Here is a 72,089-nt window from a genome sequence, read left to right on the forward strand (position 1 = left end):
ATGATCCAGTTGTTGCTAGGGGGTCTTCTTCTGCCAGTAAGTAGTCCTCCTCCATATCTCCTTCTTGACCCTTTCTGGTGGTTTTTCCTTTTATGGTATGTTATTTATACAAACAAATCTCACTGCACAATCACTAGTCCTTGAACGTGTTTAGGCTAGCTCCCGGTTTGCACAAGTTTTGTGTTTTCGCAAGCTAAGCTTTCTTATAGTAATGGCTATCTTTTGTGGCTTTCTTGACTGCTTAAGCAGAACATTCATCTGCGTTACATGCTAAATCACAAATCACGGTTACTTATTTACAGGTCCCTTCCTTCTTACAGCGAACAAAAAGATTACTTTCTCACAATTCCCTCCTTTTTCTTTTATTACTATTTTTTGTTCGTGGTATCTCAGTACCCCTCTTTCATTAAGCTCCAGGTAATCCTCTGTCCCTGTTTCGTGGAGGGACTCATATTTGGCCCTCATGAGCATCAAATGGACAGCCTCCAATCTCCCTTTCACTATAGAGATTAGTTTACTGAAAATACAGGGCCCAAAGGTTAACACTAAGATCAGTAGTATCGCAGGGGTTGCATCTAAACGAGGGACTTCCTGAGGTTATCACTGTATGAAGGACCTGATGATCTTTCCATCTTATTAATGACCATTTGAAAGGTTCATGGCTTTTCTTATGATTCTCTGCTGTTACAATAGGGGGTCCTATAAGTCCTTTAATCATACATAATGTGAGAGCTAGGAGAAGTCCACTGCTGGATTTATTTAACCTTTCGCCTTTTTTTTTTTTTATTTTTTTTTTTATTCCCAATACTGTTCCCCGTCCGGCCTTGGGTTTCCAAAGATCCTGGAGCCACCTTAGTATTTATGTTCCATGGGAGTTCCCTGTTCCCACCTTTTATCCCTCTGCCTTGCCTGCCAACCAGGTTGCTGCTGGCTGCGGGGTAGCCCATCTTCACGGCAGCAAGGATTTCAGGGGCAGGTGTCACTCCTCTCTCCCACCTTCTGGCGGTGAGGTATTACACCGGGGCTCCTTTGTTCACTCTCGTTACTTATGTTGGATGGACCCGGAGGCTCGTCGGGGTGATGATGGTAAAATTCAGAATTTATTTCTTTGAAATATATCTATCACTAAATCGGGGATCCCACTTTTAGCTTTCGAGCTGCCGCCTTCCGCTTCAGGACCAGAGTAGTCAGCTCGCGCTGCCCCTCCCAACAGGGTTGACACATACGCCTAGGAGCCCTCCCTTCTCTGGCAGTGAACTTACCACAACTCTTTACAAATTTCACAACAGAAGCGAGCAAATAGGTGACAATTGCAATTTAGTAATCTACAGATTGCTTCTATATCATTATGTCTTGCGTTACTTTCCCATTTTATAGTTTTCCCTATAAGGTTGACATGCAAACCCCTCTAGATATTTACTCAGCCAATCCCTACAGCCGTGTACCAGTTATACTCTGGGCAAATTTGGTAGACTGACCTCACTTAATGTTCTATCAAAACATTTGTCCTTCAAGTCTTAGGAAATGACTCTCATTCTCCTCTATACATAAACACAAATTCCTTTCCCACACTTAACGACTTTCCATAAGAAATACCCAATTAGTGACAAGATTAATGCTGTCACAAACCCTATTAAACACTGTACAGCGAAGGGTAGGTGTTCAAACCATGCCCCAATCATTTCTTCAGGTAGGTTGAGATTTCTTCACCAAAGGGATTATATTGGTTTTCTTCGGTTGTTCACAGAAGTCCTGGATAAGGGTGATTTCTGGAGCTGGTTGATATTCTTGCAAAATCTGTTCTAGGGCCTGCCCGAACAGATTTGGGGATTCGGTAAAGCCCTGTGGTAGTACTGTCCACCTCAGCTGTTGTTTTCTCCCTGTGTCCGGGTCTTCCCATTCAAAGACGAAATAATCTCGGCAAGACTCATCTAGAGGGCAAGCCCAAAACGCATCTTTCAAATCAATTACACTATACCATAGGTTTTCAGGGCCTAATTTACTCAATAAGGTATAAGGATTAGCAACTACAGGAAAGTGAGATATTGTCTTCTTATTTATTTCCCGTAAATCATGTACCAAACGATAGGTACCATAAGGCTTTTTTACCGGCAATATGGGAGTGTTGAATGGGGACATAAAAGGTTCCAGTAACCCCTGCTTTATAAGTCTGTTTCTGGTTTTAGGCCTCTCCTTCCCTCCAATGAAATGGGGTACTGTTTTACTTTTATAGGAATTTCAGGGTCTCTAAGTTTAACTGAAAAAGGAGGTATTTTCAAACGCCCCACACTTTCGATTGTATACCATACTTCAGGGTTAATCCTCTCTTCATCCTCCACCCTTAAAGGGCAAAGTTTAATCTGTTGGGGAATGGCTTCAGGAGCACGGAGGTCCTGGCAATATGTATGAGCATAGCTTGCATGGTAGCACAGACTACATATTCATGGAAAAGTACTAGATGTTGATAGGAGGTCACGATGCCCCTGGGCCAAGTGATAAACAGCTCAAGGCGGACAAGAACTGCTGCAGCTGAGCAACCCAAGTTGCCAAGACATCTATGGGAAACTTCTGTGATTATGTTATTCACCCTGCTTTCAGTGAAGAAGGCTTCACAGGGTTGCTGATAATTGTAACTATAGGTATTTTTAGAATAAGCTGTCCTTGGTAGTCTAGTCTGTTTAGCTTTCCTTTGGGCTCTGTGTTATGCGCTGGCCACGCTGATACGGCACTCAGGGGAAAGTACACTGTGTGAACCTAGAGAAAAGCAGAAGCAGGAGATGGTCTGTGGCGAGTGGGAGAGGAAAAGTGCACTTTGAACAGGGGATGCCCTGCCAGCACTGCCTTTCACACCCTCTGCCGACGCATTCCTCTTTGGATTTCTTAGGATTAGGATGATATCAAGAGTTACCTCCCTCAGGATGGTTTCTCACTGCTGTTAATTGTTGGGAACTGCTTAAAGTTGTTTTTTCTCTGAGGCTCTCAGCCAATAATTGTGTGCCATTCTCTGTACACTCCTGTCTTAAACACTATAAGAATAAGGTTGTCCGGGTAATAAATGAAAGCTTGATCACTCATATTGAGTTTTTGTCATGCTTCCCCGCTCGAGAGCAATCAATCCGGACCCGGAATTCCGCGACATTAATCCTTATTTCCCTGTTCTTTACTTCCAAGCTTATCCCCAGTTCTATAATTAGATCTCGTCCCAACAAATTGAGTTCAGCTTCTGGTACAATTAGAAAATCTCCCAATCCTATCTTAGATTCTGTTTCTATTTTTACATTTTTAACAACCCCTACCTTAAAGGGTTCTCCCTTAGCTCCTACTACTAGGGCTGTTTCTCTGGACAATTTACATCCAGAGGGTAGTTGTTGTATGGTGGATTTCTCAGCCCCCGAATCCACTAAAAATTCTATTTCTTCTTGTTGGGGACCTATCTTTAATTTTATCAAGGGCTCACAGTGTTTCTGGGTCCCCAAAAGGTAAAGCCCCTGACCTCCCTAGTCTTCTACACAATAATAAATCATCTTGGCTTTACTCTTATTTCCTGTCCCAGGATAACACCTCCACATTTCTAACATGAATGCTAGAGGAGAATCCTTCGGGACTGGAGGACGTTTCATGGCTACAGGGACCTTGCTTTTTCCCTGTCCCATCTTCCGGAGTGCCTTCACTCTGCCGTGTGTGCATTCCACTCGCTTCCCCTCGTTCGTGGCTCATGCCTTCGCAGGCAATGAGAACCGCACTACTAGAGGGTCCACACTCGCTTGGGTTAGTCCGAGCTACCGGCCCCCTCTCACACACACGCCACTCGTCACACTCCGGGAAACCCGACCCCGACCGAACAGAAAACCCCTGCCAAAACGGCAGTTACTTACGCGTCCCGCGTCTTCGTCCGGACTTCTGTGCACAAAATTTATGGGGTCGACCGGTCCTGTCTTGCCTTTTTGCTCTTAAATTTCGGATCGTCGGTAGGAGTGAGGCAGGGAATCAAGAGTGGGGCCGCCAATTCCGGCGGGGCGTCTCCCCAACCCTCAGAACCCGGCCATTATTCCTATCCGAGTCACGGCACCAATTGTTATAAATAGATTTGACGGACTAAGAATCAAAGAGTCAACTATTGAATTTTATTAATCAAATTGAGCAAGGAGCAAAGAGGCAATGCAGCGCTGGGCAACAGGGGACTCTGCGTTCCACCAACTGTCGCAACAGTTGAACCAATACCCGATCCTTTTATACAGTCCGTCTTCCGTATACGTGTCCTTTTCGCTTCCTCATTGCGGTGTACTCTGCGCATGATCCAGTTGTTGCTAGGGGGTCTTCTTCTGCCAGTAAGTAGTCCTCCTCCATATCTCCTTCTTGACCCTTTCTGGTGGCTTTTCCTTTTATGGTATGTTATTTATACAAACAAATCTCACTGCACAATCACTAGTCCTTGAACATGTTTAGGCTAGCTCCCGGTTTGCACAAGTTTTGTGTTTTCGCAAGCTAAGCTTTCTTATAGTAATGGCTATCTTTTGTGGCTTTCTTGACTGCTTAAGCAGAACATTCATCTGCGTTACATGCTAAATCACAAATCACGATTACTTATTTACAGGTCCCTTCCTTCTTACAGCGAACAAAAAGATTACTTTCTCACAATACAGAAAAAGGAAAGGGTTTATTCATCTTGCAAGCAAAGTTTATTAAATCTCCTAGCGTCCTAGTTCATCTAAACATACACAAATCCTGTAATAAAGTTTTAACATACATCTAGTATACCTGCTTTCTGAATACTTAGACTGAGTAAAATTTCATCCTGAGTCCTGCAAATTAACAATAAATATTTCTTACATCTTCTTCCCCAAACATGTTTATATTGCCTTGCACTTCAGGCCATTCTAATCCTTTATCTTTTCATGATATATGTACTTAACATTGTTAGTGATGCATCTGCATTCTGGCATCTTATTCCTCCATGTTTTTTCCAACAACTTTTTTTAATATCCTTTCTGAGCTGGTCCGAATATGTAACATGCAGATTACTTGAGAAGTACAGCATAGGCCTTAGCAGCTCTAAGTAAGTTCAGCTACAATACACTGAATAACAGATTCAGCTACTGTGTAAGCTTACTGCTACAGGGCTCATTGAATTTAAAATTACCATTGTCAGTTTATAGCTAGTTCCTCTAACCATATTCCTCCAACATATGTAATAGCTTTCTATCATTGTTAATTCCCGAGTGATTTATGAACAATTCAAATTGCTTCAGTGTACAAAAATATATTCTTTAGAATATACACATTCAATCAATATAAAGGCCAGTCAAAGCATGACTGATGGAAGGAATCCTATAAGAATAACACATCGTTGGTACTCAACATCTGAGGGTTACAGAGCTAAAGCTTTAGCTACAAATCCATTTGTGTTGTATGAACTATGGTTATGGACATAAACATGGGCATCTGCCTAGTTGGTTGTCCTGCCAAGTAGCACAGTCCTGAGGGTTTCAATTTGTATCAGACTGAACTGAGGCACTCTGGATCATCATGCTGTGTCCTGCTGATCTGAAATAAAAAGTACACACCTTTAACTTGAGTCATTTCTATGTTTGCATGTGACATCAGCATATATTTGAAACTACCACTACCAAGACACATCTTTCATTTATGTTTTGTCTCATTTTACTTTTCTTTTTTAGATTCTTAGTAAATAGCAGTGAATTCACCTATTATTTAATGAAATCTAATTTCAGTGAATTTAAAGACATACTTTATTATGACAGAGTAAATATGTGTAAGGCAAACACATTCGAGGCTGATATGTATAAAGTCTATAATATGTTTACATAGGGAGACAACAGAACTATCAAATCCTTGCAGCATTTCCATACAGAGTAGCAAGCTTTTAGTTAACTTGGAATTCTGTAAACAAATTCAATTTCCAATAAAATCACTTACATCCTTCCCTCAGCTTTTTTACTTCCTGTATTATATCACTATACACACAGGATAAAAGCTCCTCTTGGGATTTAGTTCCATCTAAATAAACTAAGAAAAAAAGAATTAAAAAAATCATTATTTCTGTGCCAGTTATATGTTATCCATAGTAACAATTAGCAAAATTTTCAGTATTCCTATGGTGCAGGGAGGAAAAAATAAAAGGCAAGAACAGTGCAACCCTCTGCTTCTTTCCCAAATTCAGTTTGAATGTTAGAAAGTAACACAGTGTACAAGTATTCCAGTTAATAATTAGTTTACAAATTTTTATAGTAAAAAAAATCTCCTTCTAGAGATCTGGAGTTACAGTAATAGCATTAGGACAGTAGAGCTGGAATAATTCAATAGAAAGGTTCCAATGCAGTAGGAAGTTTCAGGTTCTCCCTCAGCTTTAGGGTTTCAGTAAGCAGAGAAAGGACACTGAAGTTCTCATTCTCATTGCACAGTAAGCAGCAGTGCCCTGCATGCTGATGAAGAACCATCTGACCTCTTTTCCCTGAGACTCAGTCCAGAATTAGGCAGTTCCAAGAGCTTCATGAGTGCGAACATTGCACAAACTCATAGCACCACTACGTCTGACACTAATTTGACAAGACTAATGGCTGCAGTATGTACCAAAAAGTACTTGCAAAGTGTCCTATAGTTTTCAACAGGACTTCATACAGGATCTTCGTGCATCAGATACTGTCTCAGAAGTTTCCTGGTTAGTCATAGACATGTACTCAAACATGCACATGCAAACTAGTATGTTAGCAGATTTAGTGTTCAAAAAAATTATATTTTTTAAGCTCATAATTACTTAGAAGAATAACAAGATACAACCTTGAAGACAAAAATAAATAAATAAATAAACAAACCAACAGAAAAGTCAAAAAGCTATTGTGCAACTGTCACAATAATATTTGAAGAAAATTTTGTCTGTTACAAAAAATACCACTGACAACCAACCAAAATCCAGAAATGTGCCCCATTTAATCATTTTGTATGTTTAAAATTAAGGATATCATACCAATGTTACTTGCACTTTCTTCCAACTCATTTTTATATTTCAGGTACATAGGCCACACATGTCCATCGAAGTACCCAGGTGTATCTGCTGGCTGATAGACTCTGGTGCTACACAGAAACATACGTGCTTTCCCATGCAAGTTTTACATTACACTCCCAACCCAGTGTTTAAAAAAGTATATACAGGCAAGGATGCTTCATAACTACTGGAACAACAGAGGCTACCTTGTTATAAAATGATCTGTGATATGAATTCTTCCTAATCTAATTCTGCAAATCAAATTAAATTAAAGACAAGGTAAAAGGAGTTTAACTGAAAAATGTATTACATATAAATTAGGTTGTATTGAAAATTTACCTAAAGAAATTACCTTTTTTATTATTATTATTATTATCTCTTTTTATTGGTGAAGATTTCTCAAGCTTCAACTCACTAGAAATTCAGATACTAAACTCCTGAAAGGGAAATCTAGTCAAGAGCCAAGAAAGTGGAGACAGCTAAACCCAACTGACTGGAGAAATGCTTGACTCATATATCAAATTTTGATTTTGTGCAAATATCTTGCTCCAAGCACACAGTTGTGTTTCAGATATGAAACCAAGTCAGTCACTGGCTCAATATTCCAAATCAAATTTGCAGTTTAACTATTGTACAGTCTAAATGAAGTGTACAGGAAGAAAACACAAAGATTGGTACTTTAATTATCAACATATATCTGAATGTTTGTTTTTTTTTTTCCCCATTTTACATTAGTTTAATTCTAGCATTTAGTTGGTAATCTAAATAGTTTTTCTGGGCAACAAATTTGTTTCAGTGTTTGTAAAACACTTAAAATCATAATATATATAAAAACAAAACAAAAACAAACAAAAAACACTTATCTGAATGCTTCTGTTAATGTTTGCTAAATACCCACATTGTTGTCTTATATCTGTCTTATATAAAGATTAAATCTTATATCTTAATTACATTAAATCTTATATCTGTCAATCACTAAAGAAAAGCTGGTACCAAAAAAAAAAAAAAAAAAAAAGCACAGGTTAGGGGATACAATCACCATTTGTGAACAACAGCTGAATAATCTTACCTCCTTCTCCTTTTACACTCTTCATATGGAAGAGTCAAAAAATATCTTCTATTCCAGAGTTCATTAAGTGGCCTAAGATATCAACATAGAATCACAGAATGATAGAATCACCAGGATTGTAAAAGACCTCTCAGATCATCCAGTCCAACTGTCCATCTATCACCAGTATTTCCCACTAACCCATGTCCCCCAGTACCACATCTAAATATTTCTTGAACACTTCCAGGGATGGTGACTTCACCACTCCCTGGGCAGCCCATTCCAGCACCTGACCACTCTCTTGAAATATTTCCTAACATTCAACCCTAATCTCCTCTGGCACAAGATGAAGCCATTCCCTCTAGTCCTTTTGCTAGTTATGTGGGAAAAGAGGCTGACTCCCACCTCACCATAATCTCCCTTCAGGTAGTTGAAGAGAGCCATAAGGTGTCCCCTGAGCCTCCTCTTCTCCAGATTAAGCAATTCCAGCTCCCTCAGCTGCTCCTCACAGTGAGGATGCTTATGTTTAGCACTCTCTTTTTAGGACAGTTTTCTATGTATCAGTTTTCATATTACTACTTACTCATAATTATACAGCAGAAAGCCTTCAACAATCAAAATATGAACATCTTCTGTCATTTTTAGACTGTTACATGTGTCCATTGGTTCTTCAGTCACAACAGCTGAGCTTGTATGGCTGTCAATCCAGTTGTGAATACTTTTCACCATTTCATCCATGTACAGAGCATCGAGAACTAGAGGAATAAAAATGTTAGATACCCATTAGAAATACTAAAAAAGAAAAAGGGCCCTGAAGTGCCCTAAATCAAAGAAAAAAAAATCTACAGGTAAATTTCAATGAAAGGGAACACTTTTACCCCCAGAAGTCTCTTAGGCATGTAAGTAGTTCCACATCTGCAACTGATGATACCTTGAAACAAATACTTTTCCCATGATTGGGCTATATTTGGTGTGTGTGGCCAAAAAGGGTCTGAATTCACCTCACAGACTTTTTCCATACAGAAATAAATTGCTATCCTATTCCATAGAGCTTGTAAACTCTTAGCCCAAAGACTTCTACCCTACTGTCAGTTATCACTTAATCAAGTCAAGGAATGGGGCTCAAAAATCCTTTGCTTTGTTTTTCTATTAAGTTTTAGATATTCGGATGGTGGAGAGGGGAGGTTTGGACTGATGGGATGCAATTTAACAACAATTACAATGTAGCACATGTTTTTTTTTTGTTTTTTTTTGTTTTGTTTTTTCCAGAGATAGATGTCACATAAGTTACTGAACAGAAGGCAGGCATTGGATAATGTAAGAACAAATAAACTTTACAGTAATACTTAAAAGTGGCATTAAGTCCAGACAGATGAACTTAACTCATCCAGTTTCACAATCAACTTTAATTTAGTGTAGAAATTGAGCCACAGACTGCATTAACTGATGAAAGTCAGTTTTTACTTACAATTCAAGGTTCTGGGCAATGTTTAGAGTTACACATTTTGTGATCACCAAGTATCAAAAGAGATTAGCTAATAATCAACTGATTATAATTAGTCATGATCTAAAACAAAGCACTGGCAGGAAGTGGATCTGGGTCTAGAAGTTCGCACAACTAAACTGGCATGTTGAACTGGCATTGTCAGAATTCAGAAACATTCTGGTAAGATCTGACATGAGATAAAGGTGCCTGGATCAGACCCAATTTTATCTGATTGGGAACATAATGAAGAAAGAAACATGATGGTGAAGATAACCAGATATTTATTAATGTGAAAAAAAAACATCACTACATGGAATGAGGTTTAGCTTACGCCAGTGCTTCAAGTCAAGAGACTTTCAAGTGATCAGAACCATTTGCTACTGGACCAGATGCAATAGTAGAAGAAAAGACTAAAAAGAGGAAAGGGAAAGACAAGAAACAGCTTCAGTAGTTTTCTAATTCAACAGGTTTTCTTTTTTCTTCTCAGCGAGGTGAGAGAAACTGAAATAAGGATAATTTGTTTCCTACCTTGTCAGAACAGACAGGGAACGTAAGAGTTACTTGCTTAGAAGAGACAGGCAACAAAGTGTTGAAGCTCAGCACAACATGATCAACACAGAAACATCACAAAGTTACTAACCATCATAGAGCTTAAATCCACGCTCATCTGTTTCTACTTCAGACTCGGGCTAAAGACCAAAAACAAAAAAAAAAAAAACAAAAAAAAAACCAACATAATTTTCAATGGTGCTTTTATAAGCACTTTCACAGGTTTGTTTTCTTTAGTTACAAACATGAGGGTTATACACCTCTGTACCATAACTGATAAATTAGTCTTCAAAATTTAAATGCTGCACAAAGCTATTACAATTTAATAGGAACACTTTATTTCTTCTTTTCTAACAACAGATTCTCCAAATCATCATTCTTAAGTTCACTAGAACTTCACCTTTCAGAACGAAGAACAAGTTCAACCTCTTTAACAAAGAACTTTGATATTCATTAAAATGTTTGATATTTTTTTTTCGTTTCTTGACTACGGAAATGAAGAACTATATATTGTTGCATAGCAGTAACAAAGCATGAAATAACAAAGCAATAACATTAACTCCGTTAACATGCAGTATCTTCAAAAATGTATCCAGCATACACCCATTCCTTACTTTGAAAGAGCATCAAATACACACTCAATTACTTTTGCTGAGAATACTCAGTGGTTTTGGCCACTGGAAGTTTAATTACCTCAGCGCTCACAAAGTTAACATTACTTTAAGCAGCATCACTGTTAACTGTCCATTAACAGAGAACTGAAAAGAGCAGAAATTATACTAGATCTACTCAAGTCCACTTTTACTTAACGGGTCTTTCAAAAAAAAACACATTACCTTAAAGAAGTCATCCTGAGACATCGTATCACAGTTTGGAAGCAGTTTCTTAAGCTTTTCTGCCAACGTTGTTTTTCCTCCATTTGTAACTCTGAGTTAGAAAACAGAAACTGCATCAGACAAGATCTCTCTTTTAGACATATACACAACTATGCACACACACACCTCTACAATAGTGTAAACCACATAGACACAATTCACTCCTGTCTGTCTCCCTACCTCCAAGAGGTTTATTAACATTAAACACATTCTTGAAATTCTCTGGCAAGCTCTAACAGCTTTCAGAGAGTAAATACAAGGGGGACAATAAAGAAATTAGAAGTGGTACCTAAGACCTCCAATAGAGGCAGGAGTAATTTTGTAGGAGTTATACATAATAAAAAAGATTGTTATATGGTGTATTTGTAAACTATTTTCAAAAGTGATCCAGTCAGAAGTAGAAATTACGCCACAATTCATTCTGAAAGGAAGACTAGTCTCAAGCTGCTGAGGAAATTTAATTTGCTAATACTTACCCTCCAAGGCCAATAACCAGTATTTTCATAGCTTGTTTTCTATCCAGTTCTTCCTTTCCACTGTCAAAAACAGTCAGTGAAAACTCCCAATTCAGCAAAAACAACAGCAATTAAGAAATTCCAGTTACAGATAAGACTTCTTTTCTGTCTTTTATTTTTTCCCCACAAACCCACTGACAGAACCTCAACTGCTTGTTCAAATGCTAAAAAAACCCTCCAATGCAGATGCTGCATCACAGATTTCTTTCTGTGCATTTTACCTTAGACAGTACTTAATGATTTGAGGAGGACTCGGAGAGATTCAGTTCTACCACTACTGATTAGCACAGAAGTACCTGGAAAAAAAACATAATCCTAGCTCAATCATTAACAATATCCAAATGACTAGGTAAATAAATGCTGAAGTGGAAAAACAAATAAACAAACAAAAAAGCCAATTATAAAATAAAACCAAACCAACCAAACAAAAAACCAGTGGCATGTGCTGAGGGAAGAAAGATGTTTCAAAAATTCTTGAAAGGTTATAGCAGATTACATCCAAAGACTTAAACATCTCAGTTTTAGCAGAGTAAGTACTCAGTGCTCCCTTGTCACAGTCAACAGCACAGATCACTAAGTGCTCCACCACATTAACAGATTCACTAAAACTATTGTAATGTCAGTCTAAGCCCTCCTAGCCACCCTAACAGTGAGAAGAAATAGGTGGCAGCTGATCTTCCCTGGAAGAGATCAAAGACTGAAACTCGAAAACAGGCTATGTTTGTTCATCCATATTCTAGTTGCTGCCAAGAAAACAACTAAGGGGTTGTCTAGCTGAACACCTCCAGCTGTCAGTGTTGCTCAAAGACACAGTCCTGACTTTTCTAACTCCTTCCCAGGACCTTCTTCTTTGGAACAGGTACTTACTTCTCTTGGCAGCAGCGCAAGTCTACGGACATCAGCAACACGGTTTGACACCTGTCAAGTGCTGTTTTCCAAGAGCACACACCAGATATCAACTATTTAACGAATATCCAAACACTTGTTTTTCACCAGTAACTCCCAAGTTCCACAATTCGGTGTGTGTTTATGGCATTGGCTATCTACAGGGAGTGTGTAAGCAGATTACCTGTTCTCAGGACATGATGAAACTTGATCCACAAAAAAAAACCAATGCTATTTTCAAACTAAACTGGCACTAAGGTTTGTGTTCTGGGGGATTAGCCTTTGTCCCACAAAAACACTGTGGTACAACCCAAATAACATCTGGCAACAGGTGCTGAGCTTTGGACTCAACTTACGTCAACAGCAATATCAAAGTTAATCCCATTTAAAGGGGAAAAAAAAAAACACCAGAAAAAAAGAAAAAAAAAGACAAAAACCATCATCTCTGCCTCCCTCAGAACAACATACAACCCAAAGTCCGAGGGCAAACTTGTCTCCAGCGTTACTGCACACAGCTCCGAAACCACTCCGCCTCTTTAAAGGGCCAAGCTAAGTTCCACTGCAGCACTCTCACAAGGGCTGCCTCGGGCCGAGCACTTAACGTGCAACTACAGCATCCAATTGGGCCCACCCACGCTCCGAGAGCTCCCACGCGGAGCTGACCCGCGAGACTCTGAGCTCAGCACTCAGTCCGCACACGCGCACAGCCCACCCCTACCGCTCCTCGCCGAGCTCCGGCGGCCCAGCCGTCAGCGCCCCACGGCACGAGCCCCGCCCTCTCCGGCACCGCACATTTCGATTGGCCACCTCCTCAGCTCGCGCTCTCCCATTGGTCGCTCCCTCAGGCCGCGCTCTCCGATTGGCTGCCCCCCTTTTCCCCGTGCTCTTCCCACTAGGGAAAGGAAGCGGTGGAGGATTGGCTGCGGTGTGTCGGCTTGGTGAAGTACCCGCGGCTGCCGCTGTGGAGCGCTACGCGGGGCACCGGCGCCCGCCTGCCCGTCCGTCCGTCCGTCCCCTCCCTTCCTCCCCGCGGCCGTCGCCGTGCCCAGCTGCCCGGAGCAGCTGTCCCCGCTCTGCTCCGCCGCCCCGAGGCACCCGCGCAGCCCGTCGGTCCCCGCTGCAGCCATGTCCAAGCCGCCGCCTAAACCCGCCAAGCCAGGTAAGGGAGGGTCCCCGCAGCTGGGCCCGCCGCCCCCGGCCTTCTCGCTGTCAGCGCGGGGCCACCGTGGGCGCGGGGCGGCCGAGTGCTGACACGTGGACAGCGCGGGAGCGGGGCTCGGGCTGTCGAAGCCGGGCGGCCCCCGCCTCTCCCCGCCCCGCCGCCATTAAGCGCAGCGGCGCGGGCTGCGGGTCTGTCCTCGGGCACGCCGCGCTTCGCTTCTCGGAACTCATAGCGAATGGCAGCGAAAGCTGTACTGACCGGTTTGGAGCGCTGGGTCTGTCAGCAGGCGCCTTTCTGCTGTGGTCTGCTGAAGCCTCCGAGCTTCTTCCACGTACCAGCTTCCTGTGAGCTTTAACCCGCTGAGCGTCTTTCTGAGTTGGGCTGAAATGGGAAAAAAAGGGCAGCGATAGGAGGCCCGGCACTGCGGTTGCCCGCTTTGAGGGTGCGTGGAGAGCTGAGAGCTGAGAAGGGCGTGGTGCTGCTTTGAGCAGCCAGATACGCAGGAATAATTTTTTTTTCCAGTCAAGCGGTTAACTGATTCACAGAATGATTGGTGAGGCTTAGCACAAGATCCTTACGGAATTCAAGGGTTTGACTCAGACGTTCTGTGCCTGATATTGGGCATCCCCACCTTGCTGGGGTGCAGTCTGTGGTAAGACGCAGGCTGCTGCCAGAAGAACGGGTTCTTGTACCCTCCCTGTCACTTTGTCCTTCAGTTTGGTGGCACAGCAGGCTGGATTGGTGCTCTGGCGCTGCAGGGTACTTCCCATGTTTAGGTTATTTTAATGTTCTAATGAACTTGCTGATCTGGTTTACCACATGATCACTTGATGCAGCAAAAGGAAATGGATAGAAATAAGTGGCTGAAGAAGAAGGAGGAAGAGAATGAGACTTTCTTGGTAGTTGCTCTCAGGGCTGGTAAGGAGTCATGAATGTCATTTTACGGCATTCCTCCTTTTTGAAGAAGGAAAGCCTTTACAGGTGTTTTTGCAGAATTTTTTCTTTTCTGAGTCATCTTCTGGCTTCCTCCAAAATATTTAAACTGTCTGCCTTTGTCTGTAATATCAGTTACAGTTTTAGTAGTATCACTGAACTTCATGGAGGTTGTAGACATTAAAATGTACTGAATTAAAGACATAAATGTGGGGTCTGCTTGTGCTCAAGCAAGAGTAGCATGATGCTCTATTTGTTACTAGCTTCTGGGCTGCAGATGGGGAAGAGTCTTCTTCATCCATTTGCTCCTGCCGTGTTTTATTTTCTTCATTGACTGTTATATGGTATCCAGTGTGTAAACCATCCCAGCTTAGTCTCAAAGCAGCAGTCTACTTCCTTTGCCACTGAATTGTCACAATTCAAGCAGACAGAACAGAGAGTATGACTTTGGCTGCTGTTGTCCTTTAAGAAAGTGTTCAGGAAGCAAGCGTCCAAACTAGAGATGGAAGGAGATAACACTAAGACCTGGTGGCCGGGAAGTGTGCTATATTCATTTCTAAAACAGCGAGTGTTTCGTCACAGTGCTGTTGAAGATTACAGTTACATATGAATGCCCAGACGGTGCTTTAAAACGTGCAAAACAGGATGTGCTATGGGAAAAATAGTAAGTATAGCAGCGAGTGGGGTTTTCTTCAGTACATACAAGATTGTTATTTGATGGAACGCTCTTCCATTGTTATAATCTGTCTGCGTGGGCAGTGCATTTGATTTCACTTGTGAAAGAGAAGGCTTTGACATCAGTAGATTTTAGACAAGCATCTAATGATTGTCAGCTCTTGAGCCTGTATTCTGGGGCCTGTGGTTAGCCCTTGAGTAAGAGTCTGTGACTGTTTGGGAAATTTTATTTTCCAGTGTTCTGAGACTTCCCTTTAATACAAGCTTCTCACTTTGCCTTTCTGCTGAGGCTTTTTGTACTAGTTTGGAAGTTGTTCTACTTGCCGCTGCAGATATAAAGATCTTTTCTTTTAGGTCAGCATGCAAGAGTAGGATTTCCCCTGCATTCTACAAAAACCCTATTGGTATCTCAAATGTTATTCTTTTTAGAGGTCATTTACCTCTTAGACATTTGGTGTATTATGTTAATTCCAGTTGTGTCTTTTGAACCTGACAAGCTGCACTGACTCCTTCTAGTTGTCTCCTTGAGTGGTGGTGGTGATGTATTTTTGGCTAGGGTCTTAGGTAGTGTGAAGCAAGAGCTCTTAGGAAGCTGGAAATGTTAATATTTTTTTTTCAAAAGAAAAACAACCCCTTATTACTTTCATATTCTCCAGGTAAAGTAACGATTGTTAATCTTGGACTAAAGTCCATGCAACACCTAAGTTTTACAGAGAAAGACAAGTCTTTGTCTGAAGGAAATTACAGTTTAAAGTGATTCCAGTTGAGAGGAAGTGAGGAAGGAGGAGGCATAACATACGTAACATAAAGAGACACTACCTTAAAGTAGGTTTGTTGCCTCAGCAGCCAGTAGTAGTTTTCAGGGTTAAAAATAGAACACTGAATATAAATACTTAATTTGAGCCGCAGTCAAGTTTCTTTCACATTATTGAGATAAAGCAGAAGCTGTGGCAGTTGCCATTCACAGAAGCAAAAGCTCTATGCTGAATGGCATCCCTAAGGTCTCAGTAGCTTGTCACACTAGGCCAACTCCTGTAGTGACTGAAAGGTTTCTGTTAGCTAGGGAGAAGTGGGTGTGTGAGTTTGGGAGTTGCACTACAGTCATGAGTTTATATGTGGGAGACATCAGCAGAACTATGAAAGAGTACAAACATGAGTGCTGAACTTGCATTTCTGGCCCTAAACATTCTGTTTACCGCAAGCTTCTCAAGCCCCCTACAGGTGAAGGTGCTTAGTATTTGCAAAAGTTAAACTAGTAATAAGTAGAAGATTTCAGCATTGTACTGTGCTAGTCAGAATTCATTTGTGAAATTGTTCATGTCAAATGTGAGGTGAATGCACCTGCATGCATCTTCTCTGAGAATATCCTGAATTCTGATTTTCTATATACAAAGAATAAACGTGCTGTTAGTTGCAGCCTGTGATTTTCGCAGGGTTATCCTAGCTTGTCATCTACACTGGCACTGGTCTGCTCTTTGGATTCTTCTCTGTGTGTCTCCAAACACCCTCCTTCCTGCTCTCCCATTTGTGTGCCTATATTCACTTCCCCTTTCTAACAAATGCTGCTAAAAAGTGGAAGGTGGCTTTCCAAACGGTGGGACCTCCACTTTTCTGCCTTATTTAAAACAATACTTAAATGCTGTGTCATACTCTGTTGTGCCTGTGTGCCTTCAGCAGTACTCCAAATTTAAAGCACCAGTCTTGTAAAACGCTCACTCTCTTGAAGTCCTTGAAGGTCAGAGTGCAAAGTACTTTCTTTTTCAGTTCCTGAAAAGTCAGGAAAAAGTTTACAGCTGCCTGTAATGTTCTGAGAAAATAGCATATTTCTGAAGATATGCCTATTGTGTTAAAGACTTTTCTTTCCTTACTAAAAGAGACCGCAAGCATATCACAAAAGATCCTGATCTGTGAGTTAACCATGTTACTAGTTCTTGACAAAACTTTCTGCCTTCCAGATGCTGTCACCAGGTTGTGTAGCTCCTTCGTAGGATCTCAGGCCAGTGCTGTGTGTACTTCTTTGCCAGTGCAGTTAGCAAAAAGAAGATGATGCCTCTCTTGCGTCAGAGAAAGTAAAATCTCTAATGGTGTTCAGGGAGGACACTGTAACTAACACAGACCCTGGAACTGGCATGTAAAATAAATAATTAGTGCCATACAAGAATCAGCCTTCTTTCATTCACAGATGAAAACAAGTAAAAGCAAAGGAGAAAATGCTTTGTGTAGAAAAGGGATTTTTAATTGTAGCATCTTATGATGGTGTAGAGAAGCTGAGGTAAAAGAGCAGAAGGGAAGTGGGGGGGAGGGAGGGTGGAAATGCATTGCTGAGAGAGAGAAACGAAATGCTTCTTGTAGAAATGCTTAGCACATCTTTGAAAGCAACCTTCTGTTATGCTGCAATTAAGTAGAAATAAGCATCAAAACTGATAGGAGGAAACAAAATGTTTCTGGTTATTGAGAAAACTCTCTTTTTAATTTTGCATTTTGCAACCTGACAGTGATCCATGCTAGCTCGGTACATATTGGAAGCTGCATTTTTTTTTTTTAACTGTTGTTACTGTTTAGCCACTCAGTTTCTTTATTTTCATGCAGTTAATTTGCTATTCATTATCTTGACGAATCAGTTTTACTTGAGAGAGGGCAATATTATAAATCTGAATTGCCTGTTTCCTATTTAGAGTATTTTATAGGGGAAGTTGTCCTAAGAATTCAGATGGTTTTTGGACAACTTGCCTTGCATTCCTGAGTGAGGTTTTGGTAAATTGTGGCATGGGGAGTTTCTATGCCTAGCTTATATGTATGTCAGTGTAGTATGCGTAGTATCTTTTTCTGTCAGATAGCCACACTGCAGATGTTTAGTGTAAATCCTTTAAGAAAGGAAAAAGTCAGACTTGTGGCAGAAGAAGGGAACTGAAAAGGATTATTCAAATTTGTCCAAACAATTAGGGAAATACTTGTGGGATATATCACTGCACTATGCTTTGGTTGATTTTATTTTTAGAAAGGGTAGCCACTAACTGTCTAGAGAGTAAAGGCATTACTGTTTGCCCGATATATTGAAGTATCAAAAATAAGTGTTCCCCTTGTTATAGTTAATCTGTTAGCTTTGCTAAGTTCGGATCACTGTTTGTACTTTAGTTCTCTGTCCTACAGGAATCTCACGAAGTGGTGAGTGATGGAAAGAGGAGCACAGCAAGTCCTCAGGCACTTCCTGACCATGAACTTATTAATACTGAAGGACACCAGGCAGAGAAAGCTGTAAATTTGTCCACGTGCCTGTGGATGTGCATCACTAAGTGGAAGTACTTGCATTCAAGTGACTGCAGCTACTCACATGTCTAATAAAAGGCAGTTTATTTCCAGATCAGAGCTACTAGTTTAATATTCTCTCTTAGGCTATATATTTTGTTGTTTTAAAAAATTGAGACTGATTTGTTTGTTTATTTATTTTTGCATTAAAAATAATTCCTATGAAGTGGTGAGTCCTATTGTTCTTAGCTCTTAAATTCCCCACTCTGAGCAGATTTTCGTGTCTATTTATCAATAAATATTTAGAAGATAATTTGAAAGTGCCAGATATAAGTAGTGTTTCATTCCCATGTAGAGTGCTGTGAAATTATGGTGAACCAGACCTGCAGTTTTGTAGTTGTGGATACAGAGAAAAGTGTTTTAGAACATGCTGTGCCTGTGCTGTGCCTGTGCTATGTTTTGACATTTGGGAAGTATCATGTACACACACACACAGTGCAAATTGTCTTCAGCTTAAACAGCATTTCAACTGTACTCTGATCTGCATTTCCTTTCTTCTTCTCCAGTTTTCTAAAACTGTGAAGGATGCAGTATGTTACTACTGTACTGGGAAATGTACACAGAAATCTAAATTTCTTGTTTATCCTTGTCTTCTGCTGTCTTCTCATTTCTCCTTTTAATATTTTTTATCTTCCTTTTTAGTCTGCAGTTTCTCCTTTTACTAAAATAAAAGCTTGAAAATTGGTGGATGGTGGCTGAAGTCATCAAAGGGTTTAGTACACAGTACTGTCATGAATTGTGCTGTCACCTTTAAAGCCTAGGAGAACAGACAGTACCACAAACCATCCAGCTCTTTATGCCACACATCCTGATTTGTCGTCTCTTCTTTATCCATTTTTGTATTTATTTTTAATTTACTTTCAGCTGAAATTTGGATGCTTTGTGCTGAAGCTCTTAGGATTGTCATGTATTTCTGTCTTCTTTTTGTTTGTTTTCTTGATCATTTTCATATAGGTAATGAATAAAAAGGTTTCATGCTTTTATCTGCTGCCGTAGTGCAGGCATTTAGTTTTCAGGGCATAGGAAGATAGGCAAATGCATTGAACCCTTTGTGTGTAAGACATGGCTGCTGTGTGAGAGAGCACTAGTAAAACATTTCACCAAACTGAAATCTTACAGTATTACTCAAAATTAGCAACTGTTTTGATTACAGGTTGACCCATAGAACATGTAAAATGGAGTCTAAGAAGCTCCATTACACTGTGGTTTATTTGCATCATTGTGATATTCAGAAAGAAACCTACATAATGTTAAGACTTCAGATATTTCAAAACAAATGAAAGTCTGTATTGAGCTCAGTCGAAATCAATGGATTTAAGGAGTTCAGTTAATAAAGTTATGTAACATGCATGTTTTTTCTCCTGAACCCATCTTCTACTTTGTACTCTTGAAATAGACCTATACTGAATATTTAAATGTTTGTAGGGATACTTCTTTTGCAATTAATGAAATTAAACTTTTACCTCTTTTTTTTCTGGATGCTGCTGCCCTGTTTGAAATAAACATTGCCTATTTAGTGGTATTGTAAACACTATAGTTTATTTTCTGCATCTAAGCAGAGTATCATGTCCGCTGTACCTGATATAAATAGGACTTGCTGACCATTTGTCATTTTTCTTCAAATCCTGCAGTAATTTTTGTGTCACTGCATTGCTTACCTAATTAATCAGTTCCAAATGAGTATGGGAACATGTGTCAGACAGTCATTGGTTTGTTTTCTTTATTTTTTTCCTTAATTCTGAAGCATTTAAGTTGCTGTTAAAAAGTATGTGTAACATACATTGTTGCATATGATTGAAACAACACTTTGCATCAGAAATCAGTGACAGTACTTACATTGGCTTAGATGGTGAGCCATGAAGGCGGTGTTAGATGTACAGAACAGGCAACATCCAGTTGTCTGATCAGTTGACACATTTCCTTCTTCATAAACTATACTTGTTTGAGTGTTTTTGTCGTTGCTTTTATTGCTGTGGGCATGCCACAGTCTCATTCAGCAAGCAGTTTTAAGAGTTAAGGAGAGGAATTTACTTGTATGTGGGATCTCTGTTAGCTCTGTGTGTATGCAGTGTGTTCAGAGAATATATTAATCATATTTTTTTCTTTTTTCCTTTTAGGGCAGGTTAAAGTATTCAGGGCCCTATATACATTTGAGCCCAGAACGGTAGGTATAATTAGACTTAAGTGGTTGGTGAGACTTATTTTTAAACTTATCCATAATAACACTTATTAATTTTGACAAGGTTGAACTATCAGGTTTGCTGTAGTACTTTGTCTGTGAAAAAGTGTGTTGATCCTTAAATATGACTTTTCTTCTGAAGGCAACAAGGATAATTGGGAACTGAGACAGTATTGATGAACTGGGACCAACCAAGAAAGGGGAAGAGGTTAACAAGCATGGAATGTATTTCACTGCTTTGGTTGCACAGTGCTCAGTTGGGAAAGGCTACAGTCTTGTCTTTTGCATTCAGAAAGATCAAAGATACAAAATGCTAGCTGCAGGCATGTCAAACTACAGTATCAAAGACTGTTAGGCAGTTATCTAGTTTCTGTATAATTAGAGATGTTACTATTTTGAAAGAAATGCTCTATATATTCTACTTTTTTACAGGTAATTATTTTACCAAAGTACATGTATTTGTATTTTTATTTACCTTTTTATTTTATTTTTTTAAGCCAGATGAACTGTACTTTGAAGAAGGAGATATCATTTACATCTCAGACATGGTGAGTCTGACACATCCCATACAGACAGAATGCTTCTGAGATGAAGTACATCCCTTTTAAACTCTTCTCCCCTCTCTCTCCAGAGTGATACAAATTGGTGGAAAGGAACATGCAAAGGGAGAACTGGACTAATTCCCAGCAACTATGGTAATGTCTAGAATATTTTCCTTTGGTAAGATTTACAATCAAAGAAAATGACTGTGTGAAGATTACTGATATACTTAATTTCAGAAACTGATAAAAATGCTGGCATTTAACAGTACTATAACAGAGTATTTCAGTTTATTTCTAAAATATCATCACCATCCATCAGCAGCATACAGGCTGTGAGTTTGCCAAGTGTTTGTTTCTGGATGTGCATGTGATAACAGTCACTCTTATTTAACTGCTTTTCCCCTTCCAAATATAGAGGAGAGTTCAACAGAGTACAAACAAAGCTCATAGCCTTACGTTGTTCATATTTGTAAGGAGTATATTCTTGAGACTTTCTCATTAGCAGTATCTTATTTATTTAGCCCATATGTTGTCTTGTCTAAGTAAATGTAATGGTAGGCATGCAGAGCCTTCAGTAACTTGGAAATCAAGAAGTTTGACGTAGCATGGGGTGGCTTTTTACCAAGCTAATCAATAAATCACTACTCAAATTGTTAAGTAAAGTCTGTGTATAGACAGGAAGCTAAAGCAGATTGTAGGCAACTCTGTAGATATACTCTGGCAGGTTTTTTTATTATTATTATTTAATTGTTTGTTTTTTTTTCCTCACTATTCTATTTGCCATTTGTTGCTTTTTACTGAACCTATTCAGCAACAGGAAAAACAAGCAAACAAACATTTTAATGGGGATTCATGACGTCAAATATACCGTATCTACTTTGACAGAATAGAAACTGCTTTTTCATTATCAACTTAACATTGCTTTGAAAACCCACGAATGCAGTTAACACGCTTCTTTAAATTCCTCCCCGGAAATGTAGGCAGAATAGCTATGTCATATGACATATTGCATCAAAACTGTTAGTATTTTGCCAACAGTGCGGTTGCTTTGTGTTGTCCTTTCTTCACTAGGCAGCATCACTGTAGCAATGCTATGATTCACTGCCCAGAAGAAGAGATACGTAGAGATGTGAGTGGAAGCCTATAGTGCAGTTGTTTGGACCCTGGCATGTAATTTCACTTCTAGAAAAGTGCTGTGACTTATGGACTGACTGTGCGCTTGCCATCTGCCAGAGTAGTTGATGTTATATATGATAATGATTTAAATATGCTTACCTGCGTTCATATTTCCTTTGGACATTGCAGGGTTCTATATTTAAACCAACAGCTATTTCTGTCTGTGTTTCTACTGTGATCATTTTGGAAAACTTGCTTCCACAATGTTCTACTGAAAAACTGTCTGAGCAAAATTTAGCTTCTGTCAGCATTTGTGAGATGTTACCTGGAGTACTGTGTGCTTTGCCATAAAAGAGAGGCACGGTCATGCTGATGAGTATACAGTGAAGGGCCATGAAGATTATGAAGGCACTGCACATCTATGAGGAAGGGCTTAAGGAGCTAGGACTTCACTTAGAGAAGGTCCAGCTGGGACCTTATTAACCTGCGTTAATACCTAATAATACCTGAAGGCAGGATACAAAGAAGGTAGAACTGGGTATTTTACAAAGGTGCCTAATGCCAGGGCACAGACAGGAATGTGTGAGATTTCCTTTGAACATCAGGAAGCACTCTTTAAGCGTGCAGGTAACAGAGCATTGGTACACATTGCCCAGTGAGGTCGTAGTGTCTTCCTTGGAAGTCTTCAACAGCTGCCTAAACATGGTCTTGGGCACCCTGCTGTGGGTCTCCCAGCTTGAGCAGAGAGGTCGAACCATGTGACCTCCAGAGGTCAGTTCCAACCTTAAGCAGTCAGTGATTTTCAGGCCAGACAGGAGTGTGTATGTGTTTGCAAAAATTTAATGTGTAAGCAGAAGTCTATGCAAAAACTGAGAATGAAAAATACTGGGAATGTGTCTTCTTCAGACAAAGAATGCACAGTTCCCCAAAGTCTCCTTCACTGGCTATCACGTAGGACAGCCTAAATTTAGTCTTAACTGTAGAAACATTGCTACCTTCCTGGTGAAATTCTGTGCTCCTCTGCAATCTTATTGAGAAAAGTGGAGATGAACATGGAAGTACTGAGGCTCTGGTGGGGTCTTGTGCTCCATCTGCTGGTCTTGAAGGAACACATTTTAAGACTGAATAGAAAAGGTGGTGAAGCCAGAATCAAATGTTATCTGCATTAAAAGTAAAACTATTAAGAGTTCAGTAATAATTATAAGAGCAAAATTATTTTTAGGTTTCTGGCAGTGTTACTGGTTTAATGCTTTGTAATGCAAGCACTATTCAGTGTCACTGGGACGTTTTACTTGTTTAATGGCTGTCTTCTCTGGAACCAGCTTCTCCAGATCTCAAGTGACTAGAGGGAATGGCCTTGTGTTGTGTGAGGGGAGATGCAGGTTGTATATTATGGAAATGGTCTCTGAAAAAGTGGTCATGAGACCACTGCAGTGAGCTGCCTAGGGAGGTGGTGTAGTCCGTGTTCCTTGAAGTGTTGAACTATTTGGATGTTGTACTGAGGGGCATGGTTTAGTGGGAAATATTGGTGAGTGGTAGATAATTGGACTGGTCATGGTTGTCCCCAGTATTCTGTTTTTGGTAGCTAAAGTATGTTATATCTACTTGCTTTGCAGCTGGCTGTAATAGCATTTTCATCTGAGAAACCTACTCTCACACTGTCCCTGCCTTTTTAATAAGCTGTGGAGCAAGAGCTTGGAGAGCCTACTCATCTCAGACTGTACAGTCATACTGCTTAAACCCTTACTAGTAGCAGACATTTCTACCTAAAAAGATTTTTAAAAAGGACTTGCCAAATCACAGCCTGACTTCCAGATGTTCTACAGTGCTGTTCACTTTCTTTTTGCTGTTGTGACAGGACACTGACCAGGAGCTGGTGGGTGCTCTTCCTTAGTAAAGCCTAAAGATTGTGAGATGAAGAGAAGATCTACAGACAACTGAGCTTCCCTCTGTATTGTTTTTTTAAGCAGTTTTGATCCACAGATCTTTCCTAGGTTTTCCAGGGAAAATAAAAACTTCTGTAGAATAAATTGTAGTCATACTGACAGTGGGTTTTCTTAGATACTCTACTCTTTCCATTACCCTTGGAAATATTCTCGTAACTCTTGTAGCATGCAGCTACTTAAAAACATCTTATAAACTGTAGAAAGGCATGTAACAGCTGAAATAGAATATTGCCAGATTCCCAGGCCTGCAGCCTCCGATCAATTCAGTGCTTCTGTTTGAAGTTTTTACAAGCTATTAGAATTGCTTTTCCATACACAAGAAATTGAGTTTTATCAGACTAGTCTAGGCATGTTCAACCTGCAAGCAGCCTGGCACAGCTCACAATGCGGCTGCTGTGCTCCATCATGGCAGTGGCTCTAACCCAAGTGTGCACCCATCGCTTGGAAACAATCAGGCTGCTGGCACGTGGTCTGCCCAATCAGAATTGGAACCAGGACGTGGAGAGGACACAGTGGTGAATCTTCTTGCTCCCACCACACAGAATCAGACAGATCAAACCCTATGTATGTTACATGTGGCACGTGCTTGTGCTGCTTGTTGAGAAAAACACAGTGATTTCCAATACTGGTATGTCAGCCCTGCCTCATTGCATCTCAGAAGAAAAATAAACCTGGTAAAATAAAAATTTTGGATGGAGGAAGTGTTCAACAAAATACGTACAGATGAGGTTTTGCTTAATTTATAAGGAAACTGTGGCAGTTTTTCAAAGTTTACAATTTGAAAAGACATTATCTGCGGAAACCTGCTGCCAAATTTGATGCGTATCAAGGAATGCTTTGTGAGGAGGTGGTGGAACTGAAATGTCTGTCATATCAACAAAATCCGATTTATAAAGTTAAAAGACTGGTATAAAGCTAGTTATGTAATAGCTAATCTGACTGCAAAACAATGAAAACCATTTACTAATGGTGAGCTTGTTGAGCATTGTTTGGAAAGTGTGGCAGATATAATGTGTCCTGAAAAAAATAAACATTTTTCTGAAATCAGTTTGACTCTAGGCTGTAGCCAGGTGAATTGAAGAAATAGGAACATCTATAGAAATTCGGGAAGTAAAACTGCTAATTTTGAATTCCATGCTTTGGTGATCAGTGAAAGCTGTATGTATGGCTGAACTTGCCATTTTCATTGTTTTCATTTTCTTTCACTGTTGATGAATATAATGTCACTAAAGAAATTGTTACTTTGGTGCCGTTAAAAGGCATGACTAAATCTCTTGATTTGTATAAAGCAGTAAAAATTACACTAAAGCGTTTTTCTTTCACCCTTGTCAATGTACATAGTATAGCTGCCAATGGTGCTATATAGCTGCCTTGGTGATGGTTTAAAAAAAAAGGGATTTATAATATTAATAGAAGATGATGCAGTTGGCACTGGCAGCTTATGTTTGGTGAAATATCACTGTGTCATGCATCCAGAAAATGTATGTGTGGAAGCTTTAAAAATGGATGATGTCATACAAATCATAATCAAAGCTGTGAATTTCATTAAGTCCAGTGGGCTGAATTTTGGCCAGTACAGGAGTTCCTTAAAAAATGTGGCTGCTGATTGTCAGGACATAATTACCTTTCTGAAGGAACATGGCTAAGCTGGGTAAAACACTAAAGATTTTATTATTTGTAAAATGAAATCAAATCATTTATGGAATTAAAAGGAAAATTTGAGCCTGAACTTGAAGATAAATAAGGGCTAATAGATTTAGCATTTTTAGTGTATTTGATCCCTCATTTAAATATACTCAACAGTCATTTTCAAGGTGAAAATCAACTTACCTGTTCCAAATGGTGACTGTTCAAAATGGAACTGAAATTATGGCAAATAATTTCATGCATGTGTTGGCTAAACATAGACCAGTGAATAGTGAAAAATGTGCAGCTTTGCTTTCATTTCGTTTTAGAGAAAAGTTTAACAGTGTTTCTTTACTAGGCTTTTATAACTGCCTTAACAGAGAAAAGTGTCCTGTGCTTCACAATCACACCTTATTCATATAATCACTTCTTGCCAGCGTATACATTTGTCAACAACTGTTTCCAGGGATGAATCACAGAAGAGTACTATTTCATCAGAAATATCTGCCAGCTGTCTTGAGAGCTCACTGAGAGTTAAAAGCACTTCTGTTGAACTAGACATTGATGCATTAGTTTCATGAAAATAAGGTCAAATATTGCACCATGGGTTTTTTATTTATTTATTTTATTTTTGTTGCTTTTTTTAATGTTTTAATAACATGCATGTATATGAAAAGTTTTGCTACTTTGGTACATTAGTTCTGTTACATAGTTTGTATGTGGCCTGAAATAATTCTTCACTCACTGCGGCCCAGGCAAGACTAAAGGTTGGATACCCATGGGCTAGTCTTATCACTCACAAGTCTCTGTTCAAATCCAGATTGAATATGTGTTACTGGCTTCTTCAGAACTAAGAAATAACTTTATTTCCATGCAGATTTTGAATATCCTCTTTCAGACATAGTTAGAATTTATTGTCTGTTTCATTTCAGTGGCAGAACAAGCTGAGTCAATTGACAACCCACTGCATGAAGCTGCCAAGAGAGGTAAGTGTGATTTGGATTTTAGTTGTGTAATGCTAATGCTAAAATACTTTGTTTTGTGCTAAAGTAATATATTTAGGGTGAGAATATCCTGTCTGTTTTGGTTGCCTTACATTTTGATCTAATCATTTAGGTAAGTTTAGCAGCTTTTAGAAGCTGGTTTATGGCCTGGTAAAGAATTGACAGTAAATAAGATCTGATTGTATGCACAGCAATAATGGCTGGTGTTATCCATTTAACTTTACAGGCACCTAAAGCTCTCTTGGGAATGGAACAAAAAATGTTAATTATGAACTAGACTGGTTGTTTTAGAAGTTGTAACTGTTGTGGATAATAATTGTTTCCCTTGTTTGTTCGTAGAGAACAGAGAGAAATAAGTGCTTTTAATGATTGTTAACTTTTTAAAGGAAAAAAAAAAAAGTTAAATGGAATTTTTTTCAGGCAACCTAAGCTGGTTGAGAGAGTGTTTAGATAACCGAGTCGGGGTCAATGGCTTAGACAAAGCTGGAAACACAGCTCTCTATTGGGCATGCCATGGAGGCCACAAAGGTAGGAAATAATTAATTTAAAATAACTGACCTCTGATTTTCTTGACTTATTTTTACACAGATTTCTGAAGTCACTGTGCTAAATAATAAAGCCAGGACTTTTTCATTTCATTCTGATTATTTAAAGAAGTTAAAGTGATGTTGAGATCCATCAAATGCTATGTATTTTATTGCTGCCATTGAGCGGGTCATTATAATCATTGAAACTGTAAGAAGCAGAGTGGTAAGAAGGACAGACCAAAAAGAGTGTTGTGTATTCTGTCTTAGTGTTTCATGGTGACTAATAGTTGTTTTCTTAATGTTTTCTGGCTATTAGAGATTTTCATTAGCTGACTAGATTTTTCTTTTCTTGAATATTAACTAAAATCTATACCTTGCATGCAAATAAGCACAGTTTGTTTCCACTAAACTCTTATTTTTCTCTGTTCTCTGCAGATGTAGTGGATGTTCTGTTTACCCAAGCAAACCTAGAGCTGAACCAGCAGGTAGGACACTTACGCTAAAGATGTGATGCTATTCATCCATGGTACAAGCCAAAAGATTTTTTGTTTGATTTTTTGCTGTGTTTTAATCCTGTTGCTTTTCCCTCTAACTCCACAGAACAAATTGGGAGACACAGCTTTGCATGCTGCTGCATGGAAAGGTTATGCAGATATTGTAGAGATGCTGCTGGCAAAGGGTAAAGATCTTCACCAAGATTTCAACAATCCTTACAGCAGACTAGCTTCATGAATGTTTATTCATGTGTGTTTTTTAAACTCCTTTCCTATTACCAGGTACAGTCCCTAGCCAGCTTGCCTGCCTAATTGTATAAGCCTTACAGAAAGTTCTGGCAGCTGTTTGAGAAATAGACATTTATTCTGCTGCAGATAAATTTTATCCTGCTTTGCAGACAAAATTAGGAACTTAACCCCAGAACAGCCATTTCGTTTGCTTCCTGAATAGAAAGGGAGAGAGGCCAACAATTTCCCTAGCCAAACCTTATGGAGAACATCCTTAGCTTTTAGTCTGCTTCAGATTAGTCCACAGATAAAATTTCCTTGTCCATTATTCTGAGCTGTTTACTCATGCTACTGAAAATTTCCTCATAATACCATTGCTGAAGATGTACCTGAACAATCATTCATGATGGAAATTTTTTGTTATAAAGGGGCAAGAACAGATCTGAAGAACAATGAGAAGAAACTGGCTTTAGAAATGGCAACCAATGCAGCTTGTGCTTCACTTCTTAAGAAGAAACAGACTGCAGGTATTTCTTATTTTTCTTTAATAGGTTTTTCATCTTTAGAGGACACTTACAATTTAAACTAAAAATCAACATGTGATAGCCATAATATAACTACTTTGGAGCTATGTGGGCTAAGAGTTTGTTTGGAAGAGTTTATCTGAGATATGATAGAGGCCTGTGGTTCATAACATTCAGTGTTGCTGACCCCCTGCAAAATGCCATCTTGTGTCAGCAACGTAGACAAAGGAGTTTGTAGAAACTGTAAGGGCTATTCAGAAGTAAAGTAAGGATGGAAACAAACTTCCTTTAAGTTCATTACACCATAAGAAACAGGGTATGAGAGTAAAAGTGTATGGTATGTTCCTTTTTAAACATCTGTTACTCTAAAGTAAGCCAACAGAATAGAAACTTCTTTTGTTTTCTGGTTACTCTTCTCAAAATTTTTTATTTCTATATTTTGCCAAATTGACTCTCAAGTAGAGAAATAAAGAATGCTTATGGTTTATTTATCAGTATAGTCTCATTGCCTCCTACTTGTGTTCATCTGTTCTAATAGCACACTGTCTATGTTTAAAAACAAAAATAAATGGAAAACAACAACAAAGACCAGAAACTTCTAGGAGATACAATCTCACTTTAAAAAGCTGAGCAAAGACAGAATTGTTCAGTGTCATATAAGCAGTGTTATCTGTGGCTTTCAGAAGGATGAAATTGGGGTGGAAATCCTAGGTGAATCACACATGAGATGGAAAATATCCTAAGAACACATATCCAGTGGGATATGCAGTCCAGCAACTGTACCACTGTATGGAATGCATGAGAACCAAAGGTAAACTAACCTGTGGATAAAGGATGGAACAGTTGAAGGGAGTGTTTAGAAGACTGATGATCAGCTGTGGTAAAAATAGCAACCAATTATTTTGATAGCAAGTAGGAATACTAGGATTTGCTGGAAAATATTAATGAAATTGACATCAGTTTGTACTCAGAAGAGAGCAACTGTAACTAGGGGAAAGCTTTCCTCTGTTTCAGTACAAATATTTTTTTCTAATCTTAGCTAATCCTATTAGGAGTACTGTCTTCATTTTTTCCTGTCTGTTAGAAACACATCTGATATGGGAGTATTCTCAGTTATAATGTCCAAAATAATTGTATTAATGTTTTGTTCCTGACTGTAGAAATATTACCTACTTATGTTGCATCACTCCTCAATTATTTTTGTTTCATGGCTTTAGTCTTTACATTTCAGTTGGCAGGCTCTGATAATCTCACATAGTATTTCCAAGTTTGCCTTATTATCAGTTCTAACTTAAAGTAGAACTGCTAACTTCTTTACTTACTTTTCTCCCGCAATTTGGTCTTTCACAGTCTCTGGCACCACTGGTCCATGTACTTTTCTTCTATTCAGTATTATCTTAGCCATTTTTATGAAATTTTGAAAAAGGAATTAAGTCTTGTTTCAGTAGTTTACATGTCCCCATTTTCAATTCTCTTCCTATTTAGGTACAGTTTTTATTATAGTTCATATTCAAAATACTGTTCTCTCTAAGAAACTGTGGGAGCTTGTCTGACAACTCAGGCATCTTTTTGTTTGCACTTTGAAGATAACACACAAAATAAAATTAGTGCCAGCTTTGCTGTACAGCTTCTAAGGAGCCAGAAGATGGCTCCTGAGAGTCACTGAGAACAGAGTAAGTGTAGGAGATGTGACCACTGGCTTAGTTACTGCATGTAGGGCTGGATGTCACTGCTGACCTTGCTGAGGAACTCCATGCTTGAGATACAGATCTTCACCCCAAACATCCATTAGTGCTAGCATGCCTAAATGATATAGGAGTCAATTTTCTCATATACTGATTGTTAAGTACTGCAAATCAGTGAGGTGTTTGTTTTGTTATTGTCTTTGAGGCTTTGTCTGATTTTTATCTGACACTAAAAGAAAGCTTTCTTTCTTTCTTTCCAGGTACAGCTCGAACATTAAGTAATGCAGAGGAATACCTTGATGATGAAGATTCTGATTAGCTTTGTTCATGCAACCTAAAGAACTACAACCTATATTCCTATTTCATTCCCGAAGTGTATCTTTACAACTATAAAATTATCTTACTTAGAGTATTGCAGTCTTCCAGTTTAGCATATAAGTGAGAATGAAATAATGCTTTCCAAAGTAATAATCTTCACGCGTATCAGAAGATGCCACATTTTAGATCAGAGTTCCTTTGGAATTATCTGACAGGGGATGTGTGGCACAGCCTTACCTCTCTTATCTGTTGAATGGACAAAGGAACAGTCTTCCAAACGCACAGTTTTCATCTCAGACCTTCCCAGCAAGTGCCTTGCATCTCTGGAATAACACTCCTCACACTTAAAAGATCCCTCTGGGACAGCAGGACACCAGTGCTAACATTCCTCAGAGCTTCTGCAGGAATAGGTTCCTTTGTGCAGATGAGTCAGCCAGGCATGAATGGAGATGCTACTGTAGAGATGGCCATATTCTGACCATGTGGAGCCAAGAAGACAGCATACAGTTTTGTAGGTTTGAGTATTTCTATTTTTTTTTCCTGTCCTTCTGAGTATAACGGGTAGGAAGATCAAGGCCTGCTTCTGGATTCTCTTTCTTTTGTACTGCTATGGGCCCTATTCCTGAAATATAAACTCAGGTGTAATAATTGCTTAAGTCAGTTTTGCTTGAGAAATACACTTAATTTTGGACTTAGTGACTTGATTATTTTGCTTTTTTGGAGTGCATTTTGAAACTCTTTGTAATGAAAGGAAGACTGAATATTTTTCTATTTATCCTGCCTACAATTTGTTTACTGATCTCTTGCTTTTATTTTTTAAGTGTCCTTATATATATTTTGTCCTAAATTACCTCAAAGCTTAAAGTTTTTGAAGGAATGAGGGAAGATGTATATTGAATATACTACAGGTATCTTCACAAGAGATATCTGAATAAACATTTTTTAAAACTATGGTTTCTTCCTGTGAATTAAAGAGAGCTAAGATTGAACCACTTTCAAGCTTTTCTGTAGAATTTAATAAATAGATTGCTCAAATAGGTGCAGCTAAAGACTGCACCCTACTGAGGGATACTTCTTTGCCCTGATGGGAAGGGAATGGGGAGTGTATTTGCAATACAATCTAACTTTGAAGATTTGTTGCTAACTTCCCTGTTAGCAGCTTTGACATTTTCAGTCCAAGACCACGTGGTCTTTGACACTTTGATGCATCAATAAAAGGAGTGAAAGATGGGGGATAGAACAAAATCGCCGCATTTCAGATTTTAAAAGTAGTCTAGAGCACTAAGATTACAGTTCTAAAATATATTGAATCAGGTATTCATATTATTACCCTAGAAAGAAGAAAATACAGGTAAGGGTTTTCAAATGAACACTTTCTATAGAAAGCTGCGTGAGATTGACCAGAACTGTGAGGCTGAGACGTTGCACAAAGCGATCTATGAATAGTTTCCTTCGCAGAAGAGTTGAAGCATTTCAGTTCTAACCTGCTGAAGTGTTAAAACTGATAGAACATGTGTTCCAGCCCTGTGAAATGCTATGGTCAGCTGAAAAATGATAGTTCATTTTTTGTGAACTCAGAAGTGAAAATTCTAGAGGGGAAGAAGAAAATGCCACCAAGATTTCCTCTCTCAATTTCGTTTAGAACTATTGTCGAGCAGGATTCACAGTAGGCAGAAACTGTCCTGCTTCTCATTTTATCAGCTAGTTATTCTTACTAGCTCATTTGCAGCACGGTCAGGCCCCCTGTTAAGCAGAGTGCTGTTGATTCATGTGGAGTTGCATAATGCAAAGACCTGTAAAAAGAGGCAGCGGAAGGAAGAAGGTTCCTGTGCCTGTGAAATAGGTCTTCTTTCTGTATTAATGGAGCTCACAAAGTTAATATTTGTTTGTGTGGGAGAGGATGGCTTTTCCTCAAAATTACTGCTTTCCTGTCAGAAGTTTGGAAGCAGATTTGATGTTAACTCTCATCTGATGTCTTCTGTGACTTTTCATCCTGAAAGTTCATTGTGGCATTAGTTTTAACATTTGTGTATTATACTCATGGCTGCAGATTTAACTACTCCCAGAAGACTGGCTTGTTCACCTGCAAGAATATCTGGGTGCTACAAAGGTAGACTAATGTCAGAAATACAAGTTGGATTCCCCTCAGATGCTGCCTTTGTAAAGTCCTTACTGGAGCGTGCTGGGGGACGACACATCACAAGGCAGTTAATGTAACACGTTTCTTAAAGTTACTGCTAATTTTTTTAGAACTTCATTTTTTCTCATGCAACTGTCTGCTCATCTTGTGAAATAAAACTTGCTGTAAAAATAAATGATTTCTTGTCTACATAGCAGTTTTCATACACGCATATATATAAAAGGAAAATGCATATAGTTAGTATTTAGAGCCAGAGTGAAACGCTGCCGTATCTTACTATTTATACAAACCAACTTTCTGCCCTTCTCTCCAAAATGTGACTGCAGCTACATGGTTAAGTTTGAGAGCTTCTCCAAGGAAGGCTGGCTGCGTGTCTGTAATATAAGAAGTGTGGCAAAATGGTAGTTGTCAGGCTCCTGGTGTCACCTAATTCCACATACAAATACTTTCCATGAATTACGTACATCCTTCTGTTGAAAAGCAGCTAAGCCTCAGAATGTTGTGCTGTCTGGGGACAGAAATTCTAATTTGTTTGGGACTTCTTCAAAGCAGTAAATTTTCATCCACAATCAAATGCTTAGTCCCTGTTTTCTGTAAATATTTAAACTGTTCTTGATCTAGCTCTCAGGCAATCACTCTACGTGGATGGTTTTCAATTTACTACAGTATTTTACTATGACAAAACCCACCTTACTGAATTCAACTCTGGAATGAACATTCGCCTGAAATGTAACTTGCTTAAAATGATTGAGGTAATATTAAAATGTTTAAACTTAACTAGTCCACTGTCTTAAGACCCTCTGCAGTTTGGGACCACACCTTTTTCTTGAATTCTAGTTTGTGAAGACTGCTTGGTGCATATGCTTGAGCAAAAAAGGACTGCATAAAGTAAGCTAACTAAACCTTGCAATCATTTTTATTACATGCTATTCAGTCATATTTTTGAACATGCAGCCCATGTCAGTGGATTAAATACCACAGTTTTTGTCTTCTAATGAAGCCCTTGAAATGTAACTAAGGTGTGGAGTAAGGTAAGAAATAACAGACAATGGAGCCAGTGTTTCTTGAGACAGAGGTAAGCTGAAGGTAAGTGTTTCAGGACAGTATTTGTGATGCTTTAATTCAATCTCAGGCAACAGAAACAAGTAGAAATGATTTTAGAGAACTTGAAGCAGGATTTTTCAAAAGAAAATTATATAAAATTAATTTAATATGAAATCAGGTATATTGAAGTACTAAGCAGATGATTGGCTTTACAAAGTTGTGCTGTAAAGTTGGAAAAGTTGAAAATTAAAGATAATAAAAAAACAGTTCAGAAAAACATAATCTTAAAAGTCCTAAGGCTTAGGCATGGTTGTAGTGTCTGTGACAGTGGAACAACTTCATGAGGTACCAGTCTGCAGCCTCTCCAAGAAGGCTGCATTGCTGCTCTATCCTTATGTGGAACTCAGTGGATTTCCTTCGCGCTAACTAACGCAAGTCCAGTAGCACCAGAGGACTCAAAGACACACTTTGTGAAACAGTCTTTGAATGACAGGTGAGTATCACTGTAAAAAGCAGTGGTCCAGCTAATACTGATCCTCTCTGCTACACAAGGTCGTCAGTTTTCTATTGTCACAAGCAACTTAAAGGTCATAGGCTGAGGGAGCTTGTGGCAAAGGTAACAGCACAAGTCCTCAAACTTAGCTCATCCATGTCATGGAGTACATGTAGTTAGGAAAGGGTTGGTAACTTACCCCACTGCCTTGTGGGGTAGTTTTCACTGAAGCCCTGAAGTGAACCTGGGAGGGTTTTTTCTTACTGCTAATTATCAACTGATTTCTTTATTTGTGGCTTTAGATGTATTGGAACAATAATCTGTACCTGTTGTCTGCCATCAACTGGGAGCTTTTTCCTTGTAGAGATGGATCATTTGGAATATCTTCTATTTCTGAGCATGAAAATTGGTGTTTCTAATTCCCTTTTGTATGGGAACTGCTGAATCACGGCCTGAACCACTGACTGGTCACCTGAGGTGAGCACCAAGTCAGCCATGGGGCCACAGGTGAAGGTGATATACCTGTGTGAGTGGAAGGGGTGGAGCCTGGCTCCACCTCTCCCAAACCCCATTTAAGGGCTGACCACCACCAGGGAAGGATCTTTTCTCAGAGATCCCTCCTACATGGAGTCCCCTGTGGGCCTTGTCATCCTGAAGGTGAGCTATCTTCTCTTTTGTATTATTTGTATACTATCTATATAGAACTACTCAAAATATACCATCATCTATACTATTTCTTTGTGAAGTACTATCATCGGGAGTTATTTACCCCACACCTTTCTAAAAGCTGACAGAATTTAAAGGACTGTAGTGAGATTTAACATAAAGCAGCTTGAAGATTTCAAAGTACTGCAGGGAAACAGGGCATTCAAAAATTAAGCACATTTCTGGTTGCTGATCTGACTGATCATCTCAAGTGAGTTGTGGTAAATGAGTAAAGATAGTTGGGGAATGGAAGACTTGAAGCTCAGAGCAAACCAATTTCTGATTTCTTGATTTGTGCACTACGTGTATCTTTGTTCACTGTTTTATTACAGTCACATCTCAACTTATGTCTACAAGGAAATCTTAAACAAATTAATCCTGAGCCTTCTCTGGAGATGTTCAACATAAATTATATTCTCAAAATTTACATCTACTTTTTGTGTGTATTTTGTGTTCAACAGACTCCTGTAGCACAGGCAGTTCCATGGTGTTAGTTGTCTAATTCAAACTTATTTTAGGGAAGATTTTCATTTTGTCATAGAATCATAGAGTCATAGGATGGTTTGGGTTGAAAGGGACCTTTAAGAAGATCTAGTTCCAACCCCCTGCTATAGACAGGGACACATCCTGCTAGACCAATTTGCTCAGAGCCCCATTCAGCCTCACCTTCAATACTTCCAGGGTGGAAGCATTCACAACCTCACTGGGCAACTTGTTCCAGTATCTCACCACCCTCACAGTAGAGAATTTATTCCTATTATCTAGTCTTAATCTACCCTCTTTGAGTTTAAAACCATTTCCCCTTGTCCTTTTGCTACCTGCCCTTATAAAAAGTCCCTCCCGAGCTTTCTTGTAGGCCCACCATCAGATACTGGCAGGCCACTGTAAGGTCCCCCTGAAGCCTTCACTATGCCGAAAAGCCTCAGCTGTCTCAGCCTGTCCTTGTAGGGGAAGCGTTCCAGCCCTCTGATCATCTTCATGGCCCTCCTCTGGACCTGCTCCTACAATACCATGTCATTCTTGTGTTGGAGTCCTCAGAACTGGACACAGTACTCTGGGTGTAGCCTCATAAGAGCAGAGTAGAGGGGCTGAATCACCTCCCTCGATCTGCTGGTCACTCTTCTCACAACCTGAGATACAGTTGGCCTGGGCTGCAAGCACACGTTGCCAGCTCATGCTGAATCTTTCACTGACCAACACTCTCAAATTTTCAGGGCTGCTCTCAAGCCATTCTCCCCACAACCTGTATCTGTGCTTGGGATTGTGCTGACCCAGGCACAGGACCTTGCACTTGGCCTTACTGAACTTCATGAGGTTGGCATAGGCCTACCTCTCAAGCATGTCCAGGTCTTTCTAGATGGCATCCCTTCCCTTAGTGTGTCAGCTGCTGCACTCAGCTTGGTGTCACGTACAGGCTTGCTGAGGGTACACTTAATTGCACTGTTATGTCACCAACAAAGATTAATAGCACTGTCCCAGCATCAGTCCCTGAGGAACTCCACTTGTCACCAGTCTCCATTTGGACACTGAACCACTGACTGCAACTCTCTGAGTGTGACCATCCAGCCAATTCTTTATTCACTGAGTGAATTCATCAAATCAATTTTTCTCCCATTTGGTGACCAGGATGTCATGAAGGACAGTGTCAAATACTTTGCACAAGTCCAGGTAGATGACAGCAGTTACTCTTCCTTTTATCCACTGGCACTAACTCCTATGTAGAGGGCCACCAAGTTTGTCCGGCATGACTTGCCCTTGGTGAAGTCGTGTTAGTTACCATCAATCACCTCATCTTTATTTTCCAGCTGCCTTAGTAGGACCTTCAAGAGGATATGCTCCGTGATGTTTTCAGGCACAAAAGTGAGACTGACTGGCTTGTATTTCCCTGGATCTTCTTTTTTTTCCCTTCCTGAAAATGGGGGTTAGGTTTTTCCTTTCACAGTCAGTGGGAACTGCACCAGACTGCCACAATCCTTCAAATATGATGGATAGTGGCTTGGCAGCTTCATTTGCCAGTTTCCTCAGAACCCATGCATGGATATTGTCAGTTCCCATGGACTTGTGCACCTTTGGGTTCTTTAGATGATCTTGAACCTGACCTTCACTTACAGCAGGCAGATCTTCCTTCTCCAAGTTCTTACCTTTTCTTTCTGCAGCTTGGGCAGTGTGGCTAGAGCCCTTGCCAGTGAAGACTGAGGCAAAGAAGTCATTGAGCACCCCAGTTTTCTCCATATTCCTCATGAGCAGGTCTCTAGTTTGCTTCTGGAGAGGGCTCACATCTTCTCTGGTCTTCATTTTATCACTGATATACGTAAAGAATTTCTTCTTCTTACTCTTTTTGTCCCTGGCTAGATTTAATTCTAATCTTATTCCTGGCTGCTCAGACAACTTTGTAGTCCTTTCAGGTAACCCATTCCTGCTTCCAATACCTATAGACTTTCTTTTTGCCCTTTAATAAGTCCAGGAGCTACTTACTGATTCAAGGAGGCCTCCTGGCATTCTTGCCTGCCTTCCTTTTTCTCAGGATGCACTGCTTCTGGGCTTGGAGAAGGTCCTTTAATACTGACCAGCTATCTTGGTCTCCTCTTTCCTCCAGGGCTTTATCCCATGTCACCCAGCCAGGCAGTTCCCTGAAGAGGTCCAAGTTTGCACTCCTGAAGTCTGAAGTTTCAAGTTAGCTGCACATCCTGTTTGTAGCCCTAAGGATCTTGAATTCCACCATTTCTTGGTCACCACACCCAAGGCTGCCCTTGAGTCTCAGGTTACTCACCAGCCCCTCCTCATGGTTGAGGATGAGGTCCAACATAGCACCTTCTCTCATGGGTACCACTTAGTTACCATCAACACATTCCAGGAACCTCTGATTGCTGGTGCACTGCTGTGTGGGCTTTCCAACAGATATCGAGGTAGCTGAGGTCCCCCATGAGGATCATATTTTGTGAATGTGATAGTGATCCTGAATATTTATAGTAAGCCTTAATCACTCGATCTTCCTGATCACATGGCCTACTGCAGACTCCTGCTATGTCTCTTTCCCTTGCCTTCTCTTTAACCTTAACACATAAGTTCTCTGTATCTATCTTCTCAGATAATTTCCCTAGTGTAGGTGAAGTTCATAGGTTCATAAGGTTGGAAAGGACCTACAAGATCATCTAGTCCAACCATCCTCCTATCACTATCCCTACCCAACTACTAAATCAAATCCCTTAGCACCTCATCTAAACGCTTCTCGAACAGCGCTAGGGATGGTGCCTCAACCACCTCCCTAGGCAGGCCATTCCAGTGCCTGACCACTCTTTCAGAGAAAAAAGGTTTCCTCAAATCTAATCTAAATCTTCCCCGGCGCAACTTGTGGCCATTTCCTCTCGTCCTGTCATTATTTATCAGGGAGAAGAGGGCCACCCCCTCCTCACCACAACCCCCCTTCAGGAAGTGGTAGAGTGCAATAAGGTCTCCTCTGAGCCTCCTCTTCTCCTGACTAAACAATCCCAGCTCCCTCAGCCGCTCCTCATAAGACTTGTGCTCCAGACCCCTCACCAGTTTTGTTGTCCTTCTCTGAACACGCTCCAGGGCCTCAATGTCCTTCTTGTAGTGAGGGGTCCAAAACTGAACACAGTACTCGAGGTGCGGCCACACCAGAGCTGAGTACAGGGGGATGATCACCTCCCTGCTCCTGCTGGCTACACTATTTCTAATATAGGCCAGGATGCTGTTGGCCTTCTTGGCCACCTGGGCACACTGCCGGCTCATGTTAAGCCGAGCATCAACCAACACCCCCAGGTCCTTTTCCTCTCTACATTCTTCAAGCCATTCTGCCCCAAGCCTATAGCATTGCATGGGGTTATTGTGGCCAAAGCGCAGGACCCGGCACTTGGCCTTGTTGAACCTCAGTTTACTGAATTACTTCAGTAATGTAGCAAGATACTTCAAGATAAATGAGTTTTAAAAGGAAGGACATTTTATGCAGGAGAATGACTGCAAGGCTCTGGAGATGCTTATCACAGAATCACAGAATTATGAAGGAGTCATTTTGACTGTAGCATGGAGTCCTTACTTCCTTAACAAGGAGTCATTTCAATGGAGTTTGCCCAGTCGCAGATCATATTAGATAGATCTTCAGCAAGGCTTTCTTAATTCCAGTGTTCCAGGATCCAGTATTACTCATTCTATATTAGGGAAATTATAGTTTAGCATACTGTAACCATTTTAAGAGCTGTTACATTTTAAGATTAGCTGCTAATTAGCTAAACTGTATTACTTTGTACTTTTCCTAATGACACCAACTTCCTGGAACCTGTCTGTTGTTATTCTTTGCCTTTTACTTCAGTACTTTTAAATTAAATGAAATATGATATTCTTGTGCTGGTTATAGCTTTCCAGTTCAAATTGGACACCCTGCTGAAGGACACTGTGACCTTCTCCTTATCTTTGTGACCAAACTATGTAAGCCAGGAACATGCCCCTGCAGCCAAGAAGGCCAACGATATTCTGGACTGCCTCGGGCAGAGCCTTGCCAGCAGGCCAAGGAAGTTGATTCTTCCCTCAGTACTGGGTGAAGGAACACCTGTAGTGCTGGGTCCTCTTCTGGGCTCCCCAGTACAAGAGGGGCATGAATGTGCTGAAGAGAGTCCACTGAAGGGCCATGGAGATGAAGACAGGACTGGAACTTCTGTTCTATGAACAGAGAGCTGTTCAGCCTTGGAGAAGAGGAGGATCATCCCTCATGAATGTCTGCAAATATCTGATGAGAGGTTGGGAAGAGGGCAGTACCAAGCTCTTTTCTGTGGTGCTCAGTACCAGCACAAGAAGCAGTGGGCACAAACTGGAAAACTGGAGGCTCTCTCTGAGCACCAGGAAGCATTTCTGTACTGTCAGGACGATGGAGCGCTGGCACAGGCTGTCCAGAGGCTTCAGAGTCTCCTCCTTGGACATCTTCAGATGCTGCCTGAACATGGTCCTGGGCACCTGGCTGTGGGTGTGCTCGAGCAGGAGTTGGACCAGAGGACTCAGAGAGTCCTGCCAGTCTTGTCCATTCTGGGATTCTGGGATTTCCTTCAACAATGAAAAGACTAAAATATGTATGCCAATAGTACCTTGAAACTTAAAAAAAAAAAAAAAAAAAAGTTAAATGAAGAAGAAAAAAACCTCTAGCATATGAACTTTATAAATCTTTTTTTTTTTTAACTACGGTTTAGGATGGAGTTTTTACAGTGGGATATCTTTCAGCATACACATTGTGGTTTAACCCATCAGGCAGCTGAGTTCCACAGAGCTCACACTCCCCAGGTGATGTGGGTTAGAGAATCAGAAGAGTAAAAGTGAGAGAAGTTATGAGAAAATACTTTATCTGGAAAGGCAAAATCTGCTTGTACAAACAACACAGAATAAGAAAATAATATGCTACATCCTATTAGCAGGCAGATGTTCACCGCTTCTGAGACGGCAGAACTCATTGTGCACTACTGTTTCTTGGGAAAACAAACACTGTCACTCCAAATCCTCTCCACTTTGATCCCCTTCTTCTCTTTCCTAGCTTGTATTGCTGAGTGTGATGCTGTATGGTACATAAAACACTTTGGTCAGCCTGGGTCAGCTGTGCTAGCTGTGTCTCCTCCCCACTCCCAGGGCACTCTCAGCCCTTCACTGACAGTATGAGGAGCTGAGAAGCAACAACTAAAATACCCACGTATTGTCACTGCTGTTTCCAACAGAAATTCAAACTAGCACTGCACCAGCCACTAAGAAGTAAAGCAACTCTGTCCCAGCCATGCAAGGACAGTTCATGATACTTATTTAAGTGATAAGTATAAACCAGAAGTTGATACAGAGCAAGATGTATAACTAAGTTTATTAACTATCATGAGGCTTCCAGGCTCAAAACAAAAATCTAAATTCAATCTGAAGTCAGTCATGGCTCCTGGAATAGTTTGTCGTGGAACTACACCCAGAAGCTAGGATGAGGTCAGTGCATGAATGTAAAAGATTATCTGGAGGAAATTTTACGCCTGAATCGGCATAAAATACTATATTTTTTATTTTTTAAGAGAAAAAATGAGTGGACATATATGCAATAAACTCTGGCTGCAGAATGGCTTCTCTGTTGCGATATGAATGTGTATTTGCAGCAGTTTTTAGCTAGTGGACTACAGTCCAGCTTAATTTGAAATTCCTTCTCTATTTTCTTCTGAAGTACATAACATCATACATAAATGACTTTCTTCTTAGCCCAGAGGATGAAGGAGAAAACAGTAGGAGAAGCACCAGGACTTGTGTAGTTTGTATTTAAATATAGCTTTATGGTTAGCAATTTCCAGCTTCTCTGCTTCAAGGTACACTGTACCTCTCCCATGCTTCATTAAAAATATTTTCCCTACTAATTTTATTTCCTAGATTTTCTAACTGTTACTTGGAAAGAAGATTTAACTCTCGCTTTCAAAGGCAGAACAGACATAATTTGTAGGCAAGACAAGTCATTGCATTCTCAGTAACATTAATTTTATTGCCTGTTTCAAATGCAGCCATTTGATAAAATAACTGATGTAGCATATTCTTATGAAGTTCAGCTCTGCACTGGAGAGTAAACAGATTTTTGCAGGAGAAGATGAAAGGTGGGTTTGGCTGATTTTGTTCAGCCTTCACAAAACTGATGAGGGCAGACCCTGGAAGTGCCCATAGTCTCTTCTAAATTACTGTCAGGACTGTGCACACTTCTATCCCCGTCCTGTGATACAATACAAGGGTGTGCTCCGTCATAGCTCCAAAAAATATATCCTTACCTGCTTCACTTTGTTTATGGTGATATCAGTATTTTTATTTTCATCCAGGTATCTTTAATGAGAGCAAGTAGGACAAGGCCAGTATGAATTATTCTGAGGGACTGTAAGGAGGCTGACCATTTTAGAGCATGCATAGCACAAGGTGAAGGAAAAACTAGAGAATTAAAAAGATAAAAAGGATAATATGCCTACACCACAATGAAATGTTTTCCAGTTCTTTGGTACTGAAAGGTTGATAACATTGTTAAGGATCATCATTTAAAGCTCTAACACAACCCTGAGTACTATTAGACCCCAGGCAGAAGGGAACTCATGTGCCCCTACATAGGAAGCAAAGCAGCACAGCAGTGTAAGCCTGCATAAATTCACGTGGTAAATTTTGCCAGCAAAGACGTGCAGTGCAGAAATAACAGAGCTTTAGTAAGCAAACAAATCTGATGATGCTACATGCGAAGATAACCAGTCTTCAGAAATATGTACAGTATAAAAATTAATGCTCCACTATTTTCTCAATTCAAATATAGTTAGAAGGTTACTACCTACCTGACATCTCAAAACATGTATAATCTGGCAAAAATCCATTAATTGCTGAGAACTATATAACATTCTTATCTATTGCATCGAACTTGAAAATCACTGTTGACCAGATCTGTGGATGTAATAATGACTTATGAAACAGTAGATAAAAATTGAGGTTTTATTTATGGGGATCTATTCCCACAAAGTACATGTAAGTAAGCCAGATGCAAAGTTATGCCCCTAGGAAGAAGGAATGAAGGGAATGTAGTTACAGAATAGGCAATTGCAAGTTTGCTCAGGCCATAATCTATCCCTAAAATCAATTTCCTCTTCTAAGGCAGAAATTGAAAAAATACTGTCTGCCTTTTACTTGCCAATCTTTTCCGTATTCAGACCAATAAATCAGTCACTCCCAGATACTTCCTGTCACTCAGGGTGGCAAATCTGTGGCAACTTAGTTTTTGTTCTGGTGTGAATGAGTTTTTATTTTCTTTTCTAATTACATAATGATTTGTAACAGAAAATAAAAAGTTGTACTTCTGCAAAGCCATCATGATGAGCTTACTTTATACAGTGCTCTTCTGCAAATGTTAGAAAAACATTTGCAGCCCAAGCAGTCAGATTTTGTGTTAGCATGGTTGATCTGCATTAAAAGAATATAAACATGAAAAGAGGAAAGAAAGGTGGGTCTTAAGAGCAGAAATAAAGGGAAAAAGCAAACCAAAAAACACCCCTGAACTTTTGACATTTTGCTCCCTGGTTTGTAAGGCCATAAGACCAAATGTCACTTAGTGCTATCTGATAAGTGGCATTCTTATACCAGATTCTCTTTTACCATGATGAGGGTTTCACACTAGCATGAAAATAAGTCCTCAGGGAAAGCACTCAGTTGTTTGCATTTTACTGAGAGATGACATTTTTCTGTGGTGATGTGTTATTGTTTTTCCAGGTACAAGTTTCTGCTCATTTACAGCAGGGAATGTTCTTGCTGTTTCTTCTATGCAATTAGAGCCTGCAGACCTGCTCTGATATGCCAGTTTCCACAGTAGCAACTTTATTAATGCTGCAGTTCATTCTGAGATAAGAAAATTTGTAGAGGCATAAAAGGTACTAAAATACACTTTGGACGTTCTCCTAATTTATCAACTTATTTGTTTATTTATTTGTTTCCTTATTCACCTCCTACTCGGTAAATGGAACTAAAGTTTTTATACTCCTGGAAAAACTCAATGTTTGCATTCCCTCACCAGATATCCTAGTGATGTCATCCTTTAGCAAGCTATCGTGCACCTGGATGTTAATATTTGAGATAGCTTTCTATGTACCTTCTTGTATAAATTTCTAAATTATTCAAGCAACACTTCCTGTGAACCTCTAGGGGAAGTCCATGACCTAAGCACGCTGTATGTTTTGGACTTGAGCAGTAGATCCCTGAAGCAGACAGAGCTGAGCACAGAAATTACTTTTATCTTTTGCTCCGGTTTGGGGCTCAGCTTTTCAGTCAGTATCAGTAACTTGATGACTTGTCAAAAATATCCAGTGGAAGCAAATCTAAGCAAAGTTCAGATGTCATTTGCACCTTTTAAATTTTCTGCATGGTGTGTTTGTTTTAATCTGGTGGATGCTTCTGTGTTTCATTCAGGAAATATAGTCAATTCCATATATTTTATTTTGACATAACTTTTAACACACTTTAAATACATTTTCCTGTTTATCTAACAGATTGTTATCATAACACACTGACCCAACTGCCTGATGCTGTAAACATTCCTCACAATTTTGTGAAGGATTACAGCAGCTGCATGGAATTTCTTCATTTATTGTCAGCCCCATTTGTCCTCTGAGTCACCTAACATACCTCACAACTAGATTGTCTTTAGTGATGTGAGAGCTGTCTGCAGGCTTTTACCTCCTCTTAATTATCGGTTCGTGAATCTGGAAGAATTTGAATTTCAATCCTCTTGATTTTTCTCAGTCAAACCTAATGTGTTATGAGGCTGTTGGGTAAATGTGATGAGTGTCTCAGTGAAGTGTGGAGGATTTAGACAGTGATAATAAAAGATAAAGTGACATCACATCTGTGTGCTGGGGATCTGACTGTAATTATTTTTGTAGTGTCCCTCTGTGGGACTGATTTGTTTGCTACACTGCTGCCAGTTTCTTCAAATTTAATATAACACCTTAAAAGATAAAATTAGTTTGTGACCTACTCTACTTTTTTTAATGAGATACACACAGTAATAAAGAATTCAAGGAGGTCTTCTGTGATTTTTTTTTTTTTTTTGACTGTGGGACTGTGTACAAGAACAGACCCCAGAAAGCTGGTCATGTGTCAGAGATATCTACTATGTCCTTCATCCCAAGCTCCTTCTGGCAGAATCATGACAGCCTTTTCAATCTTTACAATTGCCTATCTGCAAAAAACAAGAGAATCCTCAGACCCTTGGTCTTGGACAAAACTGAATAGACTGAACCACCTCTGAGAAGTTACAACAATAAAATCTTTGGGTGTATTTGTTGTTTTGCCTACTTTCCAGATTCACAACATGTATATCATTTTTTTTTTTAATATTCTGTTTTGCACAGATTTTTCAGTTGTGTTCATGCCTCCTGACACTGCTCCAAGGCCTTGTGATGTGGCCCAAAACCTCTGCACCAGGAGAGGAAAACAGGAATCATGTATGAGAATGTGTCAAGAACTTCATCACTTTCTGTTAAGGAGTGTATTTAGCGGGTAGTTTCTTTCAGGTAGCTGTAATCTGGAAGTCCGCTGCCCCAGAGTGCTTTATACATAACTAGTATTCCAAAAGTGATGGGTGACTGCTTTTCAATGACTGCTTTTCTAACCATCCTGGCATCAGCAGAAGCACCCACACACTTATAATGAGTGGGCATGAGCTTGTCAAACCTGATTTGTCTCCAAGAAATATTCTGATTTACACACAGCATTCTATTCTCGCAACACTCCATTTTACAAGCTACAGTTTGTATTACTGTAGTGGTAGTAATCTCTGTGAATAAGCACTGTTGTGAAAAATATATCACCAAAAAAAATCACAAGCCTCCTAGGTAAGATAATACAGTAAACAGATTTATTTCACTGGAATTTTAACAGCCCTTGATTTGTCATTTCCCTTAACTGCAACACCTGTAGTAAGGCAACATATCACATATTCCTAGGAGACCAGCAAATGTTGAACTTCAACAAACTGCCAGGAATGGATGCACATGGAATATAAATGCATTTTTAAACAAAAAATGAAAAATAGAAATGAAATAGAAGATAATCAACTCTTCGCACTGTTTCTATACTGTTAACTGTATGAGAATAAGGTACCTGCTCTGAAGAAAAAGCACTAGGCACGTAGCAGCAAGCTGACTCTCCTGTCTCTCTCAGCACTGCACGTGACTGCATCTCCAGGTGGCTGACAGCATTTCAATGTGTAGCAGCTAAGTTTAGGAGGAATAAAACTAAAAGATTCAGGAATGTTAAGGGTGCTCCATGCCATGCAGCATTTTATTGGCACTGACAGAGCTCTCTTTGTTAGGACTATGACTGCTTGGCAGCTGAGTCAGGTTAGATGTCATAGGATCTGAGGAGTCACACATCCTTAGTCTTCGCTTTTCAGCAGTTCTGGGCAGCAGGTGTGTTGTGGCGTCCCCATGCATTTCCTGGATCATGTCCCCTGTCTGTCTGCTTTCAGCTTTCTGAGCTCTCTGGATGAGCAGCAGAGCTGCTACAGGTTTTTACCAAAACAGATGTGAAACTACTGGCCCAACTGTGTGACCCCAAGTCCCGCTCTTCTTCCTATCTGCTTGATTGGTACTGTAACTGTCTTCTTGAAGCAAAGCCCATCCACACAGGCAACACTGTTCTCACTCAATAATGAATTAAGTATGCTTTAATATGCACTTTGGTGCATTCTGGGTCTTTTAATTCTGCCATTCCTTGTAATCCATCTTTATACTGTGTGGGCTAGACCATAAACAGCTTGAGTCAGAACTTGATGTTGTGTGACTAATGAGGTACAATGTAAAGCAGGAAATGATAATTGTACTTCTATTACACTGGCTACAATTTCTAAACACTTTGGAATTTTTTTAAAAAAAGCAACCTGCAAAAGTCTCCTTAAAGAGCATAGCTTTCAGAATCAGGAGAATTTATGGACTATTAAAAGTAATAAAAAGGTACTTTTGGCCAAAAGTGAAGTTTAAGCTATAGAACATGATCTTATTCAATGAACATCAGGGCTCTTAACCTTGCTGCCTTTTCCCAGCATCCCTGGGGTGTCATTAGGCTACATACTTTTATGAAGAATATTAAAAATATGAGGAAAAGAAAGAGCAATGACCACTGAAACCGATCCAATTCCATGGCTAGAAATAAAGGCCTCTTTGATTTACTGTTCACCAAGGTTGCATCCAGACTTGTGTCTTTTTGAGGAAATAAGCTCTGAGAGACAGCAAATGGAAAATCAATTCACCTTACCAGCAGTGGACTATGAGTGAATTTATATTTATACTGCTGAATCCTTCTCATGCAAGATGGATAAATAGTGCTAATGCACAGTATTTGCACCTGTGCTGGAGGAAAGGAAGGCCCGGTGGACGGGGGGAAACAGCCTCACCACTGTATTTCATACAGTTCAACAGCTGCTGTGAGGAAGACATTTTCAGTCAAAAAAGAACACCTTGGGTGGGAATGCTGCTTCCCAGCTGATGCACGTGTAAACCCATGATACTGTCTGAAGGCAGTGGGCACGGTTAACTACATCATCCCTGGGTTCACAGTGCTGTGGCAGCCTAGTTTGAACCTGGGCTGAAGTCACCATAGGTGATGGCAGAGCCAGTGACACAGTGCTGCCCTGCTGAAAAACCTGAGGCCCCTGGGGACATAGCCAGCATTTGCCTTGTGTCAATGGCAAGATTTCTGCTGGAGCTTCTGTTTTTCACTGCTCTGACACTCTGAGACTTTCTGACAAGAAGTCCAGTCAAATGACCCATCTGCCTGACAGGACTCTGACACACAGAACTTGCTTGTTTCACTTCACACCAGTGACTTCAGCTTTGACTTCCTTTCAAGACAAACCACAGCTCTGCTTACCCTCACTGTGCTAGGCACTGAAGAATGAAACAGCAATTTCTCTCATTTTCCTAATGAGCCTAATGAGTTTTCATACTCTTTTAACCTGCTGACAATCCATCAGAGGAATATTTCAGAAGATTCCTGATTTTCATAGGTTTAGATCTCCATGGCTAGCATACTCATTTATCCCTGGCATGGGCAGTCCTCTCTCCTGCCTCTTTGTTCCACTCCCCATCACCTACTTCTCTTTTTCAATAAAGGTACTTTCTTGCCTTCACTGAAGGACTTAGATTCTTTCATTTTTGACTTCTTTGTTGTCATTTCAGTTTCCCCAGCTCTAAATGTTAATTAAACTATTTAAATGTACTGCTAATTAAAAGTTTTCCATCATCTAATGTTACACTACAAATTTTAAGAATAACTTTTCCCTCCCAGGAAAGTTTGAGTCTATTGTTTCCTTGTGTATTCAAAGCTCCATAAATAACCTTTTTTTGGCAAAGTTTGTGCAAAATTGCAGCAGAGATAAAGGAGTAAGCCCCTGCACACCTCAGCTTTAGCCTTTTTCCTAGAGCCCATGCTCTTTGTGCTGCTGACATTTGTGTGGGCACATCACATTTTTCTAGAATTTATCTCCTGAGCATGTATTGCTAACTTCCTTAGGAATAATGGTAGAACAAGCCCACTTTTTTCCCCCATCATGCTATGGACAGGCAAAAAGGAAAGACTCGTGTGATATCAGCAACCATTTTGACACTAACTTTTCAATCTATTTAGAGAGCATCAATGGTCACTGAAAAGAGGAGCTGCTTAGAGAGATGCCTTAAATATGTTTAACTATTTTTTCTTTGAAATCTACAGTGTAGTTCTTTCCATTACCTGCCGTTTCAGTTACTGTAGTATGGCAGCTCCAAATGTCTATACAGATTTCATTCTCTCACACGCTAATTAAGAAGTAGTTATTTTAAAAATAATAATGATTAAAACAAACAAACAAAAAAGAAGTGCCTTAGTAATAAAACCCCAAAACTTTCCAGTGTTACAGAGGGGAGTTCAAGTATTCAATCAGTTAGAACTAATTCTAAATTAAGACAATACAGAAAAATAGTATCAATATATGCCTTCCTGCAACAGCTGCTTTGCTTCTGGTGTACTTGGAAACTTGAAGATGAACAATCTGAAGCCAAGGCATGTTTCCTTTCAGATCTATGTGACCTACTGGATGCCCTTGTAAGATTAAAGCACACTACCTGCAATGCTTTAAAGTAGCTTCAGAATTATTTTCTGAACATTTGAAGAGTGCTCAGTAAAGCTTAAGTATAGGGAGAGAGGATATACTTTTGTGATTTCAGACATAGATTTTTAACGAGTGCAGATTTTCTGTCTCCTTTTAAAATGCCTCTGAGAAAAATGCATGAAATTTTCATACTATGTTACTGTGAATGCCCATCATCTCCTGTGTTAAAGAACACTTGTATTGAATTCTTCCGCTTATGTGAGAAAGCAGAAGCAATAAACATCTTGTCAAGTTACATTAAGGAAAATAATTTTTGATTATATCTTACTCTCAGTGTAAAAACTTGTCTGGAAAACCTGTTTTGACAAACACCATGCATAAAGAACTACGAAGGATTCCATTGTTTTTTGTTTTTTTCTTTGGATGGGGGAGGAGGGTCTGGGGAGGGGGATGTGCTCTAAAGGGATAAAAAATTGCAAAAATATAAAACTCCATTGGATCAGGGCTGCATTTTTACATTTGAAATTTCACCTGTTCAAACCAATTACTTTGTCTTTTACCCTTGAAACCAGGATAAATAAACTGGATTACGAGAAATAATATTTTGAAACATTTTCTTAAATGGTACTGCAAATGATTTGGCAAAGATGAGTACCCAGTATATATGTGAGTATCATACTGCAGTGATGTGTTGAATTCTGTTTGGCAACTATCACTTTGAAACGTGGGTCTAACATTCTCAAGCAGTTTATGTCCCTGCTGTGAGTGCAACCTTGGCCAAATAAGGACTTCCCTCTCCAAAGGTTGCTGCACATTGTGAGTATCAGAGAGATCAAAGGAGTGAGCTGGAGATGGTGGAAAAACAATAATTTTGGAACTTGGCCTGCCCACACAGAAGTGCTGTCACACTCCTTCCAGCTTTCTCTCCCTCTGCACTTGCCCCGTTCCCTAGAGAGAAAATACTGGGACAGCTCTTTTCCCAAAATTTACTCGTTTTCTTTTATTGCTCACCATTTCAGTTTTTTTTAATGCAAATCTTTTACCTCAAAATTATCACGCCAATTTATAGACTTTAAAGATACAAAAATGGTTACCCTTACCAAGGCTAAATTAAAAAATAATAATAATTAAGTATATATGTACACACATCCAATCTGTCTAAGCATATTTCCAGACCTACTCAATTCTAGCCAAGGGAAATGTAGCTACAACAGGACCCCGTGGACTTTGTTGACTGATATTGTTGCTGCCACCTCTATGTGTGGGAAATGTGTGGGAATGTATCATGACAATGGCTGTAGCAATGTCTACCATCTAAAATGAATTTGCATTCCTGCAGCAATTAGTACACTTGTGCACTGATCATGACAGTAGTTGTTATCCTATCTGCTATGTCTAAAGCAAAAGGAGTTCTTCAGAAACTGTTGTGACAGTGGAAGTCACAACATCCACATCTTTGCAGTGTGGAGATCAGCTTGCTGAAGAGACAAGTTCTACTGCTGTCCAGACAATCTCTCTTGAAATATCCTTTCAAAGGAATTTGAAAGCTCAGTGAAACACAAGGTGCCTACTTTGAAGTGGGTCGTATAGCTACCTGTTTCTCTATATAGATAAGATTATTTGACAGTGACAGCAAGTTAAACGGCATTGCTTATCAAGATTTAAATGAATTTTAGCTACAGGTGAACCAAAGTAGAAAGAAGGCTGTTTTCTTTTTCAAAACATTGGCTTATTTCAGCCAAGAATGCAGACAGCCATGGCAAACCTTTTTGTCCAATGACCGCTGCTGTCTAAAAAGGTGGGAATTGCAAAACACTTTGCAGAAGTGGTCAAGTGCAGTGGTTTGGTACAGCAGAGACAAAGAGATAATAGTGCTTTTCCTGTTTCATTATTTTGAAGGCATTTGTGTAAGAAGTGTGTTATACTCCAGTGGTTTATTTTTTGTCAGTATATTATTTATCTATTGGAGGTTCTTAAACATGTATGTATTTTTAAACAATGCAAGTATGCCTCATATGCTTAAGACATGAAAGAATTTCCTTCCAAAGTAACTGACTAGATGCAATAATTTAAAATGCAAATTACTTAGTGGATAACTCAAAATTATGTGTTAAAGCGTTTGTAGGAAACATCATCAACCACTTTCAGGGGAGACAATACAGTTTTTCAAAGGAGAAGAGAGGACAGAGTCCAGATTGTCAACCTGAAAAATATGACTGTATTGATCCATGTCTCCATTTCATTGTTTTTACTATATTCAGAAACTGAAAGAATCTTAAGCATTTTGCAGTTTTTAGATACTTCCATGCAGTAGGGGTATATTGCCTGATAGCTTGCTTTTAAGTTGATAGAGACCAAACAACTCATTCACAACTATGTCAGTAGTTTATTAAAGTAAAAGCGATTATTTTCTGATATTTTCTGGTGTGAATGTATTCACTGGAAGTTATAGCAGATAATAATTTAGTGTTAACTTGTCTAAAAGTCTATTGTAGAAAGAAGAAAAATGAAAAGATTCTGTCAGTGTGCATATCCTTTTCAATATCTGACATTATTTGTTGATTTCATTGCACCAAGGACTTGAAAATAATTCAGCTGAATGTCTTGAAAAGCAAAACCAATAACGACAACAACAACAAACCAAATTCTCTCAATTGCTGGATTTTCTAAAAGTCTGAATATAGTTCTTATGTTTAAAGTTGATATAGGATTGACTGTAAAAGATTCACTAGAACTGTGAGTACTTCACAAGCCTTGTGTTAATAACCTGTCTGGTGTTTAATGAATTTGATAGAATCAAGGTATAAAGATGAAATACATGGAACTGATGTCATTCCTGTCTCACTGCAGAAATGGAAATATTTTCCTTCCTTAAACCAGGCATTAACTCAACTAAATTGAGGCTGAGATTCAGATAAAAAGTAAATCTCTGCTAATCATATAGCAAGATACATAGCAAAGATAAATTAAATGTAATAGTATGCCTTTTGTACTATAATAAACTAGTGTAGTCATTTAAAAAAAATTACATGACTAATTTCTTGTTTGAGGACAGTGGACATGCAGGATTAGGAGCAAGAGTAGACTGTACTACATGGAGTAGGGTCCTCAGAAGGCTCACTGAAACAAAAATTCTTTGTTCCTTCCCTGTTCCTTCCTATGCATTAGACTGTCTTGTTTTTAAATTGCTTTTAACTGACTATATTACACTACAAGTGAGTATTTATGGCTATCAGCCATTGTCCTCTCCTCGCTACTTGTTCTACAGCGATCACTCTGTGTTTTGGATTTTGAGAATACTGTTTGAACATTTGACATTTTGCACAGACTAATTTCTAGCCTTATCTGTCCCTCCTGTTCCTGCTCTCTAGCCATCAGAGTTCTTATTTGTCATGGTTTTATGATTTTTGGTACTGGTATTCCACATCAGAACATCACCGTGGATCATTAATAGTTCCAGGTATGCCTGTCTCAGAAGATAAGAAGAACTCCATTCCCCAGAGGACTTTGCGATGCTTTGCGTTCTTACGTGTTTACGCTCAGAGGGAAAGATAAAAACTGTCTGCAGTCACGGGACACTCTCTTCCCTTCGGGACCGAGCTCGGCAGTGGGTGTTTGTTGCAGCCGTCCACCTTCAGCGTTAGCGTAACGCCTTCGGTTTATCGGACACTCTCTCTCTTGCTCATTTTATTTGATTCATTTGCCTCAATTCCAATTATATTATATTGTGTTATTTTCCTTTCTGATATCTTATTTAGTAAATTAGCTTTCCTCCTCAGATCGTTGCTGCTGTTTTGTTCCTAGGCCCATCTCCCTTCTCCTTTTTTCCCTTTTTCCCCCCTCCCCCTTCCCCGGGGTGTGGGCCCGTGGGTCCCCTGCCTCAATTGTCACTGTACCGGGTCAAACTGTCCCGCAAACCGCTGACATTATTGCTAGGAGAGAACTGCAGGGAAACACTGTTGTCTCTGCAAAGATTGGGAAAGCAGAAGAAATATTCCCCTACTGCCTGATTTGTTTCAGTGTAGGAATTAGAAGAACCCCCCATTTCTGGTAGGCATCAAGCAGTCTTCAAAGAATCTCATCTCATTAGAACAGATTCCATTCACAGTGCTAAGATGCCAATGCTGTTTATGATCTGTTCTTGGTTAGGATTTGATCTTGCAATCTCTAACCATATATCTAACTTCTCTTTGCAAATAAGTATGGAAAAAGGTGAAAATGCAAGCATGAACTGCAAAGATGAGCTCCAAAAATTATACACTGTTGTGTCAGCCAACTTACGTGTCAGCTGAAGTGTGTCTTGATTTAACCCTATGTGTACACACTAAGTCACATGTGAATGTATTTTACAGAGCCTGGAATCTTTCTACTTCTGTATCAGCCTCATTTCACTCCACAGACAAAATCTGAAGTCTCCTCTGAAGATGAGAAGGTAGGTTTTGAAAAGACTATGAATTCTGTAGAGATCTGAGAAGAAAGATTTTTAAAATTTTTGTTTCTTTTCCTCTCATAGTTCCCTTCTCTCTTTAACATGGAAACATCATGAGTTGCCTTGGAAACATACTGACATAGAGCACCAAGCACTCTAATGCAGGCATTTTTCACAGCACACATCAACTGCACATAATGATGATGCAATGTTAATCATCAGTAATTGTTAAAAGTTTTCTACCTCAGAACAAAAACTGCTGGTTTACACAGATTCTTTAGAACAGGATTTTAAAACCGTTTCTACTCTAGTTTGCTTTTCTCCACCAATTGCAGAAATCCACATTATTAAGTGAAGCACAAATAAATATTTTTACTTTTCTCTACTAAATGTATTCCATCTAATCTTCCTTGTTTTTATGTCCTTTTTGCCTTTCCACTGTGTGATTTGTACCAGTGAACTCAAACATACAGTCTTTCAGCTTGTACAGACTTAAACACACAACCATATTCAAAAGCAAGACAAAAAAGAAACCAGCGTGGTAGAAGTCTTGAATGATCATGTACAAAACAGATCTAAGATTTAAAATTAAACGTGAACCTCATTTATTTGGGGATATATCAGTAATTTTGGAGGTTAGGAAGCATCTGATCTTCCTCTCAGGGTGTAGTATCTGACACTGTGCAACTAACCAAATGTAGTATCAATGGTTATAGATTATTTTAGAGGATCAGTTATAGAAGATCAGTTTATCATTTTATGAAAAAATGAAGCATTGTCCACTGCCAAGAGCACAACAGTGTATTGGAGGAAACAAATCACTTGATCTGCTGTTCCTTTTTAACTCTAACATATTCCACACAGGTCAGTCCTTATGTGCAGATATACATCAGATTTAGCCTCAGAGTACACCTGAATAGATTTTACTCCTGATAAAGAAATTGCATTCAGTTTCCTTTTCCCTAAAGGAAAAAAAGAAAAAGAGTATAATGGAATAGCATATCTGGATCTTCAGGATATAACCATCCTCTTTAAAAGTTGGAACACTATGTACTATGACATGTTACGCAGCAGATTGTGTGTAAGTTTCTTGCTCATGTATAGACCACAACTAAATTGCAAAAGCTCATCTTGGCAAAATAGTAAGACCAGTGAATATATTCATTTTCTAAATCACAGAATTGAAAATATAAATCACAATCAGTGAGAGATATCCTTACTATGTGGCAAAACTGACAAAATATAGTCAGTCCACCACCAGTTTTTGGTAGAAAGAAAACAGTTTTGTGTTAATTTAAGGTTATGATACTCTTTTTATATGAAAAAGCCTAGTAACCTAAATTCTGAGAAATAGCAAGATATGGAATTGGCAGATAATTTCTTTTCTGTAATAAAATATATTTCACTCTCTAGGTGGTAATTGTACCATACTTGATGAAGTGCCTCTCCTTCTATTGCACATAGAAGGATGGAAATTAATGAGGCTCTTTAGATGTAGACATAGTAGGGATCTGAAGTTTGTATACTGAGAGATCTCCAAGTTACTGTGCCATGGCACAGTGCATAAAAATGCTACCTTGGCCCACTATAGTTTTCAAATCTTAACACTGTTTTTTTTGTTGTTGTTCTTTTTTTTTTTTTTTTGCTTGTTTGTTTGATTATTTTGTTTTGGTTTTATGCTTAAAAATGATCTTACTAATTTTTAAATATATTTATATTTATTTTAAATTATATTTATTTAAATAGGCAACCTGAGTATTGAGAGATTTAGCAGTTTTAGGTTTGTGGGAGCATTTTACTCGTACCTGTTGAGAGATGACTGATAAATATTTTCTCTACAGACTTGAAATTTGTGAAGGCTTAGCATAAGGACAGCAGTGGTACAGGGTCCTGCTTAAACAAAGATTCCTAGCAGTGGTTTTATCTTTGGCTATATGAATTCTGAATTTGACCAAGTCAGACAGAGTTTAGCTAAAGCCTTCTCTTTGTAATTTCAGAAGAAACCTCTCCATGCTATTCAAGACAGACAAGATAATTATTTTTTTTTACTGTTCCTGTAAGTTGATTTAAATCCTTACCTGCAAGCCACATGGCACTAACCCTATATTCACCTGTAAAGCAAAAATGTAACGCCGTGGAAGAGCTGTCTGCCTGGACCAGAGGTTCCCACCAGGAACTAGCAATGCAGAATGAAAAACCTTGGCAAAAGAAACAACTAGATAACTGTGAATTGAATACAATATCTACATCATTCATACAGGACAAATTTCCCACTCAAGTCTAGTTAGTTCATTGCACGCAATAAATGACCACAAAGCAGATTATGGGTCAGACATAATTCAAGGCAAGAGAAAAATCACTTAGATTGTGGGCAGTTCTAAATGTAACAAGGTGATTTCGTTCAGCAGAAAGGAGAAATTTGGACAAATTAAAAAGTGTAAATTTGTGGAGTGTTTTAATTTCCTTCTCATGACAAATCAGCTGCCTCCCACTGCAGGGAGACAAGAAAAACGTCTTTATATCAGAGGGTGTGATGCCACCAACAGGACTTTGTCCTGTGAATTGAATCATAACCAAAATTTCTGTTTTGTTTCTGTAAAATAACATCAATCATTTAGGAAGATTAGTGTTTGTCTACAAGGAAAGTAATCTGCATGAAAGTAATAAGAGAAGGGTTTTATTTTTTGTTTTGTTTTGTTTTCCTAGATGATAGTCTCCAAAAGACCCTTCCATCCCAAACCATTCTGCAATTCTGTGATACTCAGCAACTTCCAGTATGCTTTCTGAGTACACAGCTGTATATATATACATTTGCAGATATGCTCATGTCTCTCCCTGAAATTATTTCTGTTCCTGAATTAACTGAAGTATCTTGAGGGACATGTCAGGACAAAGCAGTAGTAGGAGAAATAGGCAAGATGACTTCTGCATCATGCTAGTACTTAAGAAAGTGCCTGTGTTACTGTGCTAGCAAGGAGCCCATACATATACATGTATATATGTGTGCATATATACACGTAAGAAGTCACCTTTAATGCACAATTCTTACACAGGATCAAACCATGCAACTTCCAGGAGTAAAGTTAAACTTCATTTCTCTAGTCTTAGGGGAGCAAGTTAATTATCGTTGAAAGCTATTTCTTTGTTGCCTCAGACTGTTGTAGCATATTCTCACCTCTAGCATACATTGTTTTTTGTTTTGTTTTGTTTTGTGTTTGGTTTTTTTTTTTTTAACTTTATTTTCTGTTTAGCATTTAAATTCTTCCTGCTTCTATGATTCTTCCTTCTTTGCAGATAATTTTGATGTTCATATAGAGCAGGGCATAAAGAGATGAATTCCTTTCTGCAGGTCCCTGACCCTCCCTTAATAGCATAGAAGAATTATCCCTAAACACCTGCACTAACTGGTATAATCTGCCCCTGAGATGGTACTTCACCTTGTCTGAAATGGCTGCATCCAATATCAGACTTGATTTTTACGTGCAATAACAATTCTGCAGAATGGCTCAAGAAAGAACTGCTACTATGTTTCTACACAGCCTCACAAAGGAAAATGCACTCACATAGCTTTTTTTTCTTCACACAGTTTAAACTTCTAACATTACAAAAAGAAGAAGAAGGAATGCTGTAGTATTTTTATATCAGAGTTACTCTAGTTATGTGCTTACCTCTAAGGTCATGTTACCACAGGAGACTTGAAGGCATAATCACTTGCGTAAAGCAAAATCAGTGAAATTTATGCAAGCACACATATATCAGTGAGGGATTATCCACAGGATGATTTATGCTGATGTAGCCCTACCAGTAATTTTTCCTAGGAGGACAAATCCTGACTAGTAATCTTCTGATCCATTTTTTATGCCTGCATTTAAGTGTAGGAGTCTTCACTAAACATTATTGGCTCTTTGTACAATTTATTCTGAGAAGGATGGCATTTTCAGAGAAGCATGTTAACCAACTCTGAACTCTATACTCCTTTCCTTCCAGCTGTGCATCTTTTAGAAGTTATACAGTTTTCCATCAGTAGATGGCCATGTAGTGTTACAGCTATTTTCTCCTCCAGTTTACTTATGTGTTAGAAAGAGAGAAAGATTGTTGCTGGCCCAGTGAGATCTCTTGAAGTTGTTAATTATCAGAGGCAATGGAGTTCTATCTTTGCAGTTGTGCACACTGTAGAGATTTCAAAAGTCTTTGCAAATAAGCTCCAGATGAAAAAAGCTAAGTCGTAAGTCTCTCCCCAAGAGCAGTTACTTCCCACTTCTCCAACAACAGATCACAACATAAATTTTCATTTGATTAAAACTATTCCTCTGTATCAATGTCTAAAACAAAGGGGGATCCTTAAAAATACGGGGACTAAGACATTAATTTTAGTATTGCCATCACAATGTCAGCCTTCTTCTAAAGATTTGTCAGATAAGATTTTGCTAATGCATTTGATAGATATTCAGTATGAACTACAGTGCTTCATAATGATAAGGCTACAGCCAAATTCTCATAACAAGAAGTATGGTTGGGCAAAAGTACAAGAAGATGACTGTACAGTTTGGGATTCTAGGTAGAGGTTACAAGAAATTCATTTAATAAGAATGAAAACAAAGAATGTTTTTAGGATTTATTTTACTCTAAATAATCCTAGTAGGAAGACTTCAGAACACTATCTTTCATACGGATAAAAGAACTGGTTGAAAACATATTTAGCCAAGATGTGGGAAGCATGATCTCAGGTCTTTGATTTCAGCAGACCACAGTTTCCATATTTGGCCCAGAAAACTCAACAGAGGAGAAAAATCTCAGTCTAAGAAAGTTTTCTGATGGTAAGTTCTGTTTGTACTGTCTTCCTTATGAAAATATTTAAATAAAGTTTAATAGTTAATTTTGTATTTAGATTCTATCACCAATTGTAAACAATAACACAAGCAAACCCAATTCTGTTCAAGAATAAACATTCCTATATAAAAAGTTAGGTTTCAATTTCAGATATTTTTCCCTATTAGTAACATAACAATATGTAGAATTTTAAAAGTTAAGCACAGGAATCATGCTTGACAATATGCAAACAAAAAATTACTTTCAATTTTTTAAAGATTGCTTTTTACATTTTATTACATAGATTTCATTTATTGTAATTGGTACTCCTATCACAGTTTATCAGGTACTGTGCAGAAGGCAGTGCAATGACATGAGCTCGGCGCTCTGCTCTTGCCTCTGCCTCTGGCATACATCTGGGCAGGAGTCACCATGTCCGTTTGAAAAGAGTTGCAACCTCTGCAATGCTCCTGAGGCCGAGCTTCCAAGATGTCTGCCTCTTACATAGGAAACCAGTTACTAGGATGGCCCCAGGGCTATTTTCAGCTGATTGTGAATTCATAGTTGTACAGTGTGTTACTGAGCAAATTCTTAATTTCTATAGGCAGCAAATTTAGTAATCAAAGAATCATAGAATCTGTAGAGTTGGAAGGGACCTTTGAAGGTCATCTAGTCTAATTTCCCTTGCAATGAACAGTGACATCCACAGCTTGCTCTGGTTACCCACGACCTGATCCAGACTAGCCTTAAAAGTCTCCATAGATGGGGCACCAACCACATCTCTGGGCAACCCATTCCAATGCCTCACCACCCTCACTGTAAAACACTTTTTCCTTATAACCAGCCTAATTCTACCCTCTTTAAGCTTGAAGCCATGTGGTATCACCAGAGACCCTGATTAAGAGTTTGACTCCCCTTCTTTCCTGAAGCTCCCCTTTAGATACGAACAGGCCGCTATCAGGTCACCTTGGAGCTCTCTCTTTTCCAGGCTGCACAGCCCCAACTCTCTCAGCCTGTCCTCATAGGAGAGATGTTCCATCCCTTGGATCATTTTTGTGGCCCTTCTCTGGACACACGTATCTGGACGTGTATCTGTAGCTTCATTCTAGTAACGGAGATCTGCATAAAATTTATTTCAGGAAGCAAAACAGGACTTTTCTCCTCAGTTTCCCTCAGGTGGTATTTCCCACTGCTTTCAATGTAGCCACATAGGCCACATAAAGCTGTGGCGCAGCATGCTTTTTCCTTACAGAGAGACTTCTTCAGAGTGTGCTGAAATCACATCATCACACATAGGTCTGTCTTCAATTTAATGTCTGGAATTTCAGATGCCAAATGGAGACAGCTGAACACCCACAGTAGACATCTATGTTGCATTCTTTCTTTCTTTCTTCTTTCTTTCTTTCTTTCTTTCTTTCTTTCTTTCTTTCTTTCTTTCTTTCTTTCTTTCTTTCTTTCTTTCTTTCTTTCTTTCTTTCTTTCTTTCTTTCTTTCTTTCTTTCTTTCTTTCTTTCTTTCTTTCTTTCTTTCTTTCTTTCTTTCTTTCTTTCTTTCTTTCTTTCTTTCTTTCTTTCTTTCTTTCTTTCTTTCTTTCTTTCTTTCTTTCTTTCTTTCTTTCTTTCTTTCTTTCTTTCTTTCTTTCTTTCTTTCTTTCTTTCTTTCTTTCTTTCTTTCTTTCTTTCTTTCTCTCTTCTTCTCTTTCTCTCTTTCTCTCTTTCTCTCTTTCTCTCTTTCTCTCTTTCTCTCTTTCTCTCTTTCTCTCTTTCTCTCTTTTCTCTCTTTCTCTCTTTCTCTCTCTTCTCTCTCTCTCTCTTTCTTTCTTTCTTTCTTTCTTTCTTTCTTTCTTTCTTTCTTTCTTTCTTTCTTTCTTTCTTTCTTTCTTTCTTTCTTTCTTTCTTTCTTTCTTTCTTTCTTTCTTTCTTTCTTTCTTTCTTTCTTTCTTTCTTTCTTTCTTTCCTTCTTTCCTTCTTTCCTTCTTTCCTTCTTTCCTTCTTTCCTTCTTTCCTTCTTTCTCTCTTTCTCTCTTTCTCTCTTTCTTTCTTTTTGTTTTTTTTTCAGTACACAGAAAAACAAATAAAGGAGGCATTCGTAGTCTTTCTAAGCTTTGCTGAGTTACTACAAACTGCCACTAACATGTGTAACTTCCATTGCAGATCCCTTTGGCAGGTTAGCCCTGTTTCCCACTCAGCTTTGATAGCCCTGGTTCTTCCTACTGGCATTAAGGAGCTCCACAAGAGCAGGGACCTCACCTGCACATTTCCTTCTGCCACAACCCTTTCATCTCTGCAGAATTTGCTGGTAACAAGCTCAAGTTACTTGAAAGGGGAAAAAATATAAAACCAGCCCAAATTACATTGAATAGATGCAGGGATCCTCTAACAACAACTTTATTGCTGTTTGTGATCGACATTCAGATTGTTTTGAAACAGGCATTAGAACACATATATATAAAAAGAAGTACTGCACAGAAACCCCTCAAACTGCTGAGTAAAAACACTAAATCTTCTTAAATAGTCTAAACTTCAGATAAAATTTAACTGCAGAATAATAAGTCCCACATTTATCATCTTTACAGAGTATAGCCAACTGTAGTCATCACAGAGTTATATCAGTTGCAAGAAAGTGGTGAAGAATCATGCACATTGCACAGCAACTACACATTTCGGAAAGCAAACCAACTTGTTAGCCCCCTCTGAATTCACTAGTCATAAGTCACATTCCTGTCTAGGATTTACCTCCATGATGCTAAATGAACATACATTTGACCTTCCTACTAAAGACTTCCCTAAGCTGTGTTTCTCTGGGAGATGCCACATACACTAGCAGTAACAGACAGATGGAGCATATTTCTGTTGATCAGGCAGTAACATCAGTTCCTTATGAGACTCTCAAACCATGGGGAGCCTGGCTGAGCATAGGCTATAGTTATTTCATGTCCTTATGGATCACAGTGAAGGAAACCCCATGATGTATCACACTGTTCCATAGGGTCTTTTTTAGATGATTGGTGATCAAGGCAGGTTTGTTTCAACAGGAGCTTTCTTTCTCTCTCATCACATTTCTATTGGCAGTGCAGTAGGGACATCCAAACAAATGAGTAGCTGAGGGAACTGGGATTATTCAGTCTGGACAAAAGGAGGCTCAGGGGAGATCTTACCACTCTCTAGGACTATGTGAAGGGAGGTAGCAGCAAGGTGGAGATCGGCCTCTTCTCCCATGTGACAGTGATTGGACAAGAGGTAATGGCCTTAAGTTGTGTCAGGGCAAGTTCGGGTTGGATATTAAGAAAAATTCCCTCTCAGAAAGGAAGGTATTTGAACAGGCTGCTCAGGGAGGTGGTGGAGTCACTGTCCCTGGAGGTGTTCGATAAACTTGTAAATGTGGAACTGAGGCACACAGTTGGGATGGGTTGGTGGTTGGACTAGTGGTCTTTTCCTGATTCTGAGATCCTATAAAATATGTACGACAGAAAGTAATGTGAGAGGACAATAGAAGTGGAAATACTACTTTCTGATGTAAAAGTTTATTTCCATCTTGTCAACGAAAATTTATGGCTGCTGCTTGAGTCCAGAAAATTTGTCAGCCACTTGAACTTGTTACCTTCCATTTAAATGCAGAGACAGCAACATCACAGCTCTTTGTAATTATACTCTGACGGGTGCCAGTGAACTGCCATTCAGTCTTAGCTCTGACAGGTGCAATCTAACTGCTTCAAAAGTGGTTGCACTCACACTTGCAACAAGTGCTCTGAGCACATCAAGGCCAGGGTTTTAATTGCAAGATGATAACTGAAGCTCTTGAGATTTTCCTCAGAGGGTCTTTTATAAGGGATGATCGGGAAGATGATATTCAGTTTGAGTTTTGCACTCTCAAAGGGAATATGTTGCAGATTTTTCTTACCCAAGACAGAAATAAAAGCTTTCACAGCTTAAGCCCAGAGTGGGAGAAATGTGGCTATGAACTGTGTCACAAACGTGCACACTAACTTCTTTGTCTCAGCAAACAGTTTCTTGCATGATCAGGAAATTAGCAGAATAATAACTGGAAAGTAGTTTGACCTCTCTCCTTTCTGAAGAGTACTAATAACCTTTCATTACCAAACTATTTTTTCTGGCTCAGTGCCTCTTGCACAAAAAACAACAAACAAACAAACAAACAAACAAACAAAAAAAAAAAGCCCTGCTCATTTCCTACAAGTAAAGACAGTCATTAGAGGTAAGTTTAATCCATCGATAAGTTCATTCCAATTTGCACTGTACATGCTATGTATACATTGCAACTTTATGTGAACTATCAGTTGCAGGCCCATATACTATCTGGGAAAATTTTTCAGAATGGTCTGAAGCTGAACTTAGAGAGGAATTCAGGGCATTTCAACTCCCATTATTCTATTCTTTAGAAAACAAAATTAAAAAAAAAAAAAAAAAACTTAAAAAGGAATTTTAATGTATTTATGAATCTAAGTCCCCTTAAATGTCAGAAGGACATCAGTACCTGCAGTGACATTATAAATTTTTCACTAATCTCATTCTTGTTTGCCTTACCTCCTACCTTCAACTGCATTTACAAGCTAAGTATCATCTCTTAGGTAAACTAATTTTAACTAACATCAGCTTCTCCAAAGTAGGCAGCTACAACTGCAGTCACTCAATCATTCTGTTTCACAGTTGCAGTTTGCTCTTCATTCACTTCTCCCCTGTTATCTCAATAGGTGTCTTCATATTCCTTGCCTGTCGACCACATTTCAGCTTTTTCTGAAATACAGAAACAAAAAATCCCAAGTGGTTTGAACCAACAGATTAAATATCTTTAATGGTACCTCACAAGTAAGAATTCTCTACAAGGAGTTATAGATAATTTCAGAGCAGGAAAAGGAGTTATATAGCCCTAATTTTTTCTCTGATTGCCTTACTTCATCTTCAGCATCACTTCCGTATTTCTGTTTTTCAATTTTTTCAGTTCAAAGAAGAATATTCAACTATTACCTCATAAAAGACAAAAATTGTGTTGGAAAGCTAGCAAGTATTGCTACACACTGTGTGACATCCATTATTCTAAAACATCATCCCTCTTTTTCCAATTTTTCTTCCTCCATGAGAAAGACTTTCTGTGTTTTGCACAAAGACAGAGTAGATTTACAAAATGTAGCGTTCTAAGCAACATCATGCAAAGCTATCATGATTTTTTCCACTCCCCCCATTTATACACTTATTCTCTAGATGCTATTTTTGGCATATCCAATAAAACTTGTAATTTCTGGAATGTACATTTTGTTCTGCAATTGTAGCACTAGATGGGGAAAGTAGGGCTGATGACCTACCAGCCCTGTAGCTGATTATTTTAGCCAGTAAAACTCCAACATCTGTTTTCATAATAAAAAGCCAGCAAGAACAATGTAAATCATTTTCACCTTCATTTCTCTAGGGCTCAAAAATGTTGATCATCTACACTTCTGATTCTGGCTCTGAAGTACATCACAGTGTCTGAACTGATGCTATGGAATAATATCAACATCTGCAACTGTCCAAGGGCCAACAGGGCTTAAGTCAGACTGTACTAAGTGGAGTTTGTGAAACCACTGGGTATAACTCAGTAGAAAAAAAAACACACTTTCGGTTTAACACAACAACATGTTGATGGTCTGGTAGTGCTATCTGAAGTATATCTCATATGGAAATTCTAATCTTCAAATGGAATGTTTTATAAAGACATAATCCCACCACAATGCATGTTTTAAAAAGAAGTTATGATTTTCTTACATTATCCAAAATGTTTTTGAGGATGAAAGAAAATGCAAAGAATAGCTATTGGCCTAAGTCTGTGCTTTACTCAGTGATGCATTTGTTCCTCTCCTACAAGAAACTGCCAACAGCATTCCTCCCATTTCAGAATGGGTTTGATTTGGTCCCAGGAAGATAGAGGAATTGAACATGTAGGCAGAGGAATCTACGAAGGCCTGATCCCAGGAGAATACTGGAATGCTCTTTGGTGACTGATCTTAAAAACATTCCAGTTAAAACTTATCTTTTTTTCTTTGAACTGTTTCTCCAGCTCTTTCCTCCATGACTTTGAGCTAGCCAACAGCACCCTCCAGACATGTTAATGTATAACATCACTCTGCAGAACAAGGAAGTGTTGACACACTTATAAAGTACTAGTTCAATAAAGCAGTTGATTTTACATTGTCTAGATGCCTTGGCATTTAACTGCACTGTCACACACTTTGATCATGCTGTTGTAGCTTGGAGTTAGTAAAGTAGTCTTCTGACTCCAGCATCCAGACATTAGACAGTTGTCTAATTCTGTTGGTCTCTGAGAAGAATAGGAACCTCTTATTTCACTACACCCGATTTGGTGAAGCGCCTAAATTAAAGCTCTTATGTTTGGACATAAATCTCACGTCATAACTGATTCTTTTTGTTTTTAATTCAGAACTCAGTGTTCTACCTGGTCATGAAATAATTTTTGTGATGCAAGTGAGGAGGGTAGAGTAGAAATCACTTGAAAAGGACGTAAATAAAATGCATCTCCTGTATGGAACTGTGTCACTGTTTTATGATTTTTTGGTATGGATATTCCACATCATAACATCATGTAAAGCACTGGAACTTAATGCTCCAGTTCCATGCACTGCCTGTTTTCTGAGTACCTGGTTCTCAGAAGAGAAGAGGAACTACATACCAGAGGACTTCACCTTTCTGTTTTCTGTTCAGAGGGAAAGATAAAACTGCTCGCAAGTCATAAGACTGCTCTCTTTTATTGCTGCTCGTCTTGGCAGTGTGTGCTCCCTAATCATCTCACTTGAAGCTTTAGAGATTGGAGAATGTGGACAAGGAACAAGCACAGAAAACACCAGCAGACATGACGCTGCCTCCTTCATCTCCTGGCCTCACTGAGCAAATTGTCCACTACGCCATCTGACTGTAAAGAGTTTCCTGCAAAACTGTGTGGAACACCAAGCAGCAATAATTTTCAGTTGCTGTCTAGCCAGCCTAAGTTTCAGAAGGGAGTCCAGAGCTGGGAGACTCAGTTCTTCTACTATTCTTGGTTTGCACTCAAATCAGAAAACCTCTTAAAATCAGTAGTGAGACAAACATACATAAACTTCCTGTCTTAAAGACGAGAGTAAAGTAACAGTTTACTGTGTCAGACAACCAAGAAGAATCTGTGATAGGTTTTGAAGTAAAACATCTGTAGATGTGGACTAATTAACTGTCTGTTATGTTCACAAATGATGTAATTCCAATGCATATACAGAATACATATAATAGTCTTAAATCTCAGGACCAAAAGTGCCACGTCTGGTCACATGGAGGATCTCTTCTCTTCTTTCCAGGATAGCTAGTTTCTTGGCTTGCCCTGTACATCATTCCCCATGTCAAAGGGGCTGCGTGCTATGAAGTTGATAATAGGGCATTGCAGTAATGCAATTTGTACACCAATTCCTGGCATGAAAAATTGTAAATACATGTCAGGGAGAGCCTGACTATATTTCATCTTTGCATTTGCTTTCATCTCTCCTTACAAATAAGAGCAAAAGAAACTCTAGGGCTTTGTATATGATATACATACATTATCAAGAAGATCTTTTAATCCTGTCATAAAGGAATCAGAAAATGTATGTAATCTTGTAACAGAAAAATTGGCTCTAAGGAACAGTTTTCTTTTCATCGTTAATGATGAGAAACTTTGAAATAGACCCAGTCCTTTAAACATAGACAAATCAGATTTACCAAAGCTTAACACACAAGAAGCTTGTCCTCAATGGATCTATATATAATTTTAGTGGCAGGATGTAGCTGTATCTCAGTCTTTGGGCACAAATACTGCATGGTGTGAATATGTTTCATTTTTTATAGTGAAGCAGTTAACACAGAGAAACTGCTTTTTGTGCAAGATTTCTAGTGAGTAGATTTAAATTGACGAAAGGAAAAATAAAAAAACTACTGGAGCTTTCACATCTTTCTTTTGAATCGCTGGTAAAATATCAGTATCCCATAATAGAGTCTAACATATCACTGAGATATACACTTATATACAGAATGTTTTTCGGAGGAGTGAAAATGTAGTGTAATAAGCACAGATTTTTTCACTTCACCAGCTATACTAAAGGAGTGAACAAATATGCACAGAATATACCTGTGCATGTGTGTGTGTGTGTGTATGCACATACCACAGGATAGAGCTGCCAAGCAGGAAAGGGAAAACTAATAACATCTGCTACCTGTCTTCAATGTTGCTTGAAATAGGACTGTAAGGAATGAAATGTGAAAATGGTGCCAAGGATTTTTTTTGTATGTTTTTCCTCCAAAGCCATTATAATTTACTTCATCAAAACCTTTCAAAATGATATGTATTTTAAATCATTACTCCTTGCGTGTTTGACTTGATGTTACATATTGGTGTGGATGGTGCTATTTGGAGAGATTCCCCTAATGACACACTTATCTGCCAGCCACTCCTGCAGCCAGCAAACAGCAGCTTGGTCCTTATTGTACCCAGAACACCAGGTGCCACCAAAAGCAGAAGTAATAAAGTCTTATGAAAATGTCATTAAGATTTGATCATGATCCTTTCAGGCGCAAACACTTCTGTATGACATTATGCAGTATCAGACAATAAGCCTACTCAGAAGGAAGGAAGGAAAGAATTCGGAAGGAAGGAATTAGGAAGGAAGGAAGGAATTAGGAAGGAAGGAAGGAAGAAAGGAGAGAGAAAATAATGATGCCTTCAGGGTTAGCATAGATAAAGAAAATATCATCCGAGATTTCTATTTAGTTGGACAACTACAAAGTACATAACTTGAGATATTTACACCTACCTCAAGTACTTCTGTCATGCTGGCATACACAACTGGTGCTGCAACTCAGGGTCAGCTAGAGGAAGCATAAGGTATTGAGTCAGTGGCACAGTGTCTTCCAATATCCAATAATCCAATAAAATATTTGAAGGTCTATTCCTTTAATATGTTATGGTAGATGAACTGCTGACAGTATGTGGGCTGTGCTATGACTTTCTTAGTGTTTTGCTGATCCATTATTCAGTTAGTCTCTATACTATCATAGAGGACCCAGTTTATATTCACAGTAGGCATCTAGCCCTCTAATCTGCAAGAGTGATGAAATTCTGATTTCAGTACAAACTGCCAAAATGCTTGCCTTTAGCTGGTTTTGTTCATCTGATTGGTCTAGATTTGCCTTCTCACAAATAGCAACAAAATCTGATCCACGGTCTAAAAATGATTAATGAAAATGTGACTGCTTTAATTGTAGAGAAAATAACAGTAGCATAACAGTAGTGGAATCATTTTCTATCAATCTCCAAAAATTTGATCTATTCTTTGTAATCTAGATTTGTCATCTCTGCACCATTGCAGAGCCATTGTTTCCTTTATCTCCCTATGCAATAACCTATCCTTGCTTTATGATTTTCTAACAATGCTGACACAGTAATAATAATATTTGATTTCAACTGAAAGGATAAAAAAACAAACAAACTAAAATGCACTCTCTGGGATCTTTCACATAATTTACCTTTTGTAGTTCCCTGAATTATACTCATATTTGATGATATTAGCTAGTATTGCCTCTGGTTTGAATTACAGCTTTTTCTAATAAGCCAGTAACTATGAATTCTTAGGGACGTTTTTCATGTGTCTGAGACTGTTCTGACTTTGGGAGACAGACCCTTAGCTACTTTTATTTAAAACAGCAGTGTCTAAACTCTGTGACACTGGAAGCATCGTTAGCATGTTCCCAGACTCCTGTAAAACATGCCTAGTCAATGAAAATATGGGTTAATTATCACAACTTTGTTTATTACTATTTTTAGAGCTGTGTCCGCTGCTTGTAATTTTGTCTTCCCCTGTTGCTCAGAAGCAATTGCTTATTTCAGTTGAGCAGCAGTGAAATACTGGAACTGATCAGCATTATGTTCATCCTGTTATTGCAGGTTATATTTTAGGAGTCTGCTGAGCTCATTTGGCTGTAAAAATGAATCTTAAGCATGACTGTTGTTAAATAAAACTATAAGAAGAATTGAAAAACAAAAAAAAGTTTGGCCTCCCCACAAGGAGGGGTGTGCATAGCAAAGCTATGCAAGTAGTGCATAGCAAAGCTCTTATATTTGTCTATAGGTTTGTGAATGAACCACTGATTCTGTTTAAAAGCTGAAGCACAAAGGTAAGGAGAAAAACAAGGAAAACTCAACATATATGTAGATATATATATCTATATCTATGTATATATATATTTTTTCACCTGGATCAACAAGAAGATGAAGGAGAAATGTATTTTATGTTGGAACAGGTGTTCAGTATGACTGGAAATAAAAAGCTTTCCTTCTGGGGCAGTTTTAGGAGTGCCCATGAAAAGGAAAGCTCAAGTTTTCAGCATATTCACAGCAAGTTTCCCATTGGCTTGGCACTCACTCTAGGACACTTTCTGACTCTGAAGTGAATGCCTTAACCACCAAGACATCTCAGTCATCTTTGACAATTCTGTTTTTTTCATGCACAGGCACGTATGTTTCCTATATTCATAGATACAGGAGTCACCTCCAGCACCAGTCCCACCATGTTGCCTCTATTCTCTATGCATCTGGCGATTTTTGTTGTCATCCCAATGGTATTTTTGACTTCCTTCAAACCTCCTCCGTTCAGGGTGCTTCAGTGAGGAAACTGTATTTATATTTAGAAGAGACTGAAAGTTCTGGATATATCGGGAAAAAAAGCTGTAATCAATAACATAATCAGCAGAGGAGAAGTACTGATGTAAAGGCAGGGTTCTTTGGCCTTTGAATATTGTTCCCTGAGAAGTACCATCTCTGTTCAGCCCAGGAAGCACAGCTGGTTCTGTTTGAAGGATGACTTAAAGCTCTTCTTTCATGTGGCTAATTCTCACATGAGACAATACAGGTTTTACTACAGCAGAGATTTTACTGCATGAAGCATGTTATCAGTTAGGACTTGGATAAGTTTAAAAGCAGCATCCACTGCACTCTAAATAAGCTTGTCACTTCAGAGGTTGTCCACTGTTGGATATTTTTCATCACCACCACTCTTCAGAAAACCCCAGGCATCATCTGAAAAGCATCACTTGTAAACATAGTGCAAGCAACTGCGCCCACCAGAAAAGTGGTCAGGAGCTGTAAGTCTATGGCTCCCCTCCAAGCTGCAGAAAGGAAATCTTCCTTCTAGTTCTGTTTGAAGATTAGATTTCACTTTCTATCTCACTATCTCAGGAAGTATTTTCAACTAACTGCATTATATTGCTGAACATGCACTGTTCATAAGGAAAATCTTCTGCTTGTTGACTTCTGTGAGTGCAAAATTGCTTGAAGTCACACGATCTGCCACTGCAGAATTAATGCTGTCAGCTGCAACAGTTTTATGTATTTGAATCTTTTCAAGCTATGAGTTGTTACACCAAGCACCTTTTCAGGCAGTTCAAACATCTATCTGTGAAAGGGACAAGAATGCATTCAATACATCTTGCAGAGTTAGCTAAACATAATACAAGGTATAGTGGTTCTTTGGCCTACAACACTCATAACTGTAATAAAGATTCACTATGAAGAATAAAACTGTCATACTACAATTTTCTGGAAAACATGAGAAAACAGTTGAAATTTTCCCTATGCAATTTCTGTGAAGAGGAATAGGCCAAATTCTCATAATGGGAAGAATGAGAAATCAGCAGGTGTTCGCATGTTGTGACCTTCTAGAACCAGTAATGTCTTGAGAGATTTCAGATAAGTCTTTACTGGCTGATTTGCTCTATCCCTGGCAGTGATTGTGTGAGGATGGAATTCATGGTGTTGTTCTCTACAGGTTTGGTTGATGTGTATTCCTGTCTACAGTTACACCATAAGTACAATCCTGCCAGTGTGGCTTAAGATCAGAGCAGATTTAGGTTTCACCTCAATGACATTGTGGTCTTGAACAAATGTGGTGAGATTTAAACCCAATTCTAAATCAAAGGACATGGATCATTTTATGCAGAAGGTGCGCCTGGGTTCAATTTCAGGAATTGATGATGGAAAGCTTGGGTTCAAAATGTAAAAATCTCAGTCACAAATCAGTGCAATGGGCTGTAAGAGGGATTGGTACATCCGCAGTCAAACTGAGAGGTACTTATTAAAGAAATATACTGCAAGATGTTTCAATTGCTCATGAAGTAGTTTTATTCCTCTTGTTTGTTTACTGGTTTATCTTTAACTTAAGCAAACAATTTTGCCTATACTCACTAAACATATGATCAGATATTAACCACATCTTGGAGACTTGGTTTCACTGGTGTATACAGCTGTAGATAAGAAAAGAGTTCATTCTTTTTTGCTTTTAAGGGGTACGCTGCAGATAGTAATAAAGGGTGGGAGTTTCAAAGAATATGGGTTAAGGCCCATAATTATGAAAATGTAACAAGTGTTATTTCTTGGCTTTGTAAACCACTAATTCACAATGGAAAAAGACAATCGTTATCTGAAAATGATAAAATCATATTCATATTCATAACATATTTTGTTGTACTTGAAAAATTTAATAAAAAGTGAATTATTAAAAAATACTGAAAAGTACACATACTCTGCCCACATACATGCTATTTAATAAAGCATATTCCAAGCTGGTATTTTGATATTTCACATCGACACAGCCACCACTCAATTTTGCTATTATTAAAAATAAGCCAAAGACAAACTGTGTTTTCTCCTCCATATGAGTTTCTTTTTAACACCTTCCTCTTGCCCAGAGGAGAAAGAAAGCTGAAGTGAAAAGGGATATCCATGAGCATGATGGGCTAGAGCATGTAACAGAGTTGGGCTAAGGACCAGTTATTGGCACATACATGTGTGTAACTTGTTTATCGGAATGTGAATGTAGTCCCCCATTCCTTCCTCAAAATGGCTCAGAGAGGGATGCTTCATTTCTCTACCAGAAATCATTGTGATGAATGTGCCCTGTGAGATCATGGTCTTCAGAAGGCCTAATTCCACCTGCCATATATAAACTGTCCCCTGGGCAGGGCACCAAGATTGACTTGTGGAGGCTGGGACCCACACTAAGCAGACACGTAAGTTAAATGACCATGAGACAGCATCACTGCTTCTATTCCTGCCCTGAGATTTGGCATGACAAGTGTGAGGTAGTGGCAGGCCTTGTGACAGGGAAGGGCAGCCACTAGCATTCACAAGGGCTTTCCAGAACTCCCATCCCATGCTCCCAGCACATCTCAGGGCACACCAGGCTACTCAGCATCCCTGCAGTGCCAAGTGCTCGTGTCAGAGGGGCGAGCATCCAATGTCTCAGCTTCCAGGAGAATTTAATTCCTCACATTTCATTTATGAAGCTTCATTGCTTTTGGGAAGAGAGTCTGTTTCTCAAAGCTTGTCTTGTACTAGTAGATAAAGTAGACAAAAGCTGACTGAGTCCCACAGCAGAGGTAAGTTGGCTGCTGTCTTCAGTTTAATACAAATAAATGAAACCAAAACACCTCCCACACATGCGCTTCCAGCACTTCAAGAATTTTAAAAGGAGGGTTGTGACTTCAATGAAGAGAGCAGCCAAGCTCTGCATCTGGCCCACACACATTGCTCAAGTCTAGACTGACTGGCCCAGACATTAGCACAGCCACATGTTTTCAGATTAAATTAGACTTTTTGATCAAAGAGTTGGGGATGCTTAAGCAATGGCATAATTTCTTAATTATACATCTTATTATTGGATTGGGATAAGACTTAATGCACTGACATTCAAATATTTTGTGCTAAGGGAAATGGATTCCCACTGACACTACAGCCCTGAGCTAGAAGGAGCCACAGACACTTACAGAACAGTAATATTAACAAAAATAGTAAAAAAGGAGTCCTATTAAGCACTGAATTTAAGTGAAATTTGAGACAAAAGTGAGTTACAGCTGAGTTTGTCAGCCTGGGGAAGAGAGGTAAAGAGTTGCCTTTAGCTCAGTGCCACATAAAATATGAAAAATTTCCGTACTCAAACCATTAGCAAAGAGAAAAATGCCTCCTTCCTGTTCACTGCTGGCAAGCAGGTTAGCTAAGGCCTCATGCAAAAGAATGTATCATCCATCTGAGCACTCCAGTGGCCCCCTACAGTATGTGAAGTTATGTCTGTGCTTGAATAGCGTGGTTTCATTCTGCTTTATTTTATAGAACAAAAATCAGAAACCTATGAAAACAAAACATTTGCTTGATAGACAGTCTGTTCTGTG

The 72,089-nt window shown here is 39.0% G+C and overlaps 2 protein-coding genes across 3 annotated transcripts; one reads left to right on the forward strand and one right to left on the reverse strand.

The window, feature by feature from the left end:
- Positions 1-5,239: 5,239 nt before the first annotated feature.
- NMRK1 (nicotinamide riboside kinase 1) lies at positions 5,240-12,979 on the reverse strand. Of its 2 annotated transcripts, none has more exons than XM_065745577.1 (9): positions 12,830-12,979; positions 11,438-11,772; positions 10,923-11,013; positions 10,178-10,226; positions 8,635-8,806; positions 8,073-8,144; positions 6,986-7,092; positions 5,938-6,027; positions 5,240-5,544 (listed from the first exon to the last, which is right to left on the reverse strand). In XM_065745577.1, the coding sequence occupies exons 2-9, from the start codon at positions 11,464-11,466 to the stop codon at positions 5,525-5,527; spliced, it is 630 nt and encodes a 209-aa protein (XP_065601649.1). In that variant the 5' UTR covers positions 11,467-11,772; positions 12,830-12,979; the 3' UTR covers positions 5,240-5,524. The 2 variants fall into 2 exon arrangements, with proteins under 2 accessions (XP_065601649.1, XP_065601648.1); XM_065745576.1 differs by lacking the exon at positions 12,830-12,979 and having other exon boundaries at positions 11,438-11,497; positions 11,698-12,185.
- A 472-nt stretch (positions 12,980-13,451) lies between these two features.
- On the forward strand, positions 13,452-31,035 carry OSTF1 (osteoclast stimulating factor 1). Its single transcript, XM_065745575.1, has 10 exons — positions 13,452-13,520; positions 20,555-20,601; positions 21,114-21,164; positions 21,248-21,311; positions 26,779-26,832; positions 27,271-27,378; positions 27,813-27,862; positions 27,978-28,056; positions 28,528-28,626; positions 30,569-31,035. Exons 1-10 carry the CDS (start codon positions 13,487-13,489, stop codon positions 30,625-30,627), a joined length of 645 nt encoding a protein of 214 aa, XP_065601647.1. The 5' UTR covers positions 13,452-13,486; the 3' UTR covers positions 30,628-31,035.
- Positions 31,036-72,089: the final 41,054 nt, after the last annotated feature.

Source organism: Cyrtonyx montezumae, unplaced genomic scaffold (genome assembly GCF_038088225.1).
Source record: "Cyrtonyx montezumae isolate F1298 unplaced genomic scaffold, pur_monq_1.0 scaffold_36, whole genome shotgun sequence".
Classification (NCBI taxonomy): Eukaryota; Metazoa; Chordata; class Aves; order Galliformes; family Odontophoridae; genus Cyrtonyx; species Cyrtonyx montezumae.

Excerpts from the sequence above, each read along its gene's own strand:
- NMRK1 (XM_065745577.1), bottom strand. The coding sequence starts at position 11,466 with ATGAAAATACTGGTTATTGGCCTTGGAGG. Across the intron at positions 11,014-11,437 it reads CTGGTTATTGGCCTTGGAGG|AGTTACAAATGGAGGAAAAA; the intron begins GTAAGTATTAGC and ends TTTCTAACTCAG. Across the intron at positions 8,807-10,177 it reads TGGATTTAAGCTCTATGATG|TTCTCGATGCTCTGTACATG; the intron begins GTTAGTAACTTT and ends TTATTCCTCTAG.
- OSTF1 (XM_065745575.1), top strand. The coding sequence starts at position 13,487 with ATGTCCAAGCCGCCGCCTAAACCCGCCAAGCCAG. Across the intron at positions 13,521-20,554 it reads GCCTAAACCCGCCAAGCCAG|GGCAGGTTAAAGTATTCAGG; the intron begins GTAAGGGAGGGT and ends TTTTCCTTTTAG. Across the intron at positions 20,602-21,113 it reads ATACATTTGAGCCCAGAACG|CCAGATGAACTGTACTTTGA; the intron begins GTAGGTATAATT and ends TATTTTTTTAAG.